At 45.7% G+C, this 70,674-nt stretch overlaps 4 protein-coding genes across 5 annotated transcripts; 2 read left to right on the top strand and 2 right to left on the bottom strand.

The window, feature by feature from the left end:
• Positions 1-31,034: 31,034 nt before the first annotated feature.
• On the top strand, positions 31,035-35,695 carry LOC136472425 (FLUCTUATING-LIGHT-ACCLIMATION protein 1, chloroplastic-like). The gene is made up of 6 exons (XM_066470133.1): positions 31,035-31,849; positions 32,369-32,471; positions 33,077-33,132; positions 33,461-33,625; positions 33,917-34,030; positions 35,316-35,695. Exons 1-6 carry the CDS (start codon positions 31,226-31,228, stop codon positions 35,406-35,408), a joined length of 1,155 nt encoding a protein of 384 aa, XP_066326230.1. The 5' UTR covers positions 31,035-31,225; the 3' UTR covers positions 35,409-35,695.
• A 9,754-nt stretch (positions 35,696-45,449) lies between these two features.
• On the top strand, positions 45,450-46,293 carry LOC136472413 (non-specific lipid transfer protein GPI-anchored 5-like). The gene is made up of 2 exons (XM_066470126.1): positions 45,450-45,903; positions 46,025-46,293. The coding sequence occupies exons 1-2, from the start codon at positions 45,555-45,557 to the stop codon at positions 46,147-46,149; spliced, it is 474 nt and encodes a 157-aa protein (XP_066326223.1). The 5' UTR covers positions 45,450-45,554; the 3' UTR covers positions 46,150-46,293.
• Positions 46,294-50,715: 4,422 nt separating this feature from the next.
• LOC136540295 (proteasome subunit beta type-2-like) lies at positions 50,716-53,787 on the bottom strand. Its single transcript, XM_066532330.1, has 3 exons — positions 53,363-53,787; positions 53,082-53,205; positions 50,716-51,201 (listed from the first exon to the last, which is right to left on the bottom strand). Exons 1-3 carry the CDS (start codon positions 53,518-53,520, stop codon positions 50,851-50,853), a joined length of 633 nt encoding a protein of 210 aa, XP_066388427.1. The 5' UTR covers positions 53,521-53,787; the 3' UTR covers positions 50,716-50,850.
• A 326-nt stretch (positions 53,788-54,113) lies between these two features.
• LOC136540141 (chloride channel protein CLC-d-like) lies at positions 54,114-69,178 on the bottom strand. 2 transcript variants are annotated; one of them, XM_066532232.1, is made up of 23 exons: positions 68,614-69,178; positions 68,435-68,507; positions 66,084-66,305; positions 65,967-66,013; positions 65,791-65,889; positions 65,014-65,088; positions 63,655-63,743; positions 58,962-59,102; positions 58,795-58,865; positions 58,262-58,341; positions 58,147-58,173; positions 57,861-57,920; positions 57,694-57,768; positions 56,663-56,814; positions 56,337-56,472; positions 56,130-56,261; positions 55,944-56,021; positions 55,805-55,860; positions 55,546-55,623; positions 55,299-55,455; positions 55,115-55,216; positions 54,983-55,029; positions 54,114-54,623 (listed from the first exon to the last, which is right to left on the bottom strand). In XM_066532232.1, the coding sequence occupies exons 1-23, from the start codon at positions 68,809-68,811 to the stop codon at positions 54,545-54,547; spliced, it is 2,274 nt and encodes a 757-aa protein (XP_066388329.1). In that variant the 5' UTR covers positions 68,812-69,178; the 3' UTR covers positions 54,114-54,544. The 2 variants fall into 2 exon arrangements, with proteins under 2 accessions (XP_066388329.1, XP_066388269.1); XM_066532172.1 differs by having other exon boundaries at positions 58,024-58,173; positions 68,614-69,177.
• Positions 69,179-70,674: the final 1,496 nt, after the last annotated feature.

Raw genomic sequence — 70,674 nt, 5'->3', positions numbered from 1 at the left:
TTTCCATGGAGGCTGAAAGCATATAGGCCTCTAGTTGGGTTTCGATGATTAATGACAATACGTGATTACTGTAACTAACGTATGTTTTGCAGAGACAATTAAGTTAGGTCACGATAATGGAGATCGATTGGGCAATCATAGTGGTCATGCCCCTATGATGGAATTCGTTTCAGTTTTTAAATGATGGACGACAAGGTTAAGGATGGACTAGTTCTAAGTGTCGTTTGGTGTTGAAAAAACACTTATAGTAGTTTAGGACTTTGTTTTTCCTTTGGCCGTACTATTAAGGGGGTATGGACGGGTAGCTTGACCTAGGTGAGTTTAGTGGGCTAGGTGTGGTGCACACTTGCTAAATCTAGCACTAGGTAGCTCCTAAAAAGCCCTTAGATCATTTGGAGCAAACTTTATTCACGTATGATTGAGAGTTGGAAGTGAATAGAGGGTCAAATACTGATCGGACACTGGTGCAGAGTCCGGCCAGTTCATTTGATCAAGGTGAAATCTTCTGGTGCGACCGGACATTGAAAGGTGAGTGACCGGACGCTGGGTCCCAGCGTCCGGTCGATTCCAGTAAGGTTCCAGACAGGAAAAATCGTGATCGGACGCGTCCGGTCACAACTTAAACATTGAAAGTTCGGGGAGAACTGACCGGAGCGTCTGGTTAACATGACCGGAGCGTCCGGTCACCCCGCAGAGGCACATAATGGTTCGTTTTTCAACCAAGGTTATAAATACTTCCTCCATTCGTGTGAGGAGGTACTTTTGCTCATTTCAAAAGCTGAGAAACACCTTTGAGAGTGCCAAGAAGAGCAAGATCCTAGTGAGGTGATTGAGATTTGAGAATCCCAAAGAAAGCCCTCATTAGTGAAAGCAAGAGTAGCAAAGTGTGCATCCACCCTTCTCATTAGGCTTGTCGTGGTCAAGTGAGAGTTCGTGCTTGTTACTCTTGGTGATCGCCATCACCTAGATGTCTTGGTGGTGATTGGGAGCTTGGTGATCATTCGGCGGAGCTTGTGGATGACCCAACTCAAGTTATGAGCGGTTGTGGGTGATTCACCGCGACGGAGTATCGAAGAATCAACCCATAGAGAGCACTTGATCCTTGCGCGGATCAAGGGGGAGCTACACCCTTGCGCGGGTGCTTCAACGAGGACTAGTGGGGAGTGACGACTCTCCGATACCTCGGCAAAACATCGCCGTGTTTCTCCTTCTCTCTTTACTTTGTGCATTTACTTTGAGCAATTCAATTCTTGTTATTTACATTCATAGAATTGCCATGATAGAGTAGGATTGGAACATAGGTTACTAAACTTTTGCGCGGTAGATCAATAGAAACACTTTCTAGGCACAAGGGGTTAATTGGGCTAACCGTAGGACTTAATTATTGCAAAGAAATTTAGAATTAGCCCAATTCACCCCCCTCTTGGGCATCTTGATCCTTTCAATTGGTATCGGAGCCTCATGCTCACGTATTTAGACTTAACTGTCTAGAGAAAGATGTCTCACGGGGATAGCCCTCCTCCTATCTTTGAGGGGGATGATTTTCTATATTGGAAAATCCGCATGGAGGCGTATTTAGAAGCTCTAGATGTTGGAATACTTAGAGCCACCTCACAAGGTTTCTCAAAACCTCGAGATGCCACACACCTACAAGGCGATGAGGTGAATTATGAGAAATAGAATGCAAAGGCTCGAAACACCATCTTTAGAGGCCTTTGCAAAGATGTGTTCAACCGGGTGAGGAACCACAAGGACGCCCATGCACTATGGTCGGACATTTGTGCACTCTATGAGGGAACTAAGAGCGAGCGTGAGAAACACTATTATCTTGTCATGAAAAAGCTAAATTCATTTGAGATGCTTCCTAAAGAGAGTGCTAATGAAATGTACTCACGCTTGAATATTCTTGTAGAGAAAGTCAATGGGCTTGGACTTACTCAAATGCAACCATCCGACGTTGTAAGAAAGATTTTAAGTGTCCTCTCCATTGATAAATATGGGCATATTGTGATCGTGCTTCATCAAGGTGATCTTTCCACCACTACACCGACACAAATTTTAGAAAAAATCAATGCTCATGAGATGTATATGCACACCATATCACAAGATGGCTCATCCTCTAACAAGAAGAAAGACAAGGACTTAGCATTCAAAGCTAGCCAAGAGAAGGGCAAAGCAAGGCTTGAGTATGAGAGCTCAAGTGATGATGAAGTTGATGATGCTAGTCTTGCTCTCATGGTGAGAAGAACCTCCAAGATGCTAAAGAAGCTTAACAAGAGTGGCATCAAGTTTGATGGCAAGAAAAATAAGTTCTTCACAAGCTCTAGAAGGAAGCCAATCTCAGAGATGGATTGCTACAATTGTGGGGAACTTGGTCATCTAGCACACCAATGCACAAAGCCCAAGAAAGACAAGTACAAGAACAAGGGCAAGGGCAAGAAAGATGACTCAAGTAATGAAGAAAAAGATGAGAAGAAAAAGAACAAGCCATACAAGAAGAAAGATGGCAAGAAGAAGGATTTTCACAAGAAAAAGAAGAATGGGAAGGCCTACATCATTGGTGATTGGCTGATGGACATTGATTCATCAAGTTGCTCATCCGATGATCATAGTGATAATGAGAAGGTGGCCGTAATTGTGATTGACTCTTCATCATCTTCACCGACACCATCGCTGTCATCCTCTATATACCTATGCTTTATGGCCAAGGGTGAACGAAAGGTATCAAATGATGATGATAGTAGTAGTGATAATCATGCTAACAATGATGATAGTGGTAGTGATAGTGATGATGAAGAATTTGAATCACCTTCATATGATGAACTTGTCAAATTGCTAAACAAATATACTAGGATCATTAGAAAGACTAGAGCTAAGAATGATAAGCTAGAAGCTAAGAATGATTCTCTTTTAGCTAAATGTGATGTAGCCGAAAAGGCTAGTGTTGAGCTTAGAGAAGCAAATGATGCTATATCATCCAAACTCAAGGAGCTCAAATCTTCTAAGAAATAGCTTAAAGAAAAATATAATAAACTTGAGAGGATACATAATGAGCTCATCACTAGCCATAATATGCTAAAAGATGAATATACAACCCTCAAGATTAATCATGATAATCTTGTCATTGCTCAAGAATATTTATCCAATGAGCCACATGATGCTACTAATGATGTTGTTAAGATTGATATAGCTACATCATGTGATGATTTGATTATTGAGAGCATTGAGCAAAGTTCTAGTAGCAAGGGCAAGCAAGTGGTTGAGACCGATGATTATGATGAGTATGTTAAGCTCAAGAATGACAATGAAAAGCTAAAGAAAGATCTTGAAGAGCTCAAAACCACCAACACTATAGTGCTAGAAACTCTTGATCATGATGGTGACTTGATTCTTGAGAATGAGAAGCTCAAAGAAGAGAACAAGAAACTCAAGGAAGAGAAAAACAATGATGCACTCAAGGAAGAAAATAAGAAGCTCAAGTTAGAGAAAGAGCATCTCAAGATTGGATTGAGCAAGTTCACAAGAGACAAGCATCTTTAAAGTGAGCTACTAATGAACACCGTCACGAAGATGGATAGAAGTGGTATTGGGTACTTGGCAAACCAAGAGAAGAAGGCTCAAGCTCAACAACAACACAAGTCAAAGCCAAAGCCAAAGAGGTGTGTTGAGTGTGGACAAGAAGGCCACTTTGCCCATGAGTTCCAAACTCCACCACCACAACCCTTGCCCAAGCATGCTAGACCTTTTGCTTTCAATGCTCATTACATGCTTAGAAAGTATTCTAGTGGGAAGATGAAAGTCATGTTCTTAGGACCTCCCAACAAGATTAGGCCTAAGAAAATTCAGGTAGCAAAGCCACTTGTTGAGAAGGTGAAGGGCCCTCAACAAGTTTGGGTTCCTAAAACTTGATCTCTTGTGTGTAGGTAAACTACAAAACCGGTGGAAGTCATTAGGTTATTGATAGTGGTTGCACACAACATATAACCGGTGATCCTCATATGTTCACCTCACTAGATGAAGAAGTAGATGGACAAGAAAGAATCATATTTAGAGATAATTCAAAGGGCAAGGTTAAATGATTGAGCAAAGTGGCAATATCAAATGATCATTCTATCTCAAATGTGCTATATGTTGCTTCATTGAGCTTCAACTTGCTATCCATTAGACAATTGTATAATCTTGGCTTGCAATGCCTGTTCACCGAGAAGAAAGTTATTGTATCTAAGAAGGATGATGATCAAGTGATATTAAAAGGATTTAGATACAACAACCTATATTTTGTGAATTTCACCTCCGAAGATGCTAACTTGAAGACATGTCTATTCACTAAAATAACACTTGGGTGGCTATGGCATAGAAGACTTGCTCATGTTGGGATGAGCTCACTCAAGAAGCTAATGAAGAATGATTTGATGAGAGGGTTGAAGGATGTGAAGTTTGAGAAGGACAAGCTTTGTAGTGCATGTCAAGCCAGCAAGTAAGTTGCAAATACTCATCTAACAAAAGCTTTCATGTCAACCACAAGAGTGCTAGACCTCCTTTACATGGACTTATTTGGACCAACAACATACAAGAGTTTGAGAGGAAATCTTTATTGTCTTGTGATTGTTGATGACTATTCAAGATACACATGTGTATTCTTCCTTCATGACAAATCCGAAGTTGCATCATGCTTCAAGAAGTTTGCCAAGAGAGCACAAAATGAATTTGAAGTGAAGCTCAAGAAGATTAGAAGTGACAACAGCAAAGAATTTGACAACACAAACATTGAAGCCTATTGTGATAAAGTTGGGATCAAGTATGAGGTCTCCGCAACATATACTCCTCAACAAAATAGTGTAGTTGAGAGAAAGAACCGGACATTGATCACTCTTGCAAGAACAATGCTTGATGAGTACAACACTCCTGAAGCTCTATGGGCGGAAGCTATCAACACCGCATGCTATGCATCCAACCGCCTATTCCTTCAAAAGTTTCTTGGCAAGACACCTTATGAGTTGCTCAATAGGAAGAAGCCAGACATCTCCTTCTTTAGGGTGTTTGGTTGCAAATGCTACATCTATAAGAAGCAACAACACCTAGGAAAGTTTCAAAGATGTTGTGATATTGGTTTTCTTGTTGGTTACTCATCAAAGTCCAAAGCATATAGAGTATTTAATCATGCCACCGGCTTGGTTGAAGAAACATATGATGTGGAATTTGATGAATCTAACGGCTCCCAAGGAGCACATGAGAATCTTGATGATGTAGGTGATGAACCATTGAGGGAGGCCATGAAGTTATGTAGTGCCATGCATGCAACAATAATTTGACTTTTCTTGTGAGGTGCATAACTTGGCATTTGCAACAAAATCATCAACTTCATCTTCAAAACTCCAAATGACCTCTCAATGACATTTCTAAGAGATGAATGTGCGTAGCTGAAGATCTATTTTTACCTTGTGGCTTCGGGCTGTCTCGATACTCCGGAAGATGGTACTTGGTTTCCTTGTAGGGCGCAAGGTAACCCGAACAATTTTGGTATACGGAGTCCACCAGGTAAAATTTTTCTACACAATGGATCAGTTTTATAAGATTCAACTAGTTCAACTAGAAGCTGCAAATGCAACAGCAGGAAGGTGTTTACCCTATGGGTAGATGTGGAAAGACATGGTGTCAGTGCAGAAAGTGACCAACAAGTAAATATTTGTAGTTTTACCATACGTTGTGATCGGAGGTGGCCTAGCACTCAATGACACAGGGTTTATACTGGTTCAGGCAACATGCCCTACGTCCAGTTTGAGTCGGTCGGTGACTTTATTCCTGAGCCTAGGTGCTCAAAGTTTACAGTGGGGTTACAAACAAGAAGGAGAAAGATGGGGGTACGAGAGGTCCGGTCGACTCCGGTCGGAAGGGCCGAGAGTGACAGGAGCCCCGCTATGAGCTAAGTATTCAAGCGTGTGCTTGAGGTTCGAACTTAGCGGTTCTGTTGTTGTGAACTAGTGAACTTGATCGATCTAAAAATGAATCTAGAATAACTTACCCTGTTGGGAGAGAGTGCATCCCCTTTTATAGATGAAGGGGATGGCCTTACAAGTGATAGGGAGAGAGTACGTATGCTACTGAGTCTTGTTGCCCACGTCGGTGGGTATAGGATGATGATAGGCGCCCACAATACTATTGAATGTTAGATGCACATGGGAGGTGGTGTTGTCTTCTTCGGGTATGGCAGACATCGACGCCTGCCACATTGTTGATACCTGGAGGCATGCAAGGGGTTTTACCATGTTCGTCTGGTACGGTAAAAGCTAGCGCCCACAACACTGTCGATGCCCAGAGGCATGTGGGGGGCCTCACCGTATGGGAGTTAATGGCGCCCACAATACTGTAGGGGAAAATGTCGGCGCCTACAACACTATTTGAGCTCTGTCGTGCTAGAGAGGTTGCAGAGTACTATTTCTGCAGGTGTACAGAGTATGGTCCTCGGTATTAAGATTTGACTTGTGTGCCCTGCCTTATTTTCTCTGTCCGTTTCCTGGTCCTTACCGAGCGGACGTCCCCGGTCGGTTGGTCCCAGTCGGCTCTGATTGAGCTAGTTAGAGAAGAGCAGTGAGCATGGTTTTGGCGTACTCCGGTTGAACACATGGGGTCAGAGTCGAAAGTAGTGCTTTGGCTAGGTCTTCTAGTCAGAGAGGCTGTCCAGAGGCAGGCTGGAGACCGAAGTGAGCGCTCCGGTCGGAGAGGTGGGCCGAAGTCGGAAAACGGGCGCCGCTCCTCCTCGGCCAGACCTTCCGGTCGGTGATTGGATCACCCTTCTAGCCTATTGTTTAGATACTTGGGCTAGCCCATGAGTTGCACGTTGTCTGCTTGGGCCGAGCCTTCGTTGGGAAGCTGGTTCGCGAGGGACCCTGGGTTTATGAACCCAACAGAAGCCCCCGAGCCCTTGGGCGATTCGGGCAGAATCATCTAGGGGATTTTTGTCTTGACGGCGAGTGCGCACGAGCGCACTCACGGGTGTAGCCCTCGAGCCCCCGGGCGATTCAGGTAGAATCGTCTGGGGGGTTTTCATGTTGCCAGCGAGGGAGATTTTTATTTTGTCAGCAGGTGCGCGCGAGCGCACCCGTGGGTGTAGCCCCAAGCTCCCGGGCGATTTGGGCAGAATCATCTGGGGGTGTTTGTTTAGCGGGCGTGTGTGCGTGCTTTTTAGTCAAGATGGAGTCATGAACCAAGGTGTTGTTGTGCAGCCGAGGCGGTTTAGTTTTAGGGATCGGGTGAGACGGAGCTCGTGGGTCATGGCATCGGTGCGCGCCGTGGGATCGAGCGAGGCAGTTAGTTTTTAGGGATCGGACGATACAGAGCTCGCAGGTCCTGGCATCGGTGCGCGCCGTGGGATCGGGCGAGTCGGAGTCATGGATCCTGGCCTTAGTGTAGCCCACGTAGCCAAGGCAGTTAGTCAGTTAGTTTAGAGATCGGGCGAGTCGGAGTTCGCGGATCCTGATGGGGCGAGTTTGGGGTCGTAGACCCAGGTGTTTGGTGTGCAGTCAAAGCATAGCCGATGGATGGGGTGAGTTCGTGGTCACAGACCTAGGTGTTTGGTGTGTAGTCGAAGCATAGCCGAGTGGATGGGGTAAGTTCAGGGTCGTAGACTCAGGCGTTTGGTGTGCAGTCGAAGCGTAGCCGAGTGGATGGGGTGAGTTCGGGGTCGCAGACCCAGGTGTTTGGTGTGCAGTCAAAGCATAGCCGAGTGGATGGGGTGAGTTCAGGGTCACAGACCTAGGTTTTTGGTGTGCCTTGAGCCCCCGAGCCCTGTTGGGCTTTTGGTAGGGGTCGGTTTGAGTCATGTGCGTTACCCCGTCCTCGGTTTCTCACAACCGGAGGGGCTGAGTTTTGTCCCTTGTTCTGATCGCTCGGGCTTGAGTGACGCGCTCGATGAGTTTGCTAACAGGTATGATCGAGTGGAATCTGGGTCCGTCGTTCATGATGGGGTCGGCATAGCCCTCTTATGACATTCTACTGCTCCTTTACCTGCAACCCGGTAGATGCCTAGGTCGTTCCATAGACCGACCCAGGTGGCCTAACGGCCTCCCATTAATGGAGATTCTATGGGCTTGGTAGAGGTTTAGGATCGAACGAGAAGGTTGAGATGACCCTGTCTGCTTTGGGGCAGACTGGGTGAGGGCCGCATGGGGCTCATCTATGTTTTCTCCCCTAGCTCTCTTTGATGTGGGGTGGCCTCGATCCCTTCGTGGGCCGGCCTTCGAACCTCGGTTGGTCATTGCTCATGTCGAATGAGGCAATTGCTGCTCTGTGACGCAACATGGAGCGTTGTGATGCATTTCGCTGCACGTGTGATGTCTTAGTTCCTGAGCCCCCAGGCGGTTCAGGGCCCGAATCGTCCGGGGGGCATGGGCATATGGAATGAATGCGTGTACGAATGTATGAAATGATTATAAAGAAATAGCAAGGGTCGGTAGTGTTACCTTGATGACTCGAGTGATGGGATTTGAAGAGCTCCAATCAGAAATGTCCGACCGGGACCGGTGCTCATCATTTGTGATGGAGTTGGCGTGGCCTATATGGGGCATCCCTTCGCTCCTTACCTATCTCTCGGTGTTTTCCTGAGCCGTTCGATCGACTTGGGAAGCCCGATGGTCTCTCCTAGCGGAGATCCCGTTGTTTGGATTTTTCCAAGTCCCACATGGGGAGGCGGAGAGCTGCCTAGGCGTGGTGATGCTTCAGTTTTTGCGCCCGACGTGCGATAGTGGTGGACCATACCCAGGCCACATCCTGTCTTACCAGGCGGCGTTCCGTCTGACTAGGTGAAAGGTCCCAATATGGCTAGAGGGGGGGTGAATAGCCTATTTAAAAATCTACAAATCAACTAGAGCAATTTGATTTGTATAACAAATAGCGAAATGTAAACTTGCTCTAGCTCTACAAGGGTTGCAAGCCACTTATCCAACAATTCTAGTTGCTATGATCTCTAGGCACATAATTTGTTATGTCACTACTCACTAAGAGCTCTCACACTTGCTACACTAAAGAGCTCCACTAGATGAACTTAATCCACAAAGCAAGCTCTCAATTCTAGCTACACTAAAGAGCTTGCTATAGCTAGTTTGCGGGAATGTAAATGAGTAAGTGAGCTGATTATACCACCGCGTAGAGGAGTGAACCAATCACAAGATGAATACTTTATCAATCACCGATAGAATACCAAAGGGCAAGAGACAACCAATTTTCTTCTGAGGTTCACGTGCTTGCCAACACGCTACGTCTCCGTTGTGTCGACCAACACTTGGTGGTTCGGCGGCTAAGAGGTGTTGCATGAACCTCGTCCATATAATTGGACACCGCAAGAACCTACCCACAAGTGAGGTAACTCAATGACACGAGCAATCCACTAGAGTTACCTTTTGGCGCTCCGCTGGGGAAGGTACAAATCCCCTCATAATCACCGGAGATGGCCACGAACAATCACCAACTCATACCAATCCTCGGCAACCACCAAGAGCAACAAGCGAATCTCGCAGCAAAAACACAAACACCAAGTGCCTCTAGATGCAATCACTCAAGCAATGCACTTGGATTCTCCCCCAATCTCATAAAGATGATGAATCAATGATGGAGATGAGTGGGAGGGCTTTGGCTAAGCTCACAAGGTTGCTATGTCAATGAAAATGGCCAAGAGAGTGAGCTTGAGCCGGCCATGGGGCTTAAATAGAAGCCCCCATAAAATAGAGCCATTGGCTCCTCAGTCCACTGAAAAATGGGGCGACCGGACGCATCGGTCAGATCGACCGGACGCTGAACCCCAGCATCCGATCGTGCGATGTGTGCCACGTGTCCCCTGCTTCAAACACTGATCGCCCGATCACAATGGTCATCAGTACGTTTAAGTTGTGACCGGACGTGCTGCTTCGAAGTGACCGGACATAGGACCTCAACGTCCGATCGTTTCTAGCAAGCATCCAGAAGTGAAAATTCACGACCGGATGCGTCCAGTCATGCTCGATTGGACTCACCCAACGTTCGGTCACTCGGCGTCTCCTTTGTGCGCTACCATGTCAGTAGGGCCGGATGCACCCCTCCAGCGTCCGGTCATAAAGTGACCTAGCATCCGGTCAAAGACCGACACCAGCGTCTTCGCTGCTTCTATAGACCAGACACGCCGGTCCTACCGAGACCAGCGTCCGGTCACTTATAGTGACCTCCATCTTTTCTGTATAGAGCGTCGGTGGCACCGTCAGACTGTCCACACTCTACAGGCGGACACTCCACCGGTGAAGTTTCTAACCCTTGCTCAAATATGCCAACCACCAAGTGTATCACCTTGTGCACATGTGTTAGCATATTTTCACAAACATTTTCAATGGTGTTAGCACTCCACTAGATCCTAAATGCATATGCAATGAGTTAGAGCATCCAGTGGCACTTTGATAACCGCATTTCGATATGAGTTTCACCCCTCTTAATAGTACGGCTATCGATCCTAGATGTGATCACACTCACTAAGTGTCTTGATCACAAAAACAAAATGGCTCCTATCATTTATACCTTTGCCTTGAGCCTTTTGTTTTTCTCTTTCTTCTTTTCCAAGTTTAAGCATTTTATCATCACCATGCCATCACCATCGTCATGATCTTTGCCATTGCTTCATCACTTGGAGTAGTGCTACGTATCTCATGATCATCTTGATAAACTAGGTTAGCACTTAGGGTTTTATCAATTAACCAAAACCAAACTAGAGCTTTCAATCTCCCACTTTTTGGTAATTGATAACAACCCTTATACAAAGATATGAATTAAAGTTCATTTGGATCCATGTTGCTTGCCCAAGCATATTTACCATGTGTAAAGGATATGGACAAGTTTCATAAACTCCAAATGGTAGTAATTGCTCCCCCTACATATGTGCTAAGAGTTTGAATTGTAGCTTGCACATATGCTTAGATAGGAAATATAGGAGACAATTTCTATCAAATGATGCTAAGGTATAAGAGATGGACCTTTGAAGCGTGATACCAATCGGAGTACACCAATATACTATCCTTAGCATCATTAGTAACTAGACATACACAAAAACTAGAATACCCCATGAGATCAACTTTAAAAGCAAGGGTCTAGTTTTTATAATGTGAGCATGAGTCTAGTTACTTAGCCTATGCATGCTAGTTTTTCATTTCATCATTCAAACCTACAACTAGCATACACCACACAAGCATGGATATTGAAATTAAAGACTTGTGCCATGCATGCAAATATGTGAAATGCCCATTCAAATGCAACATACAAGTTCATGAGCTTGCTCCCCCTACTTGTATGCTCAAAATTTTAATTGATCCCCTTTCTTTGTCATATTTTATCTCTCCCCCTTTGTTTCTTTGTTGTCTTTTCACTATCTTTGTACACTATTTCTCCCCCTTTGTCATCAATGACCACAAAGGCTTAAAGTATAGATAGGGTAGGATTATCAATGTCAACAATTAGCACAAAAGATGACTTCAAATTATAGATATGTTGGGGTGAAATCATGTGAAATGAGGATCATTTTCCCAATTTGATTCAATCTAGATTACTTGCAAAAGATATTTAACTCGGTTTGATCCCAGGACAAGCTTCTTCACACCTCCAAATAAGGGTTATCTTGTACCATGTTGAGTTAAACACTTATAGCTTATTTTCTAGATCAAACACTAGGTTTACAAGTCCACAAACATGTCATATGCTACCACTAGATCATTTCAAATATACAAGCAATAGTGGTATCATACAAGCATCAAATTCATTTGATTTTCATGAATGAGCCTAGGACATGATAGGAATGACTAGATGCACTAAACAAGTTCTTAGCAATGGATGGATGACATGTCAATCAACTTTACCTTGCTTTACTCGAAGGAGAGGCATGTCATATAATAGGGGGTGCATCACCACATATTGGAGAAGTCAAGTATGTTCAATTCATTCCTTAGCTTGCAAAACCTCTTCTCATCAAGTGGCTTGGTGAATATGTCGGCAAGTTGATCTTCGGTGCCCACACTCTCAATGCAAATATCCCCTTTTTGTTGGTGATCTCTTATGAAATGATGGCGGACATCAATATGCTTTGTTCTTGAGTGTTGAACCGGGTTGTTGGTGAGCTTGACGGCACTTTCATTGTCACATAGCAATGGCACTTGCTTGAACTTGATTCCAAAGTCACTCAAAGTAGCCTTCATCCAAAGTAATTGAGCACAACAACTACCGGCCAAAATGTACTCCGCTTCGGCGGTTGAAAGTGCTACACTATTTTGCTTCTTTGATGACCAAGATACAAGTGATCTTCCTAATAGTTGACATGTGCTCGATGTGCTCTTTCTCTCTACTTTGCATCCCACATAATCGGAGTCCGAATATCCAATCAACTCAAATCTTGCTCCTTTGGGATACCACAATCCAACATTTTGTGTATGCTTCAAGTACCTCAATATTCTTTTTGTTGCTTTCAAGTGACTTTCTCTTGGTGAGGCTTGAAATCTAGCACACATGCATACACTAAACATCACATCCGGTCTTGATGCAGTCACATAGAGTAGACTTCCAATCATGTACCGATACATCTTTTGATCCACCATGTTGCCACTAGCATCACTATCCAAGCTTCCACTTGTCCCCATTGGTGTACTTATAGCTTTCGCATCATCCATTCCAAACTTCTTAAGCATGTCCTTGACATACTTGCCTTGACTCACAAATGTGCCATTCTTCATTTGCTTGATTTAAAGACTAAGGAAGTAACTAAGCTCTCCAATCATAGACATCTCAAACTCACTTGCCGTCATCTTGCCAAACTCCTCACAAAATTCTTGATTTGTTGATCCAAAGATGATATCATCAACATAGATTTGCATTACAAACAAGTCATTTCCAAGCTTCTTGGTGAAGAGAGTGGTGTCAACCTTTCCCATCTTGAACCCCTTAGAGAGTAGGAAGTCCCTCAATCTCTCATACCATGCTCTAGGTGCTTGCTTCAATCCATACAAAGCCTTTCTCAACTTGTACACATGGTTAGGTTTCTTTTCATCCTCAAAACCAGGAGGTTGCTCAACATACACAAGCTCATTGATGTACCCATTTAGAAATGCACTTTTCACATCCATTTGGTACAACTTGATGTTGTTGGCACAAGCATAAGCTAGCAAGATCCTAATTGCTTCCAATCTTGCAATCAGGGCATATGTTTCTCCAAAGTCAAGACCTTCAACTTGAGTGTAACCTTGAGCCACTAATCTTGCTTTGTTCCTTATTACTATCCCATCTTGATCTTGCTTGTTCCGAAAGACCCACTTGGTTCCTATCACATTATGATCCTTAGGCCTCTCAACTAACTCCCATACTTGATTTCTTGTGAAGTTGTTTAGCTCTTCATGCATAGCATTGACCCAATCAACATCAGTCAAAGCTTCATCTATCTTTTTAGGTTCAATGGATAACACAAATGAGAAGTGCTCACAAAATGAAGCCAATCTTGATCTAGTTTGCACTCCTCTTGAAATATCACCAATGATAGTGTCCAATGGATGATCTCTTGCAACATTGGTTGGTTGAAGCACTTGCACTTGATTGCTAGCATTTGATTGATCACTTGGTTGAGATGATGAACTAGCCACTTATTATTGATCTTGCACTTTGTCATCACTAGTTCTTGCTTGAACTTGATCATGAGAACCACTAGCTTGCACATTTGAGTTAGAGAGCACTTGAATCTTGTCATCTTCAACATCAATCGCCACTCTAGGCCTTAACTCACCAATGTCCATGTTCTTCATTGCATTGACCAATTGAGTGCCTCTTACATCATCTAGATTCTCATCTTCCTCTTGGGAACCATTTGTTTCATCAAACTCCACATCATGAACTTCCTCAAGAGTACCATTAGCCAAATTCCAAACTCTATAAGCCTTGCTAGTAGTGGAGTAACCAAGCAAGAAACCTTCATCACATTTCTTTTCAAACTTACTCAATCTAGTGCCTTTCTTTAATATGTAGCATTTACAACCAAAAACCCGAAAGTATGCTATGTTGGGCTTTCTTCCATTCAATAGCTCATAAGGTGTCTTCTCCATCATAGGGTGACAATAGAGTCGGTTGCTATAATAGCAAGCCATGTTGATTGCTTCGGCCTAAAATGAATGACTCACATTGTACTCACTCAACATTGATCTTGCCATATCAATTAAGGTTCTATTCTTCCTTTCAACTAGCCCATTTGATTGAGGAGTATACTTGGCCGAGAATTGATGTCTAATTCTAAATTCATCACATAACTCATTAATTCTAGTGTTCTTGAACTCACTTCCATTATCACTTCTAACTTTCTTGATTGTTGTTTCAAACTCATTGTGAATACCCTTGACAAAAGATTTGAATGTTGCAAACACATCACTCTTGTCACCAAGAAAGAATACCCATGTGTATCTAGTGAAATCATCCACAATCATAAATCCATATTTATTTCCTCCAATGCTAGTATATGTGGTTGGTCCAAACAAGTCCATGTGTATTAACTCAAATGCCTTAGATGTGCTCATAATACTCTTCTTAGGATGTGTGTTACCAACTTGCTTTCCGGCTTGACATGCACTACATAGCTTATCTTTCTCAAAAGTGACATCTTTCAAGCCTCTAACTAAGTCATGCTTGATTAACTTGTTTAATTGTTTCATTCCGACATGACCAAGCCTTCTATGCCATAACCAACCCATGCTAGACTTAGTGATCAAACATGTTGACAATTGAGCTTCTCTAGCATTGAAATCAACTAAGTATAGATTCTCATATCTAAATCCTTTGAATATCAAGTTAGAGCCATCTACACTTATGATCTCTACATCATCCACACCAAATATGCACTTGAAACCAAGATCACATAATTGAGCTACCGACAATAGGTTGAAGTTCAAGCTCTCTACTAGTAGCACATTGGAAATGCTCAAATCATTGGATATTGCAATCTTACCAAGCCCTTTGACCTTGCCTTTGCCATTGTCACCAAATGTGATACTATCAATCCCATTGCTCTTGCTTTCATTGATTGAATTGAACATTCTTGGATCACCGGTCATGTGTTGTGTGCACCCACTATCAAGCACCCAATGCCTTCCTCTGGCTTTATAATTTACCTACAAAAGAAGATCAATTCTTTTTAGGTACCCAAACTTGCTTGGGTCCTTGTAGGTTAGTCACCAAGGTCTTTGGTACCCAAATGGCCTTCTTCTTTGGGCCCACAATTGGTGTACCAATGAACTTAGCCTTCACACCGTTGGCACCCTTATAAAGCATGTAACAAGAATCAAACTTGATTGAGGATACAATAGGTAGCTTGTTCTTGTTAGTCTTGCAATTTTGCTCTATATGCCCAACTTGCTTGCATCTATTGCAAAACCGACCATTGCCCTTCATAAAGCTAGCTTTGGGAGTGACAAAGGCCGCCTTGCCTTTCTTGGGGGTATAGCCTAATCCCTCTTTGTTGAGAGAAAATATTTGACTACCCAAGCATTTTAGCAAGTGGGCTTCTCCACCATAGGCATTGCCTAAGGCACGAGTGAGCTCATTCACCTCCTTCTTGAGGTTCTCATTTTCCACCATTAGTGATGTTTCATTCATAGGTGGAGTAGTAATGATTGTGCTACAAGAAGTGTTAGTAGGAGCAACAATAATGGGTTCATAAAAAGATTCATCAATAAGATCACATGTTAGTCCTATATCACATGTTATGATCACTTGCTCCTTCTTGGCTTCCTCCACTTTGACTTGCTCAATAAGAGAGGAGTGAGCCTTTTCAAGCTTAGAGTGAGCTTTACCAAGCTTCTCATGGGCTTCCATTAGCCTCTCATGAGTGGCATTGAGCTCATCAAGGGATTGCTCAAGAAATTTGACTTTCTTGTTCAATTCCTTGCACTCCTTTCTCTTCATCTCAAAGCAAGTATGCACTTGCTCACACATGTCCATGAGCTCCTCCTTGGAGTACTCCTCCTCATCATCATCATCACTCCTACAAGCATCACTTTCACATTCATCATCATCACTCACATCATATTTTACCTTGGTAGGTTTTGCCATGAGGCACGTCGATGGAGTGTCGAAGATGGAGGGCTTGTTGTTGATGGCAATGCTTGCTAGTCCTCTCTTGATAGATTTCTTGTCATCATCACTAGAGCTATCACTATCCGAAGAGCCATCACTATCCCATGTGACCACATAGCCTCCTCCTTTCTTCTTCTTTTGGAAGGTCATTCTCTTCTCCTTCTTCTCCTTCCTTTCTTTCTTGTCCTTCTCATCTTCATCATTGTCACTATTGTAAGGACAATTAGCTACAACATGATCGGGGCTCTTGCAATTGTAGCATCTTCTCACATACTCTTTCTTCTTGGTGTGATCTTTTCTCTTGCACCATAGCCCTTCTTCTTCATGAACTTGCCCATCTTGCGCACAAAGAGAGTCATAGCTTCATCATCAATATCACTAAGATCATCATTATCACTTGATTCTTTCTTGGACTTGCCCTTGTTCTTGGATGATGATGAGCTAGCCTTGAATGCTATACTCTTCTTCTTCTTGTCCTCTTCTTCCTTCTTGTCATCCTTGTCATCCCCCTCCCTTTCCACATGATATGTCTCTTGTGTCATGACATCACCTAGTACTTGGTTGGGGGTAGTGTCCTTCAATCCTCCTCTTATGATGAGCAATCTCAACATCTCAAATCTTGGAGGTAAGCACATCAAGAACCGACGAGAGACATCATCATCCTTGGTCTTCTCTCCCAATGCCTTCAAATCATTGATAATCATTTGCAATCGATGGAACATCTCCGGAATGCTCTCATCATCCTTCATCTTGAAGCTTATCAACTTATCCTTGAGGATATACAACTTGGCACTCTTCACCGCCGGTGTGCCCTCATATGTTTCCTCTAATCTCCTCCATACCTCATTTGCTCTTTCACAATCTTTGATTTACTCAAACACTTTTGAATCAATGGCATTGTATATGGTGTTAAGAGCCATAGTGTTGCATTGCTTATTGGTCTTGTCTTGGTTGGTAGGATTGTCGGGATCAATGATGGCATAATCATTTTCAGTCACTTCCCATACTTGATCATTGATTGAACCCAAATACATCCTCATCTTTCTCTTCCAATAATCATAAGATGTACCATCAAAGAACGGTGGTTTGCCCCCACATGGTTGAACACAACTTGAGCCATAATTTGACACTGAGGTTGTTAAGCCTTTTAATCAAACGGTGACCATGGCTCCGATACCACTTGAAAGGTCCTAATATGGCTAGAGGGGGGGGGGTGAATAGCCTATTTAAAATTCTACAAATCAACTAGAGCAATTTGATTAGTAAGACAAATAGCGTAATGCAAACTTGCTCTAGCTCTACGAGGGTTGCAAGCCACCTATCCAACAATTCTAGTTGCAATGATCAATTGGCACACAATCTACTTGACCACTACTCACTAAGATCTCTCACAAATGCTACACTAAAGAGCTCCACTAGATATGTTTAAAGCACAAGGCAAGCTCTCAATTTTAATTACACTAAAGAGCTTGCTATATCTAGTTTGTGGAAATGTAAATGAGTAAGTGATATGATTATACCGCCGGGTCGTGGAGTGAACCAATCATAAGATGAAGACTAAGCCAATCACCGATTGAATACAAGTAGCAAGAGACAACCGATTTTCTCCCGAGGTTCACGTGCTTGCCAACACGCTTTGTCCCCGTTGTGTCAACCAACACTTGGTGGTTTGGTGGCTAAGAGGTGTTTCACAAACCTCGTCCACACGATTGGACACCGCAAGAACCTACCCACAAGTGAGGTAACTCAATGACACGAGCAATTTACTAGAGTTACCTTTTGGCACTCCACCGAGGAAGGTACAACTCCCCTCACAATCACCGGAGACGGCCACGAACAATCACCAACTCATGCCGATCCTCCCACCGCTGCACCAAGCCGTCTAGGTGGTGGCAACCACCAAGAGTAACAAGCGAAATCCGCAGCGCAACACGAATACCAAGTGCCTCTAGATGCAATCACTAAAGCAATGCACTTGGATTCTCTCCCAATCTCACAAAGATGATGAATCAATGATGGAGATGAGTGGGAGGGATTTAGCTAAGCTCACAAGGTTGCTATGTCAATGAAAATGGCCAAGAGTATGAGCTTAAGCCGGCCATAGGGCTTAAATAGAAGCCCCCACAAAATAGAGCCGTTGTACCCCTTCACTGGGCACACTGCGGGCTGACCGGACGCTCTGGTCAGACTTGACCGGACGCTGGCCCTCAGCGTCCGGTCGCCCAATGGAAGCCACGCGTCACTAGCTTCAAACATTGTTTGTCAGATTTCAATGGCTACGAAGCTGACCGGATGCTCCGACAAAACTGACCGGACGCTCTGGCAAAACTAACCGGACGCTGAAGCCCCAGCATCCGGTCGTTTCCAGTAAGCTCCCCGAGGCGTATTTTTTTGACCGGACGCGTCTGGTCCATCTTGACCGGACATAGACTAGCGTCCGGTGCAATACCCTAGGTACTGTATAGACCCGTTAGTTTGACCGGACACAGCCTATCAGCGTCTGGTTGCTGAGTGACCCAGCATCTGGTCAATAGACCGACGCGCGCACCCTTTGCGGCCACTGACCAGATGCGCCGGTCCAACCGAGGCCAGCGTCCGGTCACTTACAGTGACCTCCAATTTTTCTGACTAGGGCGTCGGTGGAGTTCATTACTCTTGCTCCCAAACTTCACCACCCTTGATCAAATGTGCCAACCACCAAGTGTATCACCTTGTGCACATGTGTTAGCATATTTTCACAAACATTTTCAATGGTGTTAGCACTTCACTAGATCCTAAATGCATATGCAATGAGTTAGAGCATCTAGTGGCACTTTGATAACCGCATTTCGATATGAGTTTCACGCCTCTTAATAGTACGGCTATCGATCCTAGATGTGATCACACTCACTAAGTGTCTTGATCACAAAAACAAAATGGCTCCTATCATTTATACCTTTGCCTTGAGCCTTTTGTTTTTCTCTTCTTCTTTTCCAAGTTTAAGCATTTTATCATCACCATGCCATCACCATCGTCATGATCTTCGCCATTGCTTCATCACTTGGAGTAGTGCTACCTATCTCATGATCATCTTGATAAACTAGGTTAGCACTTAGGGTTTCATCAATTAACCAAAACCAAACTAGAGCTTTCACCTGGGTTGAAAATGTTAGGGCTGGGGTGTTTTTATAGGAGCAAGTGTTGACTAAAAAGTGACAAGACCAAATTTAGAGGAAAAATGATGTAGTTGTTCAATGTTCCAAGTGTTGGTGAGAACGTTGTTATTGTCGTCCTCCAGTCGGTAGGTGCCCAGTCGGATTACTTCGGTCACCGTTTAGGGGCCTTCCCATGGTGGAGAGAGTTTGTGTTTTTCCTTCGTTGATTGTGTCCTCCGGAGTACAAGATCACCGACTTCGAGTATCCTCCCCCTGATCTTCCTTTCGTGGTACCTGTGGAGGGTTTGTTGGTAGCGAGTGGAGCGGATGATGGTCGTCTCACGGGCCTCTTTGAGCAGGTCAACTGCCTCTTGCTGAGCCTCCGTGACTCGGTCGTGGTCGAAAGCCTTTACTCTTGGGGCACCGTGGTCGAGGTCGAAGGGCAGTACTGCCTCAGATCCGTAGGCTAGGAACATGGGTGTGAACACTGTGGATCGGTTTGGGGTCATTCTCAGGCTCCAGAGGATCACTAGGACCTCTGCAACCCATCACCCAGCGTACTTGTTGAGTCGGTCGAAGATGCATGACTTAAGTCCTTGGAGGACCATGCCATTGGCACGCTCGACCTGACCATTAGTTTGTGGATGTCCGACCGAGGCCTAATCCATCCTGATGCCGTATCCATCACTAAAGTCTAGGAACTTCTTTTCGGTGAAGTTAGTCCCGTGGTCAGTGATGATATAATTAGGAACACTAAACCGGTAGATGATGTTGAGGAAGAATTTGACTGCCTCTTCCGAGCAGATGTTGGTGATGGGCTTGGCCTCTATCCACTTGGTGAACTTGTCGACTGCTACGAGTAGGTGAGTGAAGCCTCCTAGGCCCTTTTTGAGGGGTCCCACCTTGTCGAGGCCCTAGACCATGAATGGCTAGGTGATAGGGATGGTTTGGAGCTCCTGTGCCGACAAATGGGTTTGCCGAGAGTAGGACTGACATCCTTCACACCTATGGACGACCTCCTCTGCATCTCGTAGCGCGGTGGGCTAGTAAAAACCTTGGCAAAAGGCTTTTCCGACCAGCGACCTTGGGGCTGCGTGATGTCCGCAAATCCCAGCATGGACCTCAAAGAGGAGCTGCTTCCCCTGGTTGTCGGGGATGCACTTCATGAGCACCCCTAATGGACTCTGTTTGTAGAGTTCATCACCGAGCACGATGAAGGTCTTGGCGCGTCGAGTGATCCGTCGGGCTTCAGTCCTTTCGGGTGAGAGAACCTCCTCAAAGAGGTAGGCGAGTAGCGACACTCGCTAGTCAATTTGATCGAGTGCCAATACGACGACGTTGGCGGGTGACGTTGTCATGGAGGTACTAGGATCGGAGCCCCCGAGCGCTGGCTTGGCATTGGGGTCGGAGCCCCCGGGCGCTGGCTTGGCGTCGGGGTCGGAGCCCCTGAGCAATGGCTAGGCGTCGAGGTGCGTCTAGACTAAACCTTCCAGGATGTGGGTGGACAGCTCGTGGACGTCATTGATGAAGACCCTGCTTGGGGATGGTTCCCGCCTACTGACCAATTTTGCAAGAAAATTGGCGGCATCGTTGTCCTTTCAGGGGACATGATGCAGCTCGATCCCCTAGAGTTTGTCCTCAAGCTTGCACACCTCTTGGCAGTATGCTACCATGAGGGGGCTTTTACATGAGGACTCCTTTATGACCTGATCAATGACTAGCTCTGAGTCACCACGAATGTAGCACCAAGCTCAATGGTGATGCGTAGTCTGTTGATGAGGGCCTTGTACTCCGCGGCGTTGTTTGAGGCTGAAAAGTGGAGGCGGATGGTGTAGCAGAGCCTACTCCCATCCGCGGAGATCAGAACCACTCCAGCCCTGAGCTAGGCGCCATTACGGATCTATCAAAGTACATTGTCCAGTACTCATGGGTGACGTCCGAGATCGGTAGCTGCACCTCTGTTCATTCGGTGACAAAATCCATGAGAGCCTGAGATTTAATGGTGGTACGGGGGATGTACCTCATGTCGTGGCCCATGAGTTCGAGTGCCCACTTAGAGATCTATCCCATGGCGTCATGGTTGGGGATGATGTCCCCGAGCAGGTATGAAGTGACGACCGCGACTTCATGGTCGGTGAAGTAGTGCAGGAGCTTCCGGGTCGCCATCAACACATCATATAGGAGTTTCTACACCTATGGGTACCGGACCTTGGGGTCGATGAGTACTTCCCCGATGAAGTATATGGGACGCTGGACCTTAAGTTGGTGTCCTGGCTCCTCCCTTTCGACGACTAGCATGGCGCTTACCACATGGTTACTGGCCACGATGTAGAGGAGAAGGGGTTCTCCCTGTTTGGGAGCGATGAGGATCGGGGCTAACGCCAGGGACATTTTGAGGCTCTCCAGGGCCTGCTGAGCTTCCTCAGTCCAGACAAAAGTGTCCATCTTTTTGAGGAGCTTGTAGAGTGGCATCCCTTGTTCGTTGAGCCGAGAAATGAATCAGCTTAGGGTAGCTAGATAGCCAGTGAGCCTTTGCACGCCCTTGACATTGCTTATGGGGCCCATGCTAGAGATGGCCGTGATTTTTTGGGGGTTGGCCTCGATGTCGTGCTCGGACACAATGTATCCTAGCAGCTTCCCCTTTGGAACCCCAAAAACACATTTTTCGGGATTCAGCCTGATGTTAAATCTTTGGAGGTTCACGAACGTTGCGGCCAAGTTTGTGATCAGGTCGCAAGCTTGAGTTGTTTTGACCACTATGTCAACAACATAGATGGTGATCATTGGTCTTGGCCGCTCGGCTTGATCAGGCTGATCGAGCGGGTCGATTTGGTCGGCGAAGCATTGCTGCATGCACCTTTGATAGGTGGCGCCATCGTTCTTCAAGCCAAAAGGCATGGTTACGTAGCAGTATGAACCATACGGGGTGATGAACGAGGTTGCGAGCTGATCAGACTCTTTCATCACGATCTAGTGATAGCCCGAGTAGGCATCCAGAAAGGAGAGGATCTCGCAACCCAAGGTGGAGTCGACTATCTGGTCTATGCGCGGTAAAGGAAAGTGATCCTTTGGACATGCTTTGTTGAGGCTAGTATAATCAATGCACATTCTCCACTTCTCGGTCTTCTTTTTAACAAGAACAAGATTGGCAAGCCAGTTGAAGTGGAATACCTCTATGATGAATCTGGTTGTTAGGAGTTTGGCGATCTCTTCGCCTATGGCCCTACGCCTCTCGTCGTCGAAGTGACGCAGGTGCTGCTTGGCGGGCTGCGGGCTTTGAGCCTAGGATGAGGCACAGCGCATGCTCGGTGACCTCTCGTGGTATGCCTAGCATGTCAGAAGGCTGCCATGCGAAGACATCATGATTGGCGCGCAAGAAGTTGACAAGCTCTCATTCCTATTTGGTCAGGAGCTGGGTCCCGATCCGCACCGTCTTGGTTGAGACGGTGGGGTCAATTCCCACCACCTTAGTTTTCTTGAGCGGGTGGAAGGCCATCGAGGAGGTTGGTTTGTTGCAATCTAGGACTGCTGGGGTCGACGACTCCTCGTGCCGTGGGAGCTTGGATGAATTGATGACCGCGGTGGTGAGCTCGAAATGCTCACGGTCACACGTGAAGGCGTGCGAGAAGGCACTGCTCACGGTGATGATGCCATTTAGTCCCGGCATCTTCAGTTTGAGGTAGGTGTTGTTGGGGATCGCCATGAATTTGGAGTAGCATGGCCACCCCAAGATGGCATGGTAGGACCCTAGGAAGTCCACCACTTCGAAGGTGAGGACCTCTGAGCTGAAGTTGGCTCGGTTGCCAAACGTGATGGGCAGATCGATTTGCCTAAGTGGGTATGCCTGCGCTCCTAGGATCACCCCGTGAAAGGGAGAACCCACAAGGCGGAGTTCCGACCGGGGGATGTGCATGGCATCGAGGGTGTCGACGTAGAGGATGTTGAGGCCACTGCCTCCATCCATCAGCACCTTGGTGAGGCGCTTCTTGCGAACGATGGGGTCGATGATGAGCGGGTAGCATCCTAGTCTCATGACGTGGGAGGGATGGTCCCTCTTATCAAAGGTGATTGGAGATTCCGACCAGCTGAGAAAGGAGGGGACGACCGTCTTAGCGGTGCATGCCTCCCTATAATACACCTTGTGCTGGCGTTTGGTCCAGATGGCGTTGAATCCGCTGAAGATCATTATGCATTCCTCAGGGTCGAGGAAGCCATCTCCATCCTTGCCCGCCGCACCTCCCTTCTTGGCTGCTGCTTCTTTGCCGTCTCCTTCTTTCGACATGCTGGCCTGTCGGAGGAAACATTTGAGGAGCTCGTAGTCTTTGTAAAGGTGTTTGATGGGGTAGGCATGGTTGGTGCATGGGCTATCCATGAGCTTGTTGAACTAGTCAGGTAGGCCCTATTGGGGCTACTTGCCCGTGCGATCAGCTATGGCGACCAACGCAGTGTTGTTCGATCGGCGCCGATCCTTTTTGTTCTTCTTGCCCCTCTGTGCGAAGGGGCCTTTGTCTTGGTCCATGCACTTGGCCTTGCCTTTGTCCCAGCCTTCGTTGAAGACCGCTCCAACCGCCTCCTCGATGGAGGCGTGATTAGTGGTGACATTGAGCAGGTCGTGGGTGGTATGGGGCTTCAGGCAGCCAAGCTTGTGGATCAGGGACTCGCAGGTCGTCCCCGAGAGGAACGCACTGATGGTGTCCATGTCGATGACATCAGGGAGGGAGTTGCATCATTGGGAGAACCTATGAATGTAATCCCGCAGGGACTCGCTGGGCTCCTACTGGCAGCTCTTGAGGTCCTAGGAGTTTCTAGGGTGGACATACGTCCCCTAGAAAATTCTGACGAAGACCCTCTTGAGGTTTGCCCAGTCGTGGATGCTGTCGTGCAGGAGGAATTCAAGCCATGCTCGAACATGTTCCCCCATGCAGATGGGGAGATACTGAATGATGAAAAAGTCATCATTCACCCCTCCGGCTCGGCAGGCGAGCCTAAAATCTTCAAGCCAAATACCAGGGTTTGTCTCCCCGGTGTACTTGGTGATATTGGTGGGTGGTCAAAAGCGCTGTGGGAATGGTGCTCTCCGGATACGCCAGTCAAAGGCCCATGGTCCCAGGCCCTCAGGACTAGGACTCCGGTCGTCTGGCCGACGACCGTGCTAGGGGCGCGTTTCACCACTCCCCTCAATGGTTCGGCCAGGATCCATGTTGCCTGCTCTCACTGCCGCCTGGTGGACGTCATCATCAAGCCGGGCCTGATGCCGGTTGTTGACGACGCTGTGAGTGTCCTGGTGCGGACTGAGCCATTTGTGTACCAGCGGTCAGTGTGGAGCAGGTGCTAGGTCGGACCATGGCACAGCTGCTACCTCCCAAGCCACACCTGGCGCCTGTAGCGACGAGCGGATGGAGCGATCCGTCTGGCACGTCCCCGCTCCCCCGGTAGGGAGAGAGGGCGCGTGTCAGAGTCATGATGCGGAGCTTTCCGCCTATTGAACGGTGGCGGCTTCTACTAGAACCCAGAGCTTCCGATAGACCGCCCGCTCCTAGGGGTCGACAGGCTCGGGAACGCCATGCAGAAGCATTGCTACAGCAGCGACGTTCTGGCTAGCCCGAGCAAACTATGGGAGATCGTTCCCCTCGTTTATGATGTCGTTTTGGACCTGGTGGGCGCGACCCCGGGTGACGCCCACTAGGTTATGCGCATGGGGTGCAACGTGCTACACCAAGCATGCCGACGTAGGCGGTGACTGGTTCTACCGCCGCTGTCGTAGTTCCTCGGCGTGCCCTTGCGCAAACGCAAGGGCCCCTGCATGTAGGTCCGGAGGGGTGTGAGTTTGTGCAGACTCCGCAACGACCAACGGCTATCCCGGAGCGTCTACCATAGCACACTCCCGGGACGGACGGTGGCTAGGTGCCACGTCGCCTACGCTAGAGCCATCGCTCTCACCATTGTCATCCAGGAGTTCATGGAAAGTTGTAGGAGCATAGCTCGCCATTCCCATGAATTTGGATGTGGGAGGGGGATGGCGGTAGCATCCCTCGGAGCCCCTAAACACACACATACATAGGGGATGCGAGGCCATAGGGGAACCGATCGTACGGTGTCCGTGATGCAGTCAATACGGTCCCTCTAGATAATCGGCGGGAGATACTAAATAGAGAGTAAATAACAGTATGCATATCATTCACAGCAGGGTTTGAGCAGAGAATTTGCTCAAAATGAAGCGCAGATGCCTCATTATTTAAGTCATCATGCGTCCCGGAGCTAATGGAGGGCGCCCCTCCGATGGGTGCCAGAATGAGAGTCTCCTCGCGGAGGTGTAGTACGCTGAGCCGTTCGGCGATGAAGTCTAGGCTTCCAAAGAGGAAGGCCTGGGACGGCTCGAAGACGGGTGGAACCCACATCCCAACCCTTGGGAGTGCGGGAAACTCTAGTGAGCCGAAGCGAGTCATATCGCTTGAGCCTGCCATGGTGAAGGTGGTGGAAAAGTGGGCCATCCGATGACCAAAAAGTGTTGAATGTATAATGTCTTCCCCACGGTCGGCGCCAACTATCGGTGCAGAAAGTGACCAACAAGTAAATATTTATAGTTTTGCCTTACGTTGTGATCGGAGGTGGCCTAGCACTCAATGACACAGGGTTTATACTGGTTCAGGCAACATGCCCTACGTCCAGTTTGAGTCAGTCGGTGACTTTATTCCTAAGCCCAGGTGCTCGAAGTTTGCAGTGGGGTTACAAATGAGAAGAAGAAAGATGGGGGTACGAGAGGTCCGATCGACTCCGGTTGGAAGGGCCGAGAGTGACGGGAGCCCCGCTATGAGCTATGTGTTCAAGCATGTGCTTGAGGTTCAAACCTGGCGGTTCTGTTGTTGTGAACTAGTGAATTTGATCGATCTAAAAATGAATCTAGAATAACTTACCCTATCGGGAGAGAGCACATCCCCTTTTATAGATAAAGGGGATGGCCTTACAAGTAAGAGGGAGAGAGTACGTATGCTACTGAGCCTTGTTGCCCACGCCGACGGGTACAGAATGATGGTAGGTGCCCATAATACTGTTGAATGTTAGATGCATGTGGGAGGTGGTGTTGTCTTCTTCGGGTATGGCAGACGTCGGCGCCTGCCACATTGTTGATACCTGGAGGTATGCAAGGGGTTTTACCATGTTCGCCTGGTACGGTAAAAGCCGGCACCCACAACACTGTCGATGCCTAGAGGCATGTGGGGGGCCTCACCATATGAGAGTTAATGGCGCCCACAATACTGTAGGGGAAAATGTCAGCGCCTAAAACACTGTTTGGGCTCTGTTGTGATAGGGAGGTTGCAGAGTACTGTTTCTACAGGTATATAGAGTATGGTCCCTGGTATTGAAGTTTGACTTATGCGCCATACCTTACTTTCTCCATCCATTTCTTGGTCCTTACCGAGCGGACATCCCCGGTCGGTTGGTCCTAGTCGACTCTAATTGCGCCAGTCGGAGAAGACCAGTGAGCAGGGTTTTGGCATACCGTGATCGAAGACGTGGGGTCGGAGTCAGAAGTAGTGCTTTGGCTAGGCCTTCTAGTCAGAGAGGCCGTCTAGAAGCAGGCTGGAGACCAAAGTGAGCACTCCTTCATAGAGGTGGACCAGAGTCGAAAAACGAGCGTCGCTCCTCCTCGGCCAGACCTTCCGATCGGTGATTGGATCGCCCTTCTGGCCTGCTGTTTAGATACTTGGGCCGGCCCATGAGTTGCACGTTGTCTGCTTAGGCCGAGCCTTCGTTGGGAAGCCGGTCCGCGAGGGACCCCGGGTTTATGAACCCGACACATGGCTATACTTGGCCATAGCATCATTGAACACTCTCATGTCATGTACTAAATCAGGTCATACAACAAGAACAAATGTGAACCTCATGTCAAAGTCACAAACAACCATCACATTTTGTGTTGTCATACCCTTGCGGCACATGTGCTGAACCAGCCTATCACTTGGCACCACACATGGTATGTGAGTGCCATCTATTGCTCCTATACAATTGTTGAACAAGGGATGGAACCTAGGGTTTCTCAATCTAGGATGAATTGTTCTAAAGTTTGGGTCTACTAGCTTAATGATGTCTACAGCTAGCTTAACCACACATTGCAAAACTTTCTCAAAGTTGTTGTGAACTGTGCCTAGTGATCTCTCAAATCTATCCTCAGCTTGCCTAACTGACTGTGGTGCTCCAAGTATCCAAAGGAACATTCATAAAGCCTCAACAGAGGTACTCTAGGTACTAGATTTTAGGCCATATGACTCAACCAGCAGATCATGAAGTCAATGGAATACAGTTGGGCTCATTCTAAACATGTTGTAGCAGTTGTTTCTATCTCCTAGCTTTCTCTCTACCCATTCTAGTCCAATTAGCAATGGTTGCCTCCTCTCAGCCCTACTGCAGTATTTGTCATGGTGAATAGCAAACAGGTACATACTGTTCATAAAATCACTGTCATCATCCTCAAGAAGCATTCTATAGATATCCTCATCACTTGATTCATCAGAATTCTCCCCATCCCTCAATGCATGAGCATCCTGACACATAAATGCATGACAATCTTAGTTATATATGCCAGCAAAAAATTGATCATGCATCACAAGCTCACATCACAATCACAAATGAAATTCATCACACAGTTCAACTGACATAGTGCAAACTCTCATGACATAGTGCAAATGACAAACATAGTTCGAATGACATAGTGCAAATACAACAGACTTAGTTCAAATGACACACTTACTACAATAACAGACATAGTTCACATGACATGAATTGTTCAAATGACAGACATAGTTAAGATAAGAGGATCTAGTTGTTGACCCCAACAAAGTACTCAATGAAGCCCAGCCTTCCTATTGGTGTAGATGTTCCAATGAAGAACTCCATTCTATCGTCATCTTTGGTGATCTTGTGCATAGTATACCACAACTGCTTGTTTCCTTCGTCTATGCCACACTCTCGAGCTAACTACTGCACATACCTAATCTTTTCTACTTTGGCAACCTCCGTCTGTTGGGCAATCTGCTGCTTGTTTTCCAAATGTTTCTTGAACATCAGATTCCTCTTAGCTTGAATCCTGGCATTCTCGCTCATGAACTTGTACATGCTCCTAACTGCTGGGCTCTTGGACTTCTTGCTAAGACTAGAGCCAGTGGTGCTTGTGTTGCTTGCTCTCTTGTGGCTACTGATGCTAACTGGGGTCTGAACATCAAGGTCCTCAGGTGGCTCTTCCTCCTATTCCTCATCCACAGTGACACTTTCTCGAGGAACAAATGAGGTGAAGCCATCAACAGCTACACCATGGAATATTTGGTCCAATTCATTAATGTAACATGGGCACCCACACTTGCATTTCTTCCAGTCTAGGTGACCCCACAGAACTTATCTTTGTGAGCAAGGGTAGAGCTTACTGGACATAAACAACAAACAAGCAGTTTTGGCAACTACCTTAGTGTTGTCTTCCCACCATTGATCAGTGGCATCAACAGTTCCATCATAAACCAAATTTGTTGCAAAATAGTACCTTCCTATGACCTCCCTCATCCCTGTCTTGTTCATGACACCATTCACGCAGTTACCTTTAGTAATTTGGTCAACCCCAATCTCACATAGTTTTCCGGTATTTGGTTCTGACCAATTCCCCCTGTCGACTCTATCCTAAACGATCCATAACAAGAATACGTACATATATTACGAAGACGGCAAAAATCAAACAAATAGCATATTTTTCTGGGTTCTGAAAAAAATGGGATTTGAGTGTTCGGAAAGATCTGTTGGATCTCATCATCATCAGCTTCATTTGGGTTGTTGACGTCGAAGTTGTCTTCCGCAACAGCTGATGTCACGGGTCGTCGACGTCCACGCGGCTCCTGGATCCGGCAGGCGCGCCGAATGCAGATCCACGCGAGGCGCGCACGTCAGTGGTCACAGGAGGCAATGGAGGTCCACGACCACCACCAGAGGATGACGACAAGGCACGAGCGGCCGTGGCGCCTCCTCCACCGCCACTGCGAGCCACGCGTAAGCCGATGGTACGACTGCCGCTGCGGACGCGAACGGGAGGGGGACCCATGCTGCCGCCAATGCCTCCACCTTGCGGGCCAGAGGGAAGGAGGCCCTCATAGCCTGCTATTCCAGGGCACTCTTGGCTACGGGAGTTGAGGTCGAGCGCCGCCGTGCCCGCCCGGGGAGCATTGACACTGCTCGAGCCCAGGAAGGGATATGCCGTGTCGTTGAAGTTCTTGTAGCCGCCAGTGGGGGGAAACGGATTAGGTTGTGAGAAGAAGTCCCTGGTGCGGTCGCCATTGCCGTAGCCATCGCCGTTCCCGTTTGCGTCGCCGTAGCTGTCAACGTTGTAGCCGTCCATCAGCAAGGCCGGGAAGGAGGACCTGGCTCAGGGCGGCGGCGTAGGAAGAGCTGGTTCTAGGGCCCGAGGAGGAGGAGCTGGATTTGGGGGCCGTGGAGGAGGAGCTGGATCTGGTCGAACACGGAGGCTCAGAGTGAGAGCGGCGGCGGCGGCGGGCGAGAGCGAGAGCGGCGGGCGAAGCTAGGGTTCGCGCGGAGGGAGAGAGCGGGAGCGGTAGGGAGTGACTGCGGGGGAATGGATAGGGTCCGAGCGACGGGGTGGGTGGGTGCGGGGATAGTGGGCGTTCGGCTCGCCCCCCATGTGTTTTTGGTCAGTTTTGGACATCTTGAGTCCCAAATGCCAAAAGTTTTGAAGTCTCAGTTTCGTTGTTTTTGGTTCATGGTGTTTAAATTCATTTTGCCAAAAGATATGATAAAATAGCAATTTTTTTGGCAAAAGTGGGAAACTAAACAGGCCCTCTGCCCAACTGCATCTTATTATCCGATAATAATGACGATGACGATGACCACTCTTTAAGTATGATATAGCATTTTGCTTTGTGATTCACTTCTAGTAAAATAATGCAGCGACTCCCTTGACCGAATCGCCGGTCCTTTGCCTGCTAAATTTTCTCTGCGCATAGACACCGCCGACACGAGAGGACTGACGAATAATGTGCTTGTAAAACTGCATTATCGAGACTTGTTTTTTTTTTTTGAGGGGAGCATCATCGAGATTTGGTGAGTCAACTGAGAACTGACGGAGGACAACGTCAGAGATCGATCTAGCTAGAATCAAGAGAGCCGCCGCCGCGTCTAGATTCCGCCGGCCGTCCGGCAACACATGCAAGCCCCCGTTCACTCTTCGCTGTGGTTTTTTTTAGCAAAACCGCTTGTGTTTTGTGATTTTGTCCTTGCCTCAGCGGCCCAGCAGCTAGCGCATGCCGGCCGGCTGGTCTTCCATGCGTCGTTCGGCCGTGCGTGACGGCGCCACATCTCATAGTCATAGGGCCCGTTTGGCAGGGCTCCTCCCGAAGGACTCCTCCGGAGGAGCCAGAGCCGTTTTGGAGGAGCCACAAATTATGGCTCCTCCAAAACAGCTCCAACTCCTCTGCTTTTTACTGAAAAACGACTCCTCCAGAAAAACGTTTGACAGGGCTCCTCTGGAGGAGCCAGAGCCGGAGCCGGAAAGGAGCCCTGCCAAATAGGCCCATAGTCATAGTCATAGTGTTCGGTACTCGGTAACCCCCGTTGGCACGAGAAGGCAGCTCGGCCTTTTGTCCCCTCTGATTTCAGGCCAGGCTCCATCTGCTCTACTGGGCCGTTAGTTACTTTTGTTTTTTTTGGTGGAAAATGGGAATGGTCTGGGCCGGATTCTTGCCTCCGAACAAGACAGCGAACGTGAAGTGAAGAAGCCCTCCTCCCTCCAGCCGCAACGGCCGCCGGTCGTCGTCGGCCACGTCACCCGATCCCGGCATCCCGAGCCCGGAGCCTCACAACCTGATCCTCCTCCCCCACACACTTATCAAAAAAATCCCTCCCGCTCCCACCACCGCCGGTCCGCCGCCGTCTCCTCCTCCGCCTCCGCACCACATTCCATCCCCACTCCGGCGGCCCGCGGCGCCATCATCATGGCCGCCGCCTCCCTCCTCGAGGCCACTCGCCTCCTCTCTACCCCGCGCCCACGCCCTCTCCCGCCCCGCCGCGGCCTCCACCCGCACCTCCTCAGGACCCCGCCGCGCGTCTCCTCTCTCCGCGCCCACCTCCACCGCCCCGCTCCTCTCGACGCGCAGGAGCAAGAGCCGCCGGCGAGGCCTGGCGCGCTCCTGGTCCTCGACGCGCTCAGGAGATCCGTGCTCGACACCCTCGCGGCGCTCAAGCGGCCCGCGCTCGCGCTCCTGCTGGCCGGCGCGCTGCTCGCCGCGTTGGCGGGCGGGCCGCACGCCGCGGCGCTGGCCGCCTCGGGCGGCCGCGTCGGCGGGTCCGCCTTCTCCTCGCGCTCCTCCTCGCCTCCGTCCTACGGGTACAGCGCGCCGGCGCCCAGGGGCGGCGGGTACAGGGCCGCGCCCTTCTACTCGCCTTCGCCCTTCGTGTCCGTCGGCCCGGCCATCGGCATCGGCTTCGGGGGATCGGGGTTCCTCTTCACCCTCATTGGCTTCGCGGCTTTCCTCTACCTCGCCGGGTTCCTGTCCGACTCGTCCGGCAGTGCTAGTGTGCTCACAGACACGGAGAAGACCACCGTCCTCAAGCTACAGGTAGGTTTTGGCTGTTGCTTTGGTGGATACATTCACATTTGCTCGGGTCAGTTGCCATAGCCACTTCATTGATTAGTGGAAAATAGTGTAGTACATATGTAAACTGTTGTTACGTTGGCTATTTTTTTCTTGTAGCATACTTCCTGATTTGACACACCATTTCAACATAAGGTTTAAGCCATTGCTTAAATAGCATTGCAACTGAGCCTGGCCTTGTGGTTAGTACGCTGGATATGTTGCCTAGAATCCATATCAGTGACTGTTTGGATGTGAATAGCTCATTTGTCGCGTGTATATTTTATCTGGTAGGAGTATATTTATATATTTAAACTTAATTAAGTAATTAGTGCTTGGTATTATTGGCTTTTCAAATCATGATATTTACACAATGTACCTAGATGTACAAAAATAAGACATGCTTACTTCTATTAATTTCTTTATTAGGAGTATGTATCCAATTTAAGTAACAAGGTATAGGCATCCGCTTAAAACATTCTAATAAATTAACATTGTTGGTAGGTTGGCTTGCTGGGCATGGCACGATCATTTCAGAAGGAGCTTGATCAAATAGCTGAGAAAGCAGATACATCTACCCCAGCTGGGTTGAGCTATGTGTTGACAGGTAAAACAAAAACATACATGCTGCTTGATTTTACTACTTCGGGGTTGTGGTGATGTAGCTGGCAAGCTATTTATATCACCAATCGCCATGAACTAGTATGCGCCATGGACCATATTAGAGCAAAAAAAGGGCAAACCTGAACTTGGAACACTGTGGTTGTTGAGGATAACCATCAAGATTAAACATCGGAGGGATTGGGTCTCATTGGGGTGTGTTGCTTTTAGTTGAAGTAATGTACCTAATGTTAGCCTTCTGTTCTGATATGTTTTGGTTCCTTTCATTTCTCATTGGGCCTTGTTCGCCCTTATTGCTGGTAAGGATCACTTTCGTACTTTGCTGGACACAATTTCTATATGTGATAGTCCATCGCAGTGCTGCTTCTTTGTTTTCATGATCTCTGTTTTGGGCAAGAATTCATGTTACCTGATACAAATTCAATAATCTTGATATAGTTCTTGTATTGCTTTAAATTGTAATTACATTATGCATCATAATTTCCTTGGAAATAAACTATATAGATTTATTATTTCTGTAAGGCTTATGACCATTCTGCTATTGCCTTGAAATCATGCTGATTGTTTAGTTGTTTTTATGCTGTTCTATAGAGACAACATTGGCATTACTTCGGCATCCGGATTGTTGTATCTCAGGTTACTCATCGGTAAGCCCACCTTTTGCTTTAATTTGTATTCTTTAGCTTATTTAGCAGATTGCAGTGTGTTTCTTGTTTCCATCTAAATGTAACTCTATGACTTGTCCTGCAATGTAATGTTATGCATAACTCCTAGAAAAATGCAAAACTGCCTTTTCATTTACATTCCTATTTCACCAGTGATGAAATGATCATAAACTCCTTTTTAGGTTGCAAGTCATATCAATACTTCATGCATGAGCACCTTATCATGTCTTTAGCGTCAGGGTCATAAAGGTTTGGAATTCAGTAATCTCTCATTTCAATGCCTATTAATCACGTTTATTGTTCTAAAAAGGTGGATGTGAAACGAAGCATGGATGATGGTGAGAAACGTTTCAATCAGCTTTCAATTGAGGAGAGGGGCAAGTTTGATGAAGAGACACTTGTGAATGTGAACAGCATCAAGAGGAATAAAGGAGGCAGCCAAAGATCAAGTGGTTTTAGCAACGAGTACATTGTGGTATGTAACAGATGGCACCAGGCCTGTCAAATAGTATCTTATGTGCATGCAATGAGTATCTTTTTGCTGATAGAGTTGAGATGCCAATTGTGATTCACGAATTAAGATTTTTGTCTTAAAGAAACACTGTTTACAAACTTATATTCCAGTAGGGGGGGTGGGGGTATGATTTCCATTGTGTATACTGTGTACGTTTGTGTGATTAATATTTCTGATTACCTGTTTTACTAGTATCACTCAGCACAGCAGTGATCACATGATATCTAAGCCTTATTAATTTCATATTTGCAGATAACCATATTGGTTGCTGCTGAGGGAGTACATAAGCTGCCGGTTATAAATAGCAGCAATCACTTAAAGACAGCTCTACAAAAGATGGGTGCCATACCATCAAGCAAAATACTGGTATTTCTTGCTCGTTTCTTTTTTCTCTTGTTATATCATCAAGTTTAAATTCTAGTCTACCATCCCTACTCAGGAGTCATTCCATGTCGAGGGCCTCTTTGGAACGCAGGATTCTAAAAACACAAGAATTGGAAAAACATAGGAATAGAATGTCCTAACATTTTGAATCCTATGGATTGAGAAAACACATGAAACTGCAAGTTTGATCAGGATTTTGTCGAGAGTGACACAAAGGAAACTTTCATGAGATTCAACCTCTTGATAAAATTCCTCCAAAATTCCCATGAAACAAGACATTCCATAAGAATATCACAGGATCTGTAGGAATCCAATCCTTTGTTCCAAAGGGGTTTATAGGAAAATTTCCTATATAGGATTTGAATCTCTAGCATTATTCCATTTTTCCTTTGTTCCAAAGGGGGGCTGATTGTATTGGGGTAAAATAATGTTAACTGACAGCAACCTGGTTGTCACCAACATCTACAGTTCTGTAAAATGGTATTTGCTCCAAAATTTGATCCAGACTGGTCCGAACATAGTTCTGTAGTCCATTTCTGTTGTATGAGGCTGTCAGATATAGTTAGCAAATTTAAAATTGCAGCAAATCAATGTTGTGTTGTAGTGACATACTGACATTTAATAAGCAACATCTTGCTATATTTTCTTTGAGGCGAAGACAGTAACATACTAAGGGGGTGTCGGGATCCAGTGACTAAAGTTTAGGAGGTGTCACATGGGGGTGTCGCATGGGGTGTTCGGATACTAATAAAAAAACAAATTACAGAATCCGTCAGTAATCCGCGAGACGAATTTATTAAGCCTAATTAATCTGTCATTAGCACATGTTTACTGTAGCATCGCATTGTCAAATCATGGACTGATTAGGCTTACAAAATTCGTCTCGCAAAACAGTCTCAATCTGTGCATTTAGTTTCGTAATTAGTCTATATTTAATACTCCATGCATGTGTCCAAACACCCGATGGGACAGCGACTAAAGTTTAGAAGGTGAATTTAAACACCCCCTAACATCTTGCTAGATTACAAAGCATTTAGTCCAAGTAAGATGTGGTAACTCGGAGTTAGAGATGAAACCAACAAGAGTCTCACAAATTCGCTCTAAAAAATAAAGGGAAAATAAAAATAAGAATAAAAAAAGGGAGAGAAGAACTAAACGAACCAACATCTTGCTAGCCCACTTTCTTTTAAAATTCATGTTGTCTGCATTTTGTTCATATTCATATGCTACAAAAGTGATCTCTGATGTTTGTTAATCTTCTTTACAGGCAGTCGAGGTCCTATGGACTCCACAAAATGAGAATGACACGTTGTCAGAGCGAGAGCTCCTTGAAGATTACCCGCTCTTAAGGCCTCTGTAGAAAGATAAAGTTAGAGGTTGCCCCTGCAAAGAAAGAACAAGCTGTAGATTCAGTTTTGGTGGTTTTCTTACTAACTACAGCGCAGATCTTGCGTTTGTATAAGAAGTATATAATTTGTAATTGGCGTCACTGTTAGCCTTCATTTCAGAACATATAGCGCACAGTGCAAATCTGCAATTGTTCTGTCGATAGTCTTGTTCATTGTTCCTGACACAATAACACAAACTTGTAAATAGATTATTCTGAAAGAACACGAGAGTCTGCACTTGTGTGTGTACCGGTTCTGATATGGATTTTTTTTTCAAAAAATAAAAAGAATTGATGAGATATTGCATGTCAGTTCCGACTTCCAAAGTCCACGGTCGACGGTCTCCATGGCTGCAGTAGAATACCGTGCGTGAGATCACTGTGGGGCACCATTTTATTGTTCTGTCTTCTGTGGAAAACAAGACCATACTTTTTTTTGAGTCTTTTACTTGTATGCCATTAAAAAAGATGGTCTAATCGTCTATGTCCCTAAAAAGTTCGATCTATCGTCAGTGTCCAAGCTCGAAAAACTTTTCTCTCTCACGCCATTCTGTCACTAACGGTGTGAAATATGGGTGGCAAAGGACTTGAATGCCTTCTGGAACTTTTGTTTCTCATGTGCCACTGCCTGCTGGGCGGCAACGTTTGCTGCTTCCGATCACCGCGTGCAAGAAAGAAATTGCGCAGAGACGGAGGAGGTACCTGCTTCCGCCATGTTCCCGAAGAGGGTCTCTGCCAGCAGGTAGCAGCCCACGAGAAAGCACGCGAGGACCACGACTGTGACCGCTCCAATGGTTGCCAGAACGAACGACATGATGGATTGTGCCTTCCTCCCTGCGGTGCGGGCATTTCAGTTTTCAGTTGAAGATGTCAGCTACCTTATAAAATCAATCAGAGCAGGAGTTCTAGTGTCGAAATCGCAGTACGCTCGTGACATTATGTACCGAACAAGGTAGTAGTAGAGATGACTCACAGAGCGATGGACCCTTGGGCTGAGCAAGGGCCATGGTCAGGTCGGCGAGCGTCTGCTCCAAGCCGTCAGTGTACGAGGAAGCGACGTCGCCGGCGTAGTACGCCAGGAGGTAGCCGTGGCTCCATACGCCCGCGCGGCGGGTGTCGTTGGTGCAGCCCTCGCTGGCTGCCGCGACGGCGGCCCGGAGGCACGCATGGCAGTCCGACGCGTCGGCGACGCAGCCGAAGCCGAACCCGAAGCAGAGGCCGAGGGCGTGAGCGCGGTCGCGCCCGGGGTCCGGCTGGGAGCGCAGCGCGGCGGAGGGGAGCGCGGTGAGCAGCGGGGCGAGGCTGGCGCGGAACGCGGTGGCGTTGCCGTGGCGGACGCCGGCGGGGCGCAGCCGATCAAACCAATATTATCAGATACAACTCGAAATTCTAGCACTACCAAACTCGTACATAATAATATTCGATATATATCTATCATGCATGCTGATTTGCATCGCTAACTAGTAGGATGTGCTTGTATATTAAATAATCTCTCAGTCTGTGATAGCTTAATTATATCTGAGCGTCTGGTCAAGCTGAAGTACGACGTTCACAGTCCTGCGCATGCATTCGCATCTACAAGCAAGATTTGATAGATGTTGTTGATCGATGCATGTACATATAATCAAGCACATGGCCCGCTTTGCCCTGGTGGTAAAGGACGTGTTCATAAACGCACGGGGCCACGAGGTGACAACACGCACGGGGCCGGTCGGCCTGCGTGCATGCTCGGTGCTCGCTCGCACGCACACTCGACGGGACGGACGGACGTACAGGTACAGGTACAGAAGGTGAGATGGATGGAGTCGATGCGATGGTTCATGCATGCACGTACGGCCCGATTCGATCGGCGCAATGGCGCATGCATGCATATGGGATATCCATCGATGCCAACGCGGCAACCAAGGAGGATTCTGCGCTCGCAGCAGCCAGCAGGACGCAAAACGACTGTCGGTGCTGACTACCCAGACCTCCGGCGTCGAGCAGTGCCACGCTGAGATCTGCGGCTCGGCGTGAGGTAACACAGCGCCGAGGTAGGGGGGCCCAACGCCTTCGTGGCAACTGCGACCGGAGTCCGCGCAGACGAGATGCATGTAATTTAGATCGAACCAATTTCCAGATGGCATTACCAACCGGAGGACTCGAGCCTGGCACCGTACAGCATGCCGAAACCAGAGGTTCACACGAACTCCCGGAGCTTCTCCATGTCGTCCTCGTATCCATTGCTAGTGATGCGCAGGCCCATCGCGAACATCCAGAGCTCCAGCCAGCGCCGGGCGAGCACGCACGACCGCACGGCATCTCGCGCGGGAAGGAAACCGAGGATGTGTTGAAGGACACCGTCTGGTAAGGACTCTATGCTGTTGTCACTGCTCTCAATTGGCGCTTTCCTGCCCCTTTTCCCTCTTCTCCAAGGACACATTCTATCGAACAGGCGGCGGGCGTCGGCGCTGTGGGACGAGATATAAAATTAAGGTGGATGGATGGGTATGTCGCCCACATCAAATTAGTCCAAACCTTGTTGGCGACAAAAGCCATTAGGTTGCCGCTCAGCAGGCAGTGGCACATGAGAAACAAAAGTTTCAGGGGCATTCAAGTCCTTTGTCACCCACATTTCACACCGTTAGTGACAGAATGGCGTGAGAGAGAAAAGTTTTTCGAGCTTGGACACTGACGATAGATCGAACTTTTTAGGGACATGGACGATTAGACCATCTTTTTTAATGGCATATAAGTAAAAGACTCTACTTTTTTATGCTGGCCTACTGCTAGTTGCCAGATTGACACAATCACACAAGCAACTTCCTAACCCAAATAGTATATTACATTACGGTGGTGTTTAAATCTAGGGGGTAAAGTTTAGGGATGTTACATTGGAGTGTTAAATGAGAGTGTTTGGATAGTAATAATAAAATAAATTACAGAAGTCTTCAGTAATTCGCGAGATGAATTTTATTAAGCCTATTTAATCTGTCATTAACACATGTTTACTGTAGCGCCACATTATCAAATTATGGACTAATTAGGCTTAAAAAATTCGTCTCACAAATTAGTCGCAATATGTGCAATTAGTTATTTTTTAACCTATATTTAATACTCCATATATGTATCCAAACATCTGATATGATAGGGAGTAAACTTTAGAGGAGGAACTAATTAACAAGGCCTATGACAAGCAACGAAACTCATAAACGTACTTGTACCATTGCTGGCCTTATTTAACACGCCAATGATCAGCGTCTGATTTCAGTCTGAACACCGAATCCAATTCGCAGCCATTCTCTTCTTAAACAAAGTCCTTAACGCCAACGCGCTTGTAGCGCAGTGGTGAGCGCTTCCGTCGTGGAGGCCACCCACCCACGTTCGAATCCCAGTTGTGGATCGTGCTAGCCCTTGACACTCGCGTGACGCTACAATATGACTACGATGTACCCGTCGTCTACGAGGCTCGTGTGGTTTTGGTGATCTTTAGAAAGACGTTGAAGGGACCGTGACGCCTAAGAGGGGGATGAATTAGGCAACTTAAAAATCTAACTCCAAAACTATGGCCTCTTTTTCTAACTCTAGCAAAACCTATGCAATAGATGAACTATCTAAATGTGCAACTACTATTTTGCTAGTGAGTTGCTATCTCTACCGCAAAACAAGTAATGTAAACAATGTAAATGCGGAAGCTAAAAAGTAAGGTAGAGATATGCAAACTCCCGTCGATGACTCTAGTATTTTTACCGAGGTATCGAGAAGCGCGCAAGCTTCCCCCTAGTCCTCGTTGGAGCCCCTCGCAAGGGCCAAGCTCCCAGTCGGGTAACTCCGTGGATAGGCTCGGGCCTTCCCCACACGCAAGTGGGTCTCCGATGTGCCTTCCGGCAAGCCTCTCCCGGATGCTCCCCGCCGTCTTCACTATCAAGCTTCCGGCCGAAACGCCGCGGGCCTTGTTCCCTCCGGTACACGGTGGCGGCCACACCTCAAACACGGTTGGTGTGATCTCGCAAGACTTCAAGCCCCTCCGATGTACAACAATGGTGCTCGCAAGCACCGAGTGGTAAGAGGTATGCAAACCTCACTAAACACTAGGCCTAAACCTAGAGCAAGCGCATAAGCGGTGGTCTAATCAACCTAAGCACTTCGCAAAGCACCTACGCTAATCACCTGATGAATCACTAAGCACTATGCAAGTGGAGATCACTAAAATGGTGTATCAACACCATTGGTATGTTTCCTTAGCTCCACGTATCTCAAATGGCCGATTGGGGGTTGTATTTATAAGCCCCACTGAGAAAGTAGCCGTTGGGGTTGGATTCCCGTGAAACTGCTACTGACCGGACGCTGAATCGTCCTGACCGAACGCGTCCGGTCGTCCCGACCGTTGAGCCGGCAAAATACTGACCAGCGTCCGGTCGCCTGCCACCGGACGCGTCTGGTCGCAGATTTGCCGCTCTGGAACCTTACTGTAATCGATCAGACGCTGTTGTCCTGCGTCTGGTCAGTTGCCGCCAGCGTCCGGTCCAGTGTCTGGTGCCTGTCTGCCGAGCCACTTGCCCAGCGTCCGATCGCAGCGTCCGGTTGCTTGTCCAGCGTCCGGTCCTGCATCCGGTCACCACAGTGAGCTCATTTCTTCGTGATCTTGCATACGGCTTGATTCCAATCTTTATGCTTGGACTTTGCTTGATCTCTTGGGTCTTCTCTTATGCTCCTAAGGTCTTGCTTGAGGTGTTGATCATTGGATTATCACATTGCCTTTGTCCAAGTTACGTCTTGCACCCTATTGAGCTACAAAATAAACACTTGCAAATTCACTAGTCCAATTTGGTTGTGTTGGTCATCAAGCACCAAAATCCAAAGTAAATGGGCCAATGGTCCATTTTCCTTACAATCTCCCCCTTTTTGGTGATTGATGCCAACACGACCAAAGCAAGCAAATAATAAAAATTTGGAAGTTAAAAACTACCTACTTGCTAGGATGCAATGTAAAGGGCAAGGTTATATGATACTAATTGACAGATACTAATTAAAACTTTACTTAAAAGCTTGTCTTGCCCTTGCAAATGTCCCCATGTGATATTGTGGATTAAAGCCTAGCTTTTCAAAAAAAAATATTCTCCCATTACTTAGACTAATCCATAATTCACTTTCCTCCCTTTCTCGGATCATTTCCACTTGTAGACATTGTAGACATCAACTTGATGCTTGCCTTTGGTCCTTCAAATTCTCCCCCTTTGGCATCAAACACCGAAAAGGAAGACATTAGTAGCACAAGGGAGGGTCAAATTTCGTGATCCTTTGTGTATAGAGTGAGATGGATCACAAAATTTGACTCTCACATTATATAGACTAAGCTCTCCCTAAATATATGCATGCATATGGTAGAAAGCAAAGCATATGCATAATTATCAATTTATTGCACAAGAGAGTTTAATCTATATAATGCATGGAAAAAGCATATAAATATGAAATGAAATCAACATGATGATGCCAGTTGAAGAATGATGCTTAACTCCAGGGACTCCAATTTCCTTACAATAAGACTACTACACATGTGATAGGTTTGAAAAATTGATACAAATTGAAAAAGTGTTAGTCTCAAAACATCCAAGTTGTAGATTAAGCTCCCCCTAAATTTGTGCACACAAGTGTTGAATACTTGTAAAATTTGTGCACATTGATTTAAGTATCAAAATACCACTTGAAAGATGATATTTGGGAGAGATTATCTACAATTTAGACTTTGGCACATATTAGATAAACAAAAGTAAGACAAGCTATGTGTCGTGCTTCTAAGCAATTTTAAACCATGTAGGTTTACTCCATGGGTTAAAAATGAGACCGAGCAAGCCTACCATAAGATATACCTAGTGTATACAAGATAAAAGAAAAAAACATGCAAATGCAAACCTAGACATGAAGAGTGACTAGATGCTTAAGGATACCAATTGTAAGAAAATCTAATTGCAAGATATACCAATTAAAAAGTAATAACATCTAGTTACCCTAACATGGGAGGGGGAATTTGGGTTACTTTGTCCATTATGATGCACCCCATGAAATGCACCCATACTTTGCCAAGTCTCCAAATTCCCCGTTGTCTGATGGACTTCTCACTTCCCTTTCGGGATCCAAACTTTCTTGGTGCTCTTCATGTTTGAAATGATTTCCTTTGGCACCCAAAAGCATTTGACCCCATTGTTGGCTTGCTTGTTCACCTTGATGGCCACCACCTTGTTATTTTTCTTCTTCTTCAAGAGATAAGGTGTGGAGGCCTTCTTGTCCACCTTGTTGGTGTAAGTGTTGGAGAGCTTGCTTGTTTGCTTTTTCTCCTTCTTCTTTGCTCCTCTCCCATTCTTCACCTTATACTCATAGGACTTGTGATCTTCCTTGTGGCACACGTAACAAACCACGGTTTGTCCTTCATCAACCTTCTTCACTCCCTTGACGGTGTTATCTTGATGAGGTTGGGTTTGCTTCGTCTTGCCTTTCACTTGAGTCAAGTCCTTGGTGAGGCGAGCTACTTCTTGCTTGAGTTGCTCATTCTCCTTTGCAACCTCTTGTGTGCATGTATCTACAACAACTTTCTCAACACAAACTTGGTTGCACAAAGGTGAGTCTAAATATAAATCATTACAAGAAGTAGAGGCATCCCTTTTAGACATGTTAAGGATAGAACTTTTCTTTTTAGATGCCTTGGTGGGGGTTGTGCTAACGGCTTCAAGATTAACAACTTTATTAGTTAGCTCATCACAATGTTTACACATGGTTTTTATTTTAGCAAGCAAACTATTATATGCTTCTTGTGAGCTAGCTAACTTTTCTTTTAATTTTTCATTTTTCTTTAAAAGTTGCTCATCTTTGATTGTGCATGCATTTGTTGTTACACTAGTCTCAAGTTTTTCAATTTTAGTAGATAGTTCAACATTGAGTTAGCAAAGTTCTCATATTGTTCAAGCAAGGTTTTGTATGCTTTTTGTGAACTATCTAGCTTTTCTTTTAAACTTTTGAGCTTCTTTTGTTGACTAGTGCAAGCTTTAGCATAATTAAGATTTTTTTGCATAAGTTCATGATAAGAAGGCATATCATCATCACTATCACTCTCACTAGAGGAAGAGCTTTCGTTACCTCGTGCCATAAGGCATACACGAGAAGAGCTTGATGATGAGTGCTTGCGGCCTCGCCTCTTGTGATGGGGTTCTTCTTCATTTGAAGAATCATCCCATGATCTTATTGATGTGAGGGCTTAGTTCTTGCATACCTTCTTCTTTGTCTTGGGTGTGGACTTGTTTGGACAAACTTCCACAAAGTGCCCCAACTCGCCGCATCCATAGCATCCTCTCTTTCTTTGCTCGTTTCTTTGATTAGTGAAAACGAGGTCTTGAATTTGGATGGGCGTACCCTTGACATTAAGCCTTACGATCATTTTCTCCATCTTTTTGATAAGTTTGATTGATTCTTCATCAAGGTCGGAGGTGGATGAGGAAGATTGATCATCATCACTTGATTCTTGTTCATCATCATCATCATCATCATCCTCATCATCTTCTTCACTTGAGGAGCTTGAGCTTGAGCTTGACTCAACTTTCTTCCCCTTCATCTTTTTCTTTTCGCTACAAGCGAGAGCTTTGCTTTTGCTTGATGAAGATGCTTCTCCTGGACCCATCTTACGTGATATTTCAAATGTCACTAACTTACCAATGACAATGCCTGGGGTCATAGTGCTTAAGTTCTCCATGTTGTGAAGGATGGTGATGATGCTTGCATATTTCTTTTGTGGTAGAATGGAGATGATCTTCCTCACGATGTCGACATCATCTAGCTTTAATAATCCTATTCTCATTGATGATTAGATTCAATCGAGAATACATATCACGAACAAGCTCATCATTATTCATAGCAAAGGAATCATAATTTTGCTTAGCTAGATAATGTTTTTGCTCACGGACATTACTTGTGCCGTCATGGAGCTCTTGGAGTTTTAACCAAATTTCATATGCCGTATTTAAGGTGAACAATTGGTTAAACACATCCATGCTAAAAGATTCAAACAAGGAGTTCTTAGCTCTAGCATTAAAATGCATTTCTTTTTCGTCACTCTTTGTGGGCTTTTTGGGATTCTTAATGGGTTTCATCCCATCACGAGTGACTCTCCATACACCCAAATCAACCGCCTCAAGGTGGCAAGCCATTCCAGCTTTATAGTATGGGAAGTTAGTGCCATCAAAATATGGAGGCCTAACGGTATTCATCCCAACCACACTACAATAGCGTCGGCTCAACGGCGGTTAAGCCAAAGGTCCAAATATGAGCCAACCGGCTCTGATACCAATTGAAGGGACCGTGACGCCTAAGAGGAGGGAGGAGTGAATTAGGCAACTTAAAAATCTAACTCCAAAATTATGGCCTCTTTTTCTAACTCTAGCAAAACCTATGCAATAGATGAACTATCTAAATGTGCAACTACGGTTTTGCTAGTGAGTTGATATCTCTACCATAAAACAAGTAATGTAAACAATGTAAATGCGGAAGCTAAAAAGTAAGGTAGAGACATGCAAACTCCCGTCGACGACTCCGGTATTTTTACCGAGGTATCGAGAAGCGCGCAAGCTTTCCCCTAGTCCTCGTTGGAGCCCCTCGCATGGAATCCCTCGCAAGGGCCAAGCTCCCGGTCGGGTAACTCCGTGGATAGCCTTGGGCCTTCTCCACGCGCAAGTGGGTCTCCGACGTGCCTTCCGACAAGCCTCTCCCGGATGCTTCCCGCCGTCTTCACAATCAAGCTTTCGGCCGAAACGCCACGGGCCTTGTTCCCTCCGGTACACGGTGGCGGCCAAAACCTCAAACACGGTTGGTGTGATCTCACAAGACTTCAAGCCCCTCCGATGTACAACAATGGTGCTCGCAAGCACCGAGTGGTAAGAGGTATGCAAACCTCACTAAACACTAGGCCTAAACCTAGAGCAAGCGCATAAGCGATGGTCTAATCAACCTAAGCACTTCGCAAAGCACCTACGCTAATTACCTGATGAATCACTAAGCACTATGCAAGTGGAGATCACTAAAATGGTGTATCAACACCCTTGATATGTTTCCTCAGCTCAACGCATCTTAAATGGTCGGTTGGGGGTTGTATTTATAAGCCTCACTGAAAAAGTAGCCGTTGGGGTTGGATTTTCGCGAAACCGCTACTGACCGGACGCTGAATCGTCCTGACCGGACGCGTTCGGTCGTCCCGACCGTTGAACCGGCAAAATATTGATCGGACGCTGACCAGCGTCCGGTCGCCTGCCACCAGACGTGTCCGGTCGCAGATTTGCCGCTCTAGAACCTTACTGTAATCGATCGGACGCTGCTGTCCTGCGTCCGGTCGGTTGCCGCCAGCGTCCGGTTCAGTGTCCGGTCGCCTGTCTGCCGAGCCACTCGCCCAACGTCCGATCGCAGCGTCCGGTTGCTTGTCCAGCGTCCGGTCCTGCATCCGGTCACCACAGTGAGCTCATTTCTTCGCGATCTTGCATACGGCTTGGTTTCAATCTTCATGCTTGGACTTTGCTTGATCTCTTGAGTCTTCTCTTGTGCTTCTAAGGTCTTGCTTGAGGTGTTGATCATTAGATCATCACATCGTCTCCGTCCAAGTTACGTCTTGCACCCTATTGAGCTACAAAACAAACACTTGCAAATTCATTAGTCCAATTTGGTTGTGTTGATCATCAAGCACCAAAATCCAAAGTAAATGAGACAAGGGTCCATTTTCCTTACAGACGTTTAAGGTGTATAGATTGTAGTTAGGAGTGTGCGTGTGTAGTAATGTGAGTGTGTTGTGTAGAGTACAACTTACACTGTAAGTCCAGGCTTAAAAAAAGTCCTTAACGACTCAATCGTCTACGTGTTGCAGTGGTAGGGGTAGGATCAACTCCAGTTGAAGTAGGAACCGGCAGCTCACCAGCATCTACCAACTCGTTCATTTTCCATCGCAGATCACTCCTATAAAACCCACACAGGCCAAAGCCCGAAACCGGCAAAAAGCAACGGCAACAGACTAACAAATCAGCCAGCAACGAACACCCGTTCCGGGAACTTTCTTGGCAAGCCAGGTGGTCACGTCAGAGTCAGACAGTAGCGAATCCAAGCAAGTTTGAAATGGCCGCGAGAGCGCCGTTCTGGCTCCTGGCCGCGGCCGCGGTGGCGCTGCTGGTCGCGGCGGCGTCCGCGCAGTCCGGCGGCAGCAGCAGCGACGACTGCACGTCGGCGCTGGTGAGCCTGTCCCCGTGCATGGACTACATCAGCGGCAACGGCACGTCGGCGCCCAGCGCCTCGTGCTGCTCGCAGCTCAAGAGCGTGGTGCAGTCCAAGCCGCAGTGCCTGTGCGCCGCCCTCGGCAGCGACGGCGCCTCGACCTCCCTCGGCGGCGTCACCATCGACCGGTCGCGCGCGCTCGCCCTCCCCGCGGCTTGCAACGTCCAGACCCCACCCGCCAGCCAGTGCAACGGTATGTACGCGGCCGCCGTGGAAGCTGTTTCGGCTTCATTTCACGCTGATTGTTACTCTTTTTTCTTTTCCCTTCTCACGTTACTAACTGACTCCTCCTGCGATTGCTCGCTTGCGTGCAGGGTCGTCGGGCGGCGGATCGAAGGCGACGCCTTCCCTGCCATCTGGCGGTGCGTCGCTCCGGGGGCCGGCGGGTCTTGTGCTCGGGCTCGCCGCGGCTGCGGTTTACGCCGTGGCAGCTGCGTGAGCGTTGTGATTCAGGATGCGTTGCGTTGCGTCGTGTCAGCTTTCGTTTTTCAGAACGGACAGGGAGGATGTTGAGTGGTTTGTGTGTCTATATGGCTTGTCCCATTCGTGAAATTGGTTGGTTCGGTGATTCCTACGGTCGCAATAAATTTGCCAGCAATGTGTTTTGTGTGTCATGGTTTCACTTTCGTACTCTCCATGCCTTACTTTAAAAAAGCGTCAAGCGTGTTAGGCCAGTCTGGATGAAAGTTTTATTTCTATTTAATGAGCTAATAATACGTGAGAAAAAATTACAACATCGCATAAGTATTATTAAAAGAGAGGGATATGAGTTTTATCTAGATGAAACCTACCGCACATCGTTTCCAATGCACTGGAAATTGAGTGAAACTCCATTGATAGTGTTTTTGTTTCATCTCCATGCGTTGGAAACCGAATGTAACTCCAATAGGAATATTTCATTTCATAACACTATGCAATATTTACATACATTGACCTATACAATTGTGAAATAAAACTATGCATTGTATGAATTTGTTTATTAATATGATAAATTTTCATCACTAGAACAATCCAAAATATTACATGTAACATTCCAAATTATAGAGGAATTGTTTCATTGTCTTACTGAACAATGAATTTCCATTGCTAGAACAATACAAAATATATGAAGAAACATTTCAAAATATATAGGAATAATTGAATTGTTATATTGGAACGACGAATTTTGACAAAAAAAAGGAGCACGGAATATTTCAATTACAGAGCTGTTTTGTTGGAATAATCATTTCTTGTTGGTAGAAAAATAAAAATATATCAAGGAACACTTAGAATGATGTGTGAACAATTTAATTATATTGTAGGAACAAAAAAGTATATACAAAACAAATAATAATAATATAAATGTTAAAAAAATCATCACAAAGGCTGAAACGAAAATATGAACAAATATGCCAGGAAATTAAAAGAAGATAATATTCAATCAAATAACAATGAAGAAAAAACACAAAAAAAAACGTTGACTACACGATCAGATCACAAAAGGAAGAAGAAAAGGATTGCCTAGTGATGGGACATGGGCCATGGCCTGCTTTGTAGCGGCCTGGCCGGGTGGAGGTAGGCCGACAATTTCAACACGCCAGGCAAGGAGGTAGTGGACGCGTCGCCAAGATCGCCGAATAAAGGCATGGAGCGGATGAACCAGTACCAGATAGCTAGCACGACAAACATTCCAAGGAAAAAATGGCGTCGCGTGGGAGAGCAACAGCAGCGCGCTTCTGGCTCTTGGCCGCGGCATCGCTGCTCGTCGCGGCGGCGTCCGCGCGATCCGGCCCCGGCGAGTGCACGTCGGCGCTGGTGAGCCTGTCGCCGTGCGTCGACTACATGTGCCGCGACGAGGCCGGTCCGTGGCACGGTCGAGGCCGCAGTGCCTCTGCGCCGCGCTCGGCGTCGACCGGACCACCGCGCTCAGCCTCCGTGTTGTGTGCAACGTCCAGACAGTCAGCGAGTGCGAGAGCGCGTGCAGCGGTTCCGTGGGCGCGGGCTCGACGCAGGCTCCGCCTGCGGTTTGAAGGTGAAGGCGACGGCTTACCTGGCACCCCATTGTATGGGCATTTTTTTTTAATTTTAACACTTTTTTAAAAAAAAAATTAAATCCAACACTGTTTTTTCCTTCAAAACTAACATTTTTGGCCGCGCTTATTGCCATGGCGCGCCAACCGCGGCGGGTAGATGACGTGGCGACGATCGAAAATGCTGACCGGTGACGTGGCAGGGTCTGCCGCGCCACCGATCTTGGCGCGGCCATGACACGCCCTGATCGGTGGCGCGGCAAAGCTGAATAAAAGCGCCGCGGCCCAGTCCAGAGCACACCCGCCTGCCTGGCCGTCTGTCTGCCGCGCCTTCGCGCCCGCCGCCCCGCCTGCCCGCCCGCCACTCCCAAGTGCTGTCTCCCTCCCTCCCTTCCCTTCCATTCCCCGACCGTCTCCCTCTTTTCTCGGCCTCGTTCAAGGTAATGACGCACTTTTTATTTTCGTTTGAGTGGTGGATTGGAATATTATGAATGTCAGTTAAGGTTATGAGAAAAATTATGTTTGGGAATTATGGGCTGCGGTTTAAAGGAAGATATTAGTTTAATTTTATCAATGTTAAGGTTAATTATTTAGTTAGAAGTATATTTACCATGTATATTTCTGTTGCTATAAGTGTTGGTTATATTATTTTAGTTGCAATGCAAATGATTATATTTTATATTAATTTGCGTTGTTTTGATTGATGTTTAATTTGAACCGTTTTATTAGATGGAAGACATGTTTCAGTAGCAGTTATGACGAAAACGGGGTCGTCCTAGAGAATTATACCCCGACGAGTCTAGCAAAGATGCCCCCGTCCCTCCTGACCTCCCTGTCCCTAACTGTGACTGTGGTCGTCCGACCGACGTGTTTCAATCGAGACATTCGGACACAGCGGCTCGTTGCTTCTACACATGCAGTCGTTTTAACGTAAGTAATTATTTCCGTATGTTTTTTTCTTCATTTGTATTACTAGGTTACTAATATTTTGTTGAAATTTTGTTGTGTAGGCCCATGAGAGGTGTTTTTTCTTTCAGTGGATCGACGGTGCAGACAAGTTTGACCCCAGGTACCTCCTTTTCAATGATTGGTGGAGAGGGCGACATCCACGAGAGCACATCTGGAGACAGCATAGTCCTAAAGGAAGAGCTTCATCTCTGACATTATATTGAATATCATCCCCTTCCTAAGGGGTTCTTTCTCATGGTCATACAATAATTTCCTACACATCTGGAGACCGGTGTCACAAACTGCCATATCCGTCATGCTGACATCCCTATAGTCCAGGACGTTCATCGACCTTAGTTGCTCAAGCTCAGTCGCTGTGTAAGGTGGTGGTGGAACATACTCCTGCGCTTTGCTAATTCTGGTCCATGAATCATAGGGGTATCATCTGCTGCCAAATATATGACTAGTCTACCTTGAGCCTGGATACCATGCAAAACCTCAGTTGGTACTGATAATGGCATAGTATGAACCGGTACTGGCATGGCATCAACCGGTGTTGGCATAGCATCTGTACCTCCTTGGTCATCATTAGAATCTTCTGAATCACTGCTAACTACATCACCGATCCTGTCATCCTCCTCCTCTTCCCGTTCGAACTCATTCACATCGAAGTCATTGCTTATACAACCTACTGTAGTTCAATGAAACTGCTCCTACGTCAACTGACCGTCCAAATCCATGTTACCCTGAGTTGCTTCCCCTTTGACCCCTAATTCTTGTTCATTACCTCCAACACCGTCAATGGACGGGCCGTCCTAGACACCCTACATCTTGTACCTATTCTTCATCACCACCTCAGCCATGGGCACATTGGAACCTTGGAGCACCCTAGTATAGCGGGACCAGTGAACAGGGGCGCGCAAAGGTATGAGGACATAGTGTGCCCTAGTCTTCCAGTATCAAACTCCCCTTCAGTGTGAAATCACCGCCAAACTTTACATTCAAACGGACACAAAGGTCCTTGAAGCTAGGAGATTCATCAAACCATTCCAATTCTTCTTCCATATCCTCAAACATACCATCTTCTCTCCTAACACTTCATTCGTAAAAAACTCTAACACAACAATCCATCTGCAAAAAGCACTTCAAGAGTCATCGAAATCGTCGTACGTAATGTCCATAGTAATATTAATACATATTCTAACTATAACTATACTAACTAATCTAATATTAACATCTATACAAGGCTAACTATAATAACTAATTAGACTAAATACAATGTATAACTAACTCACTAACTGTATTAACTAAACTACCTAACTTTACAATCTATACTAACTTACTATATTACCTATACTAAATAAACTAACTAACTTTACTACCTATACTTTACTAATTATACTAACTTTATTTATTTTACTTACTATACTAACAATGTCGATTCAATCAACAAATACACTAGGAGAGTACCTCGTGGCAGTGGCGCGCTAGACCGGGCCGGGAGGCGCGGGCACTGGCCTCGGCAGGCGCGGCGGACAGCCGCCGTGCGTGGCCGGAGGGGGTGGCGCGCCGGCGTGCGGGCGCAGCGGGCGACCGACGGCCGTGGCGTGCTCGGCGGCGGGCGTGCTCAGGGCGCGTCACTGCCGCGCCAAAATCGGTGGCGCAGTAGACCCTGCCACATCATCAGTCAGCATTTCCGGTTGTCGCCACGTCATCCACCCGTCACGCCACTATGCATGGCGCGGCACAAGCTTTTCGCCGCGCCATGACAATAGACGTGGCCAAAAGTATTAGTTTTGAAGAAAAAAAATAATGTTAGAATTAAAATTAGTTTACAAAAAAGTGTTAGAATTAAAAAAAATGTTGTATCGTACGTAGCTCCAAGGGGTCGGCGTGTAATAGTCAGGGGACAAGGATGCCCAGCATCAGCGTATGTAGCTGGCACAGGTTTTCTGTTCATTTCAGTGATCAGAAATGGTGCACTCGCAGAGGCAGCATTGTCAAGCGTCAAACACTACTTGTAAACTTGTACTCAGCAAAGACATGAATAGCAGAAACAGAATTACACGTCTGGGCTAAAATTGATAAAACAGTTCTGGGACCCCCACCAGTATCCTGTGATTACATAAGTATCCTCGCTGAGAAAACAATTAACACAGTTTAACTTCCAACAACTTCATGCCTCAGGCAGCAACTGTGATTGCAGCATCAACAGGTGCATTGTCGCCGACGAGTTCACGCCTCGCGTACTCCCTCGCCCCATCCTTGTCAACAATCTTGATCACGAAGTTCTGGGGGGCGACAACCAATCGCAGCCGAATCTCCTTAATGCACTTGTCAACAAGATCTACTGCTTCCTCAACAGTCATGTCCGGGTGGTACAACTTGTCCATCAGAGACAAGCAGAAATATGATCCGTACCCAAAAGCACCCTTGTCAATCTTGTGCAAGGTTGCAATGTAGTCGATGTAGTACAGGGAAGCGCCAACATCCTTGTCATAACCACCAAGAATAATATTGACCATATATGGATTCTGACAACGTAAACATGAAACATGTGTCAGGGGAGAGGGACATGTTAAAACCTCAATAAAGAGGATAATACATAGCTGACAAAATGCAGAAAAAGATGTTATCAACGTAAGTGCTCTTAGAAAAACAGCAAAACAAACAAGCATTTATTAATTGGCTGCAATTCTTTATGATTGGGATGACAAATGGTGGCACATATGCAGCACATTTCATGGCCGCAGCAAGCATCAAAAGCAAACAGTTGGAATTCTTAAAATGAAAACAGCCCAGTGCTCCCTCGAAGTACAATTGCAATCAGAGGCCAATGCAATTCAAGCACAGGCAAATACTGCAACATCACTCCACAATTTGTCTAGAAATTAATATTAGTAGCCATGACTATTATTCCAGGCCCATACATTTCATATTGCTATATCAAGTAAAATCTAAACTTCCATCTGCATATATAGTGAAGCAACATTGTGATCAAGTAAAAATCAAAATACCACAATATACTGTACAGTTGCAATTACACCCCAGAAATGATTGACAGGAAAAATACAAAGAAACAAAAAGGGTATAATCTTCCTTGAAGGGAACATAATAAACAGTCCTACCCATTGCAACAATCAATCTGAAATCTCAGAGTGAATCTAGTAGTACATGGATTACTGGTGTCTACAGAAGCTCCATGAACATGAACCTACCGCTGGAGAACTGAAAGCATGCTGCTAAAATTGTTGGGGAATGCAAAGCATGCACCATGTGTAGCGAGACTATTCCACCTAATCTGCAACTATGTTTTACTTTGACTTATCTTAAGACTTGCTTGGGTCTAGGCGTATGGCCACACGATAAATTATGATATTATGATATATATACCAAATAAATGGCAGACATCGCACAACGAAGATAGGATGTAAATAAAGGGCGTACCCAGTGCAGAGAGCTCCCGCTCTGTGCGGGGTCTGAGGAAGGGTGTCAGTGGCAAGCCTTACCCTCGCCTGTGTAATGCGAGACCACGACTCGAATCCAGGACCTTCCGGTCACAGGCGGTAAGACTCTACCGCTTGCACCAGGCCCGCCCTTCGCAGATAGGATGTAAATATGTAATCATTTTTTAAAACTATTCTGGCTCAAAGAGAATATATTACCAAGATAACTAGACGTCAAGGAATAGACAAAATATAACATAAATATGATTTCCACAGCCTAAGAATTTTGCAAGTAGTCCACATCACACAACTGTGCTACAATTTAAATACAGGAATATTTACCACACAAATTTGCTCAAACTTGAAGCAAATACTGAACAAAAATGCTGCTAACTGATTCTAGGAGCAAATTTCATATGCAAACACCATATATTTCACCTCAAACAACACAGGGGATGACCTTAAACTATACATACAGAGACATTAAAAATACAATCTTTAGCAAGCCTGCACAATTTAATTCGTCAAATCTTATCGGTTCAGTGCTGCTATGTGATGTGTTTGAAACTCGAAGATGTTAGGTTATTACTGAACAACTGAACCAGTTCATCCACAAACCATTTTTTTTCCAATGGGTAAAGTGCTTAGAAAACTTGGACACACGTCTCTTACCCCCTGTTTCAGTTGCCCATAATTCCTCAATCAGCCCCTGGCTTAATGAAATCAGCCCCCCCTTCACAAAACTAAGCTTGCTCTTTAATCACCATCGACTACAAATTGAACACCATGCAATAATATCCATCCAATCGAACCTTGAACACCCGCATCGGCCTTACTACCTGACTACGCCTAACCCTAATCCACCCTAAACCAAACTCTAGAAATCCAATTCTACTCTAAAAGCTCGACCTTTTTGTAGGCAAACCCAGTAACGCAAAGAAAGGAACATGATTAATTCGGACTGGTACCTTGCGAAGGGCTGTGGCGAGCTCGCCGCGTGTGAAGTTGGCGGCGGCAGCTGTTGAGAGCGGGATGGTGTTGCGGAACTGGTACAGGTGGAGGTTCTTCTGTATGAACTCCGTAAATTGCACCCTGCGCCAACAGAAACGCCCCCCAATCAGAACCCGCAGAAACCCAGGCAGATCGGGATCAGATCGCGCGACACACACAAAACCCTAAAAAAAAGCGAACATGGAATCGACGGGCCGGGCCGCCGAACGGACGGATCGGCGAGGGCGGAGGAACCTACCGGTCACCAGGCTCCCCTGAAGCGCCCATCAGCTTGTGCGAGTCGAGGACCATCACCTTGTCCTCGTCGGTCTTGTGGACGAGGATGCTCTGCACGGCGGAGGTGTCGGCCGCCACCACCGCGAAGTCGCGGCCAACCACGCCCAAAACGCACTCCATTGCCGGGACTGGACTGGACTCCTCGCTTGCGTGCTTCCGATGTTGCGCGAGGAGAGAGAAACGGGCGTATATAGACAGGCAGGGGGAGGAACGACCCGGAAAGAGTTCACCGAGTTCGTCTTGGGGTAGAAGAAAGAAGAGAGGCGTTCGGATTTTTTTTTTTCCGGCGGGCCTGATGTCTTCGCAGCTGTGTTGCGGGCTGGCTGGGCTTTCTTCTGTTGCTCTGATTGCTATGTGCGGGCTGGGCAGGCCTTCTTTTCTTGTTGTGATGAAATTGCAGTAATCAGAAACCGAATTTTACTGATCTCAATGGTGCAAGCCATAGGCCCCCTTTATTTATTTATTTATTTATTTATATATAGTCCAGTGCGCCCCTTGATTTATATTTATAAAGTCAAGTGCTGACAACCCTTTCCTGTTACAACCACAACCAGTGTCGGACACGCGGGATTTTCCGATTCGAACTCCTCTGTGTTGGATTAAACTCGTTTACGTTAAGCCCCAGCTTTCGCTCTCAGGCACGCAAAAACAGATCGAGACCGGGCAGCATGTAGTGCAGTCAATGGAATATTCCAGCGATTACAACCGGAACGGAAGGAAATTTGTAGCCTCGTATCATACTTTCATGAAAAGTACAAGCAAATCTACGTAGCTTTTGTCATCGTATCACAGATGACAAATATCTACTTACAACCGCCAAAACAGAGCCTTGGAAATTTACCGTGGGAATGTGGGGATACATGGATGATGTGTATGAACAATTTGAGTTACAATCACCTAAACTATACACACGGCACCGGGAAATCACCTCCATTGCCACCGCAGACAGAGCGAAGTGATGCGCAACGGCAACATGCATGCGCAACACTTGGCAGTCCAAACCATGCTGCATTATCCGTTCAGTGCCGCTTCATTCATGTAAAGTAAGAGGGAATGGGATACCCATATGGCCCATCATGCAGTGCAAGGTTAACTGCTAGCTATCAAAATTATCTCGAGACACATGCCGCTTTGTATCTATAATCTATTCAATCACTAGGTTGTCAAGAAGAGGACGTTCCAGATGTACATTACCGCCGACCATTTTGCCGTTCAGCAAGCTCCTGTGCATAAAAATAACTCTATCAGTCCAAAATGTTGACCCTTTTTCTCTTAAACGGACGCTAACTAAGACAGTGTTGTACAGATGCAACCAGAATGTTTCAATGATACATCCTGCCTTCCAAGATTTCCTCTCTAGCATGTCATGAGCATCTAACCAAAAATCTATGCAAATGGGCTTTTTACTATAGCCAATGCAATGTCAGGAGAGCTCCTAACAATGTTCACCAGGCAGGCACCAATAGCAGCCCAGTAATTGAAACCTCAGTTTTGAAGCAAATGCAATCAGAATATAAGTTACTTGTGACAATGTACAGGCTTGCAGATGCAGATAATATCTGGGGGGCAGGAGCATCAAAACCTTACACTCGTCGATTGGAGCTCCGCCATCACATTGTTGCTATCCTCCTGAAATACCATAACACTCGTAAAAGGGATTCCAGATATAAAAAATATATTCCTCAACTCTTAAGCTAAAAGTATAACTTATCACCTCAAGTAATAAATCTTTTCTGGTAATCAATCCTACAACACGAGAAGGCCTAGGAACAACAAATATATGTCTCAATCCAAGTTGACGGAAGAGATTGTACACCTGAAATCATCGGTATAAAGATTATCACATAACTGACTCAGCAAAATAGATGTAAGATCCAAAAGTAAAAGACATGATTTACCTTTGCCAACGACATGTCCTCTGGCACTACATATGGTGAAGGATTTAAAAATGGGGCAAGATCCAAATACAACCCCAGTTCATCCTCTGTCAAATGAATGTCATCAATTGACTTTCCTTTACTTGATGCTGGTTTAACAAAGTCACTAAAATTGTGCCTAAATAATAGAAAAAACATTGGATTAGTACCAGAAAACGTGCATTGGATGTGTTATTATATTGGCTTATATAAAAATAAAAACAAAAACCTGTTCAGTACGCCTGGCCCACAAGGGAAAGGACTGTTCTGGAAATCTACTTTAGCTTGTAGAAGTACCAGTAAGTGGCTGCAACAAAAGGACAACAAGATCGTTGTATTGATTAATATATGCATAATATAATTCACTTTACTGGCCCATTGACTTGTCATAACTTATTGACCTAGGTCTCCTTCACAGAATGCAATAATTAAAACCCCCAGTTCCCAAACATTAAACAAGTTCAAGAGTACATAGCATTGCATCTTACCTACGAAGTATAAGACCTATGACAAGGGACTCGCCATTCTGCCCACGGTCAACAACCTGAACCAAGAAAAGAATGGGAGAAAAATCAATTAGTCAAAACCCCATGAAAACTTTGTTTAACAACTGCGAACGAAACTTACAGGGAAACCATTATGCTTGTTGGTTCGCAAAACAGAAACGATATCAACGACCCTTGAAACACGTGGTAGGCAGACAACCTTAAATAGGTGGCAAAAGATTGGATGCATCAGAACTGGTAATAATAGTGATGCATGGTAATGTCCACAGTCCACTTAAATAGATAAATGGAGTAAAAACTTCAGAACCTTTTGATTCTTGCACGCATCCCTTGCATTCATATTTCTCATGACTTGCTTAGGCCTGGAGTCCAGTAAAGGGATGCCCCTTAATCGGGCTTGCTCTTCATATAACCCTTCGTTAAAGAAGTCACCAACTGCCTACATAAACTGAAATCAGCAGACACATTCCATTCATTCTATTCAACTAGGAGTCATGGGTTGTAAAGTTAGTACCTTAGAAACTAGAAGAACAAGCATGATCAATGGCAAGAGTTTCAAGTTGTTTGTAATCTCAACCATGATAACACATAAAGATACAGTCATTCTCATTGAACCTCCGAGAAACGATGCAGCACCAAGGAGTGCATACCTACAAGAATATTGATAATGAATAAAAATTGTGTCAAGTTCCAACCAAGAAACCATCAAATAGCATCCCCATTTGAACAAAAGAATAGTGACGTCAAGGTCTATTCAACGCAAAAACTATAACGCAAAGCGAGCATAAATTAATATGGCAATATTGCATGTGTGAATACAAAGAGATGGCAAGGACTCACGTGCCCTCCTCAATGTTTAGTTTCTTATAGAACTTGACAACAAACATTCCAACAAGCCTTCCATATGTAGATCCAATCATTATTCCTGGAACAAACTGGCCAGCCGGAACTGCAGTTCCGAATGTCACAACAGCTAAGGAATAAAACATGACCTGAGACCCAAAGGGGGGAAAAGTAAGTAGATGAAAGAACTCATCAAAGTAATCATTTAATTTTAGCAAAGCCAACTTGGTAGCTTGATTAACCGAATATCAGATTTTGGTACAGTAAAAATGGTGACCCATCATGGTTTACTCTACTTGATAGAATGTGTTCTCTTTTCTCTCTCAAACATGCAGGAGAGCTACGGACAAAATGCACTACCAGGGCAAGAACAGATAACTAAATTTCTATGAGCCTGTTTGTTTCCATGGAATTCAATCTTATTTCAAGAATTAAGAATCACATTTTATTTCAGATCTTAATTGAGGTGTTGCAGCCGGTGAGAGTTTGACGACAACCGTGAGAGTCCCCCACACAGAGCTTTTTGTCTAGACTCTCGAGAGACGAGTGAAGGAGATCGGGCCGTGGAGGTGGTGATGAATCTCACATTCCATTTCTTACTGTTTCCCTTTCCATTTCTTACTCTCTGAATTTGATACAAGTCTACACTTAAGATTTGGAAAGTGGTGGAATATCAAAATTTAAGCCAAATAGCCTAGTTCATGAAGTAGATTCCGACTCCAACCAAATGAAAGGATCCAAACAGGCTGTGAGAGATTATGACTATTTGGATCTGATGGACACTTTCTAATAGTGGCCCCACAGTTATATAACATGTAGTAAATAAACAGCATAGGATGAAACCCTAGCAGAGTACTGGAAGATTGTAGGATAGCAAATAACAGCGAAATAACAATGACAAAATGTTAGCTAGATAATCAATATAACCACAAGTTCAGCAAAATGTAGCCAATTCCAGCCCTATAGAGAAATCATACCTAAGGAACAAAACTACATATGCAAATATAAAAAAAGAAAAGAAAGGATACCAGGAAGGTGATCAGGCTTTGTGCACTGTATTCATGGAATGTTTTTGCACTGAAAAGATTACGTATTGCATCATCCTGCAAACAAAATCATGTCGAATAAGACCATAAGGAATTGTACACTTACAAGAAAATGCTCGACTAAGGAAAGTACTCTAATGATACTTAACCTGAGTATTGAAGAAAATGGTTGCTAGATCATTGTACTCTCTATCTTTTGAACAATAGAACTGCATAATGCAAACAAAGGATTAATAAAAGAAAGAAAGTATCATTATCATACAGCTGAAGAGAACATGCAAGTTGAGCAGAAATTCACAAAGTAAATCTCACGTTAACAAAATTCCCATCTGTGCCAGGTGGATGAGGGCATTCGATTCCAGAATTAGTATCTAACTGAGGGCATGGGCTGCATTTCCTCAGTAGTGGCAACACAAAGGAAATCGTGGATGTTACCAAAGATATAAGGCAGGCTTCAAAGATCTGAAAATGTTATTATGGATGTCAGAAATAGAACTACAGACAACAGAAGCAAATCTACCACTAAAAATCCATCATATACTCAGCATACTTGGACTCGTTTCCCTTTCTTATGAAGATACGTTCGCCGCCATTTAGTTATATACAGGGTGAGTTGATTAAATAATGCCCCTGAAAAGAAACTAACACATTAGATTCAGGAAAATTTGATAAAAGAATTAATACACATGAAAGGACTGTTTATTCAGTTAATCGGTTTGGAACTTTGAATCTACTGGGGCATGAGTTTTCAGGATTGTGTGCGTCGCTCAATAACAACATTTTACCATAGAACTTCATCCAATTCTGAATAGTAGAGTCTCTAAAAGACTCCAAAGAGTAGTTACTAGCTGACATGGAAATAGGTACAGTGCAGCCTAAGAGCAGATGCATAGTGATTTTGTAAGGATGCAGCTATACCGCCCTATACTGGTTAATGACTAGCACGATAAGAAGACAATAAACTATGCAAAGACGAGGACCACATTTAAAGGATTAAGATGTCCTAATCAGCACAGAAACTATTGTTAAGTGAAACCTGACTTGTCTTTTATAGATACACTGGATCGACACTGTGTTACTTACCAAGAAGTCCACCAATAACACCAATAATTGCCATAGGAAACAGTTCCTGATATGAGTAATCTTCTTGACCTCTTCAAATCAAAAGGATAAGAACAATTTATATCACAAATGTCATTTCCTGATTGAAGCACGACCAGTCTGATTGGGGGGGTGGGGATTTATCTTACCCAGATATGTCCCAGATTATAAAACCTCCAGCTCCAAAATGACCACATTTTCCACTGTTGCACCAATTCATGGCTGAACGCACCACAACGGCCACCACAGCAGATGTGAAGAATACTCTCCACATAAGATGACTTCTCCACCTTCAGGAATGTAAACGTGAACAGAATCAATCAAATGTTGCAGTGCAGTGCAGACAGTTGAAGCAAGTGTTTCATGTCATTTGGCCACTCTGATTGAGTACAAAGACATACTAAGAAACAATCTATTGCATGAGGTTGCCAATGCATGGACACAAAATACGCTGAAGAGGTGTTTCAAAGGTGAAGTGGCGAAATGGTTAACGGTATTATAATAGCAAAATATCATTGTGATGTTAAAATAGCAAAATATCTACAGTAAATGTTGGGATGAAAACTGATGAATGCTACTCAGGATTGAAAGCATCCTACCTGTATTTTCTAAATGAATTCAAATATGCTCAAACATGAATATGGATTGAATATCCATTCAGTTTGGCCAAATATAGATAACATTATAGTTTGCTATATATCAAGGCATCAAAGACTTTTTACCCTCATATAGAGCAATTTAAGCATTTTCATTTATTTATTTCACCAGAAGAAATGTGCATCACACTATAAAATGTAAACCTCCGAGCTAGTTAGACATAGTGCAATAAAATATGCATGCAACTTTGTTGGACCCAACTCTAACATAGTAGTCCGAGTAAAATAACATTCAGGCCCCAAAACCTCATACCACATTCGCATCCATATTCTTAAACAGTCTCACAGTGCAAATAGCAAATAAATTTTTAATCAGAAAACAAACTATAAACCACATTCACATCATGAAGAATACAGTAGGCAGAAAACAAAAAATTTAACAAATAACATATATCCATTTTAGGTTTCTCGGCTCTAGGTCACAGTAAAAGTACCCAACAAAATCCACAAAAACTAGCTAATGAGTATTATTCTGAAATCTAAAACAAGCTTTCAGGTGAAGCAAGGGAATAACAACTGGCAAGCAGCATGAAAGGTCACCGCACAGAAGTATGAACACTTAGGTACAAAGTTAGAAAAGAAATGTATACATCAGAAAGGGAGATGGCAATGAACTCACAAAGCCTTAGTTAACTATAATGTCAATAGCACTAAGACCATTGTGCAATTATATGACCTTAATATTTCAGGATATCTCCGTGTGTCCTACTACAAGTCAAACTCTCAGTTTTATCCTACACTGAAAGTCTGAAACTTGAGAAGCATGCAGTCAGAAAACGCTAAGGATAGAATTTCAGGACCACCCACCATACTCTGATCACATTATACACACACAATGAACATTGTGTTCACTTGTTGAGTTCACGTTTGCAAATCTTGATGGTTTGGTGATAGCATTTACGGGACAGGACACCTCAGGTAGCCAGTTCCTGATAAACTTCTACTTGAAAGAGCGCTCTGTAATTCAATCTAGAATTAATTTGCACCTTGCAATCACGTATTCATGATGTTGCAGGCAGAACAGCAGCCTATCATGAGGGAGTTCATAACAGGCATGGTTAATAAGGTGGTAAACACTAAATACTCCCTCCAGTCACAAAATCTTGTTACTATGGGGAATACAGTCAACTCTCAACCTTCGAGGGATAACAAACTTAAAAACTTTATACTGATCCTGTGTAGTTCATATAAGTAGATTTTGCATAGAAGTCATATTACAAGAGTATTATTATCGATTAACCAGAGAGATGAGAATGACCAGAATGAACTCTTAAGCGTTTCATGTCACTAGCCATTTCAACTTGCTACAGTCAACCATAAGGTGAATCACATTACTATATTAGTACTGATGATTTTGTTGCCAGCAGCTAAAGGAATAAATAAAGTAGCAAAAAAGATATATAAGTTAGAAAAGAAAAAGAAATAACAAAAGCTGAGTTGTTAACACTGTTTATTTTCAAGCATATAAAACACAATATTTCTATAACTGAAATAGTAGTTTGTTAAATTCAGAGAAGACGATTAGGGAAACTACAGATCGGAAACTCGAACAAGTCATCAGCTGATAGGACTTGATGCCCTACCGGTGTTGCTGCGCAGGTTATAGGGGTGGAAGAGGGGAGGACGTCGTCTGTACTCTCGACGTCGGCGAGGGGCCGTGGCAGCGAGAGCGACGGCTGCTGCTGCAGCCCTAGAGTTCACGTCACGTTACAGTAACGCGGGTACTGTTCACACGAGGGAGAGGGCAGGAACGGCTGGCTCCCAAGGGAAGCCAGCAACTTAATTGTTGCTTTCTGCTTAATTCCAATAATCCCCGATTACAAGTATTTATCCTTCCCTATAGATGCTATAATTAAGGAACTATATCTATCTCTAAGAAAATACCAAATAAGCGATAAATTGGGCCTCTAAGCCCCTTAACAGATTGGCCCCCTAGCCACTATTGGGCCTGCGCCTGGCATAGGGGATGCCGGTCATAACATCTCTCCCCGCCTGCGCAAACAACTCGTCCTCGAGTTGGAAGTCGGGGAAGTGCTTGCGGAACTCGTCAAGAGTCCTCTGTTGGTATGGCCGCGTCCCCGTATTCGGTGGGCGCGGCGTCCTCCTCAATGTAGTCCCCGGACTCCAGGTAGAAGAGTCGCTGACACACATGTCCAGGGACGTAGGGCTCGTCGCAGTTGTAGCATAGTCCTCGGCGACGACGTTCCAGCTGCTCCGCCGGTGTAAGGCAGCGAAACGGGGGCACCGCGGGGGCCTGCCCCGCCTGGGCCGCCCCGGGTGCGCACGCCGGAGGAGGCTGACCCTGACAGGAGCCGGCGCCGGCTGCATGGCAGCCGCACGACGCTCGAACGCCCGGGCGTACTACATGGCCGTCTGGAGGTCCGGGGAGTCGCGCATCTCCACGTCCACCCGGATATGATCCGGAAGGCCACCAAAGAAGAGCTCGGCCCGCTGACGCGTGGAGACGTCCCGAGCGTGACATGCCACCGCCTGGAAGCGATCGGCGAACTCCTGCACAGTGGAAACAAACGGCAGCCGGCCCAGCTCAGCCAGCCGACTCCCGCGGATCGGAGGGCCGAAGCGCAGACGACACAGCTCCTTGAAGCGCTCCCACGGTGGCATGCCCTCGTCCTGCTCGAGGGCGTAGTACCAAGTCTGGGCCGCCCCCCGAAGATGATAGGAGGTGAGCCAGGTACGGTCGGAGGCGAGCGTGCGCTGACCCTGAAAGAATTGCTCACACTGGTTGAGCCAATTCAGGGGATCAACGGAGCCGTCATATGTGGCGAACTCCAACTTATAAAACTTGGGCGGCGGCGGGTCCTGTGCGGCGGCCGAGGGCGCCGCGCCCGTGCTGTCCAGCGAGGGCAACGCGGCGGCATCAGGCTGCCGCCGTGGAACAGGGGGCCGTCCACCCCGCCGTAGAGGACGCCCGGAGCCGGGGCGCCGCCAGGCGCCATGACAGCCCCGGTGGTCGGGAGCGGCGGTAGGTGCGGCTGGGGACTGGGCGCCGTGTAGATGGGTTTCGACGAACCGGCGATCCAAGCCGAAAGCGGTGACGGCGACGGCGGGAACTTGATCTGCTAGATGGGAATGCCCTGGGACGGCGTCGGCGCGGCTGGGAACGAGGTCGTCGTAGTCCCGTCGTAGGGCATCCCATACTAGTACGAGATGACCGGCGCCGTGGTCGCGGCCGAGGGCGGCGGCTGCGGGGGTAGCTGCTGTTGGTGTGGCGGCGGAGGAGGTGGCAGCTGGGGCTGCGGCTGGGGCGCATAGGGCCCGACGAGGAAGGCCCTGATGCCCGCCACGGCCTGCCCTAATTCCAGGATTGCGGCCGTCATCTGCTCCGGGGTGAGGACGAGGGCGGACGGCGCCGGGGCAAAGGGCGCAAGCGCCCCTGAGGACGCCAGCGCGCCCAATGCCGGCGCGCCTGCTGTGTGGGGCAGCAGCGCCGACGAAGACGCTGGTGGCGGCGGGTGGGAAGAACTCAGTAGAGGGCTGGACATGATCGAACCAGAGATCTCTGATACCAGATTGATAGGACTTGATGCCCTACCGGTGTTGCTGCGCAGGTTATAGGGGTGGAAGAGGGGAGGACGTGGTCTGTACTCTCGACGTCGGCGAGAGCGACGGCTGCTGCTGCAGCCCTAGAGTTCACGTCGCGCTACAGTAACGCGGGTACTGTTCACGCGAGGGAGAGGGCTGGAACAGCTGGCTCCCAAGGGAAGCCAGCAACTTAATTGTTGCTTTCTGCTTAATTCCAATCATCCCGACTTGGGTAGAGGCAATAAAAGGAGACTTGAAAGGATGAAATATACCCAAAGACTTAGCCTTAGATAGGAGTGCTTGGAAGACAGCTATTCACGTGCCTGAACCTTGATTGCTTCTGATGGGTTTCAACTCTAGCCTACCCCAACTTGTTTGGGACTTAAAGGCTTTGTTGTTGTTGTTGTTGTGATCCTTCCCTATAGATGCTATAATTAAGGAATTATATCTATCTCTAAGAAAATACCAAATAAGCGATAAATTGGGCCTCTAAGCCCCTTAACAGACCGGCCCCCTAGCCACTATTGGGCCTGCGCCTGGCATAGGGGATGCCGGTCATAACATCAGCGCTCTAAATCGCTAACTTTCCAATTATGTGTCAATTTATCCATCATAAGGTAAAAAGTTGATAGAACAATCTTACCAGGAAGTAACTTCCTCTAAGGCGAATAGTACCCCACCAACAGGAGCTCTGAAGGCTGCAGCAACTCCAGCTGCACATCCACATGTCACCTTTTGAAACATTAATAGTTTTGAGAGCTTCAATATTATAACCCTTTCATTCTTAAAAAAAAGTTCGGAATGCATTCGACATTATATATAAGAATTCTTCAAGATTGAAAGGTGCTAATTTTCCATATTACTTTCCTTTTTTCCTTATTGTCCTTAGTTCCAGAAATTAAAGAGTCTGATAGAGCATGTGTATCAGAAGGTGCTAAAAACAACAAGTTCAAGAAAAAACAAATTTGAATAAAGACTTGTTTGGCAGCTTGTTAGCCTTAAAACTTGATTCCCTGCCAACAATCTGCTTTATCTTAACAGCCTTTTCTTGAGGGCTTGCTTTAACAATATCTACATGACTTGGCCAAAGAATGTTAAGTTGTATAACCTCGAAAACAAAAATGAGTTGCCACATGAAAAAGGAAAACTTGAAACGGATTAGTAAAAAAAAAAAAAACTTGAGACGGATTCATCTATTTAGGCATTTCAATTCCAGTGAATTTTTAAGGTTGACTGATTGGGAGAAGCTAAGGTATTAGCAAAGGGCCTGATCGGCTGTGCTAGTTTTAGCTGCAGCAGCTGCTGCTGCATGGATTCAGTACTACTCTACGCTGTTGAAACTGGTTGGTTGGTGCTCAGCAGCTGCAAAGCTGCTGCTGCAGCAATCTCAGCCAATAAGGCTCAATTCTCATGTGGTAGGTAAGGATGCACCAGCAAGGAAGTGTGACAGTGGTGCTTGCTATTAATCCTCACATTTCAATAGAGAAGATGCAGCTGGGCCATTAAGGTATTGGCGTATTGCAAGCAGATATGTCTGTCATTTGACAACACTAGGATAACAAAGTGTAGACTTGAGTGTCTAAAGTCTAAACAGGCAAGTCTTGCAATTGCCATACAAACCAAGAACATTCACATCTGAACCACTCCACTCGGATGATCTTGACCAACAGTGTTATGACAAGGCAAATGTCTTGGTAAATAATACAGCATCATTTTCATATACTACCAAAAGTCCAAAAATATGTCCTTGAACCAGACTACACTCAATTTCTGCTGGGCTGCAAACAGGGTATGAGTGGTTTACATTTGTTTACACAGTCTTTTTTTTCATGTCACAAGATGGCCTAGTACAACTAAATGGCACAAAGAAACCAAGAATTCAAGATAATTTGAAGATTTAAGTATAATGTATGACAAAAAAAAAAGCCTTGAGTGACTTTACCTAATAGCTATTCATGGAGGCATAAGTAATAGATAGATTGCATGGCCAAAAGTAACTTACAAGGTCTCGCCTATCACGATCGCTTTCAAAAATCCGTACCCACCTAGAACTCAAGTGGTACTTTGCAGATCCACCCTATACCACATGCATAGAATTAGTCGACACTTGATAGTATGAAGCATTTTCATATGATAGCAACAAAATACTTCCAAGTGGAAATGAAGTAGAACAAAAAAGCTAATCTGCTGTCATGTCTTTATGTGTTGGCCTTGGTGAACAGATTTTGTTGGGCCAGTCAATATCAATTCAAAATACAGGTTGACCCTAAAGCTGTCGATTAGTTCACTTTGTGAGCATCACTAGTTCAGTAGTTCACTATTGCTTAGTATAACATCATTGATTGTTGCAGATCTACCTTTTTTGCCCCAAGCACAGCATATTAGCACCAAAATCTGAGTAGCCAACCATTGGTTATATCTTTCTACATACAAACACACCAAAAGCTACACTTGTCGACATGTATCAACAGCCCTTTGTCAGCACACAATATGAACATGAGAATTGTCATGTTGAATGCCACAACTTATTGAGAACGTCTCCAAGGTTCCTAAATCGATGCTTGTGGGAATCTGTTTTTTACTTTTTGACTTTGACAGCTCATTTACTATCTTTCAGGACAATGAGATACCACAACGGCCTGTTCTTTTGAAATCTATTCTAACCAAAGAAGACAACAATAGACATGATAGAAGTAGTGAAGTACATAGCATAAATCCACATCTTCAACTTGTGGATAACTAGTGAATGGAGATGTTCAAATCATGATCATAAACCCACTTGTCCAAGAAGCGAAGCAATGCAGGCCCCAGTATGAACAAGAGGCCCTTCTTTTCCTAGAGCCAATCCACCTCCAACTGATCCAATGCTCCCAAAGATCTATGGCACAAAGCAGCATATATGAGATAATACATCATATTAGCTGAAGAAAGCAATGTAAAAAGTTGTAAACCCACCTTCCCAACTAATGTCCTGAAAAGGAGGATTCCATGTGTATCCACTCCTGCATAAAGACTTCAAACTACATCAATTTCTCAACGACAGTACCAAATGTTTCAGTAACTAAACCTTACCATTTAAGTAACCTTTGATCTCTGGAATACCAGATCCAGCAGCTGCTGGAGCAAAGTTTGTGACTATATATACAGAAGAGAAGACCAGGGCTAAATTGAAAACTGTGTACACGAAGAATCCCACAAAATATGAGTGCTTTATTATAGCAAATGTCGCAGTATATTTCCATCCAGAGAAGTTCTCAACAGCCAGGTTTATGAATATAGCAGCTAATCCAGTACCTACAAACCAGAAAATGATATCAAGTGCAAGAAGAATCAAACAATGCAAGTAAAACTTGGAGTATAAAATATATCTCATAACAGTAACAGTCTTATATGCTTAAAGTCTCTATTCAAAAAAAAGGAAGAAGGCATAGTTTCTCATTAGCTGAATCATTCAACATATGTTGGCCCTGTTTGGCAACCCCATCTCAGCTTATGTTTCTTTTAAGCCACAAGCCAGCCCAAACGTGAAATTTGAAATGCTCAGAAGCCATCGCACCCCAGCTTCTCAGCTTTTTTCCTCGCTAACTCACAGCACCTCCCTCCCTCCTCACTAGCACCGTTCTCCTCCCCCATGTGACTCCCTCTGCATCCGCCTCCTTGCAGTGCCGCTCTGCATCGGCCTCCTCATAGCGCCACCAGGCAACATCCACCTCCCCAAAGCTCGCTCGCGGAGACGGCACGCCGGCGTTGAGGTCATGGTCGACGCCGCCACTGCCCAGGAGAAGCCACACCATGCACCTCTGAGCTGCCAGCAGCACACCTCCGCCAGCCCTTGACCATGCTGCCCCTCGCCACTTCTGCTCCACAAGCCCTTGGCCACACAGCTTCTCCAGCTCCGCTGGCTTGTGTGGGTTTGATTGGGATTTGTGTACTAAAGTTCGATTTGCGTAACTAGGTGCTCAATTTGGTTGCCTGGAAGGTTGATTGGGGCAGCGACAAGCTCTACCCTGTGGCTAACGTTGAGCTCAGGAGCTTGCTTTTAGTTCGCTGAAGCATGATGCCCACAGGCAGCTTTTCCTATAAAGCGCTTCTTAGAAAAGATTGCTCATAGAAAAAGCCAGCTATTGAGAAAATCGCCTAAAAATTAAGCTATTCCAAACAGGGCCATTATACCGTCACAAAAAGAGTTTCCTTTTGTAACATGTTGCATGAATTGTTTTGAACCCTGCAACACCAATCTTTATGTTTAGGTACTATTTATGAGTTCATGATGTCTGTTTGTACCCCAACTGGGAATTTAGTGAACCCAAGATGCTACCCACCCGAATCCATCAAGTTTTCCAAAAAGAATTACTAAGCATAATCCTTGTTCATGTATGGTGAGCACCAGAATCCATCTGTGAATCAAATAATGAGGTATAGAATAAACTAGATCAGATGCACGGACTGCAATGGTCATCCTATCAGATACAACTTAACAAAATAGAGGACAAAAGTTTGGGGGTGTTTGGTTGGCGCCCTGGCCTGAGGGCCTGCACCCAGGCAGGTGGATCTGACCCTAGGCGACCGAAATCAGACACCTGGTGTAGCTGCCTGGCAGGCACCAACCAAACAGGCCCCTTGTGTTGTGATAAAAGTACTCAAATAGGAATGAAGGTAATAGAGAATCTGCAAACTGTGGTAAATAACAAATACTAAACCATACTCTGGGATTCCACTTTCATAAAATACAGTACAACATTTAGAAGGAGCAGTGCCATATATGATAAGAATGCGCAATTCGTTAAACAGAAAGTGTGCAGTATAGCAGCAAAGCTCTCGCTTAACCATTACTCCATATGTTGCCCATTCATGGCTTCATGCTAAATTCAGTGTTCTGAAAAAAATGGTAACCAGCACTAAGCCAATCACCCCCACCTTTTAGCAATTACACAGCCTAAACCATGAGGGCATCTAATCCTTTTATACAGCTGATTTTACATGGCTTTTCCGTGTTCTGCACTTTCAGTTCAAAAATACTGTAGTAGATTTTTTTGTTGCATTGCACATTTTCTTTATCTGCCTAACACATTAGTAATATGATAATACAAACCCAAGTCCGAAACTCGCTTTTACGTGTTCTGCACTTTCAGTTCAAAAATACTGTAGTAGATTTTTTGGTTGCATTGCACATTTTCTTTATCTGCCTAACACATTAGTAATATGATAATACAAACCCAAGTCCGAAACTCAGTTGGATGAGACTCATCACTCATCTGAACTAAATTTTGTGCAATTAGGCTCACAGTTTAAGTGATACAAGTGTAGTCAGGCAAGTAGACAACACCTCAGGGGAAAACGATTGCTATACTAAGCTCACAGAACCAGACAAATGGCTAATTATAACATGATGATGACAACAAAGAATCAAACAGAGTGCTCACCAACGCCGATCAGCAGAGAGAACAGCCACTTGAGCATGACGTAGTAGGGCACCCAGAACTTGCTCCGCTGCGCCTGCGCCGACCCAGCAACACAAACAACTAAGCTGACCGCACACCAAAACCACACGCTCCAGAGCCGAGGGCAGTATCAGGAGCAGATGGGCGGGGGCGGCGCGTACCTGCTCCTCCCGGTACGCGTAGTTCTCGATGACCTCGTAGTCGAGGCTCTCCATGGCGGCGGCGGACAAGAGCTCGCCGCCCGCGGCCGCGAAAGTGGAGGGGCCTGCCCCCTCCCCGTCGGCGGTGGGGAGGCGTGTCCACGCGAGCCGCGCCATCCCGATGCCGTCGGGGACGTCGTGGTCGACGCCGGAGAGCATCGGATCGGCCTGCGGCGGCGCCGGATCCCGACCGAGACGCGCGATTCCAACGGCTCGATCGGGGTAGGGGAAGGGTTGCTACGAGACTGGCCGGGAAAGCTTTGGAGCCAAGAGTTCGTCTAGTTGATCCCGTCAATTTGTGGCGTGTTTAGGATGTGTGTGGCATACGGGATTTGCTGGGAGAGTGCCTGCGTCTGCGTGCGCGTGTCCTTGGCGGTCGTTCGCCGCGGTAGGGGAGCGCGCCCTGGCGCGGTGCTGGAATCTGAACCGGAGACCGCCGCTGGGCTGTTTGACTGCGCCACGGGGGATCGACGGCGCAGCGCCCGGGGGAGATGCCACCGGCGGAGGAGATGCCGGAGCACGTAGTCAACTGGTCGTAGACTCGTGGTGGGCCTTAACTTGGGAAGAGTGGCTGCGCCACGGCCCAAAGTCCAATTAAACTCCACATAGCGAAAATGATTGTCCCCGCAGCCCCCAGGGCGATGTTGAGAATTGAGTGTAGTTTTCTCCGGCTTATATAAATTTGGTATGTTTTGATTCTCACACAAAGTTAAAATGACTTGTAATTTAGAATGAATGGAGTAAGATCTAATTAAGCCTTTTTGACTCAATGGTCTTTTTTGAATCAAGTAGAATATTTTTACCAATGATGGATCATTTTTTTGAGATAAAGTATTTGTTTCATGGAAAAGGAAGTATGCTAAAATAGAGGAAAAAATGTCAAAGAGGTTATAACATGGCGTTGCGAGTTATATATGTAAAGTATAATATTCTACATGCAGTAATAGTTAAATAGGACTGAGTTAGAGGAGTTTGACTCAATGGTCTTTTTTGAATCAAGTAGAATATTTTTACCAATGATGGATCATTTTTTTGAGATAAAGTATTTGTTTCATGGAAAAGGAAGTATGCTAAAATAGAGGAAAAAATGTCAAAGAGGTTATAACATGGCGTTGCGAGTTATATATGTAAAGTATAATATTCTACATGAAGTAATAGTTAAATAGGACTGAGTTAGAGGAGTAATAGCTCGCTAATTAGAGGATGTATAATGTGGGTACTTAGTGTTTTTCTACGTGCAGTAATATTGGCGTTGTTCATTTAAACTTATCGGCCCGGCTTATCAGGCATGGTACAGTGTTTTCTCTCACAACAAACCAGCATCAGTCGGCTTATCAGCCGCAAAAACCTTGAGCCGAACAGCTAGCTTTTTTGCGATGTTTTATTTAGTAATGCCTATCAGATCAAGGCTAAGTAGGATTTGGGAACCTCCCTTTTTAAAAAAACTTAAATTTGTCTAAGTCCTTATTTGGGAGATCTAATAATTACGATATAATGTTGGGCTTGGAATGATTGACTATGCATCACACCACGATTGATTATCCATGCAAAATGGCGACATTCCAAAAACTGATGACCATTTTCATTGCAACTTAGGTTTAGAGGTCTGAGTAATGACCCTACTAATTGCTCTAAACGATCATCACCAGATGTTTGAAGAGTGTGAAATTTTGTTCATTTACCACCCATTTGCATTAGAGGGATTAACTTCTAGTATAGACACCATGTATTGACATAGTTTATTTCTTTCTTTCAAAACACTATGTCTAAATGTTTTGCCTGTACATGTAAAAAGTTTTTTTCTGCAACATATATTTGAGCGCCATATTTGATCCACCCGATCACTCGATTGCAAGAAAGTCTATGCCTAAACAACCCAATCAACTGTGCAAAAACCAAACTCATCTACTCCAATCAACTGTGCAAAACCAAACTCATCTATTCCTAAACAACCCGATCAACTAGCGGCCAATACTTGATCAAATCTATCATTCTTCTATCAATATATTTCAAACACGCGGC

The sequence above is a fragment of the Miscanthus floridulus genome, chromosome 1 (genome assembly GCF_019320115.1).
Source record: "Miscanthus floridulus cultivar M001 chromosome 1, ASM1932011v1, whole genome shotgun sequence".
In the NCBI taxonomy this organism is placed as follows: Eukaryota; Viridiplantae; Streptophyta; class Magnoliopsida; order Poales; family Poaceae; genus Miscanthus; species Miscanthus floridulus.
This window is presented reverse-complemented; position numbering and strand designations above follow the sequence as displayed.

Excerpts from the sequence above, each read along its gene's own strand:
- LOC136472425 (XM_066470133.1), top strand. The coding sequence starts at position 31,226 with ATGGCCGCCGCCTCCCTCCTCGAGGCCACTCGCCTCCTCTCTACCCCG. Across the intron at positions 31,850-32,368 it reads CCACCGTCCTCAAGCTACAG|GTTGGCTTGCTGGGCATGGC; the intron begins GTAGGTTTTGGC and ends CATTGTTGGTAG. Across the intron at positions 33,626-33,916 it reads TTAGCAACGAGTACATTGTG|ATAACCATATTGGTTGCTGC; the intron begins GTATGTAACAGA and ends TCATATTTGCAG.
- LOC136472413 (XM_066470126.1), top strand. The coding sequence starts at position 45,555 with ATGGCCGCGAGAGCGCCGTTCTGGCTCCTGGCCGCGGCCGCGGTGGCG. Across the intron at positions 45,904-46,024 it reads ACCCGCCAGCCAGTGCAACG|GGTCGTCGGGCGGCGGATCG; the intron begins GTATGTACGCGG and ends GCTTGCGTGCAG.
- LOC136540295 (XM_066532330.1), bottom strand. The coding sequence starts at position 53,520 with ATGGAGTGCGTTTTGGGCGTGGTTGGCCGCGACTTCGCGGTGGTGGCG. Across the intron at positions 53,206-53,362 it reads TCAGGGGAGCCTGGTGACCG|GGTGCAATTTACGGAGTTCA; the intron begins GTAGGTTCCTCC and ends CTGTTGGCGCAG. Across the intron at positions 51,202-53,081 it reads TCGCCACAGCCCTTCGCAAG|AATCCATATATGGTCAATAT; the intron begins GTACCAGTCCGA and ends TTACGTTGTCAG.
- LOC136540141 (XM_066532172.1), bottom strand. The coding sequence starts at position 68,811 with ATGCTCTCCGGCGTCGACCACGACGTCCCCGACGGCATCGGGATGGCG. Across the intron at positions 63,744-65,013 it reads ATCGTGATAGGCGAGACCTT|GTGACATGTGGATGTGCAGC; the intron begins GTAAGTTACTTT and ends ATGTTTCAAAAG. Across the intron at positions 54,624-54,982 it reads CTCCAATCGACGAGTGTAAG|GAGCTTGCTGAACGGCAAAA; the intron begins GTTTTGATGCTC and ends TTTTATGCACAG.